At 38.1% G+C, this 72,089-nt stretch overlaps 1 protein-coding gene across 1 annotated transcript; it reads right to left on the reverse strand.

Moving 5' to 3' along the window:
* Positions 1 to 29,315: 29,315 nt before the first annotated feature.
* Positions 29,316 to 52,414, reverse strand: LOC141503123 (charged multivesicular body protein 1B2). Its single transcript, XM_074208311.1, has 8 exons — positions 52,269 to 52,414; positions 39,020 to 39,117; positions 34,730 to 34,876; positions 33,180 to 33,248; positions 32,988 to 33,095; positions 30,989 to 31,032; positions 30,666 to 30,738; positions 29,316 to 29,913 (listed from the first exon to the last, which is right to left on the reverse strand). Exons 1-8 carry the CDS (start codon positions 52,282 to 52,284, stop codon positions 29,869 to 29,871), a joined length of 600 nt encoding a protein of 199 aa, XP_074064412.1. The 5' UTR covers positions 52,285 to 52,414; the 3' UTR covers positions 29,316 to 29,868.
* Between the last annotated feature and the right edge of the window lie 19,675 nt (positions 52,415 to 72,089).

Here is a 72,089-nt window from a genome sequence, read left to right on the forward strand (position 1 = left end):
AGGATATGGCTTGAGAAAAGGCATTTGGGGGAAGGTGAAGCCAAGATGGCAAGTAAAGGCAGGGACTTGCCTGAGCTCTTCCTCAAAACCCCCTCCAAATACTTTAAAATAATGACTCTACATAAATTTTAGAGTAGTAAATACCCCCAAAAGATGGAGTAAAACAATTTTCCAGCCCAAGAAAACTTACGTTAACAAGAAAGTCTGTTGTACAAGGGTGAGAGAGGAGCCCAGTCCAACACAGACAGAGTCTGAGCAAACCAGGATCAGGCTTACAGGTGACTGAATCAGTGACAAAAGTGGAGGTTTATTGACATCTTAGCCCACAGATGGTAAGGGGAATCAGACAATAGCTCAGAAGGAAATTTACAGGAGTCCCTTTGCTGGCACCAGAGAGTACTCTATTGTATTACAGAACTTGAAACTGTAGGAGAACAGGGACCTGGTCACAGTTCCAAAGTTGAAAAAAAGTGCTTGTGGTCACTCACAAATCAGTGCGCAGTACAGAAGAATAGTAAACACACAACTTCCTAGATCATACCACCTTGAAAGACCTAAATACTTTCAAGTCCCCAGAATTACTTCTGAAAACAGCTCCACAAACAACCTGAACCTTGGGGATAGTACCCTGTCCACTTGGGAAGCAGAGCCCCATCCAAGCATACATTTAAAAGTCAGGAAATAGGTTGGAAAATGAATAAACAATAGAAAAAATTCTGACCATACAAAGTCACTACAGTAACAAGGAAGATCAAAATACACACCCAGAAGAAGATCAAAAAGTCAAAATTTCTATATCCAAAACCTCAAAGAAAGTATGAATTGGTTACGGGCCTTGGAAGAGCTCAAAAAAGATTTTTAAAAAATCAAGTAAGAGAGGCAATGGAAAAATTGGGAAGGGAAATGAGAGTGATTCAAGAAAATCATGAAAAAGCAGTCAACAGTTTGGGAGATATAAAAATAATGAAGAAAATACTTTAAAAATAGAATAGGTCAAATGGTAAAAAAGGCACAAAAGTTCATTGAAGAGAAGAACGCCTTGAAAAGAACTGGTTAAATTGAAAAGTAGGTACAAAAAAAAGAACTTAAGTAGAATTGGTCAAATGGAAAAAGGTATAAAAGCTCACTGAAGAAAATAATTCAGTAAAATTGGGCAAATGCTGATGACTTTATAAGATACCAGAAAACATCAAACAAAATCAAAAGAATGAAAAAATAGAAAACAACATGAAATATCTCACTTGAAAAACAACTGACCTAGAAAACAGATCCAGGAGATTAGCTAAGAATTATTGGACTATCTGAAAGTCATGATCACAAAAAAAAGAGCTTAGAGGGGTGTAGCTAGGTGGCGTAGTGGATAGCGCACTGGCCCTGGAGTCAGGAAGACCTGAGTTCAAATCTGTCCTCAGATACTTAATAATATTTGCCTAGCTGTGGGACCTTGGGAAAGTCACTTATCCCCCATTGCCTTAAATAAAATTTAAAAAAGCTTAGACGCCATCTTTCAAGAAATCATCATGAAAAACTGTCCTGATATTCCAGAACTAAAGGATAAAACAGAAATAGAAAGAATACACTGATCACCTCCTGAAAGAGATCCCCAAATAAAAACTCCCAGAATATTATAGCCAAATTCTAGACCTCCCAGATCAAGTAGAAAATATCATAAGCTGCCAAAAAAAACAATTCAATATCATGGAGCCACAGGATAACACAAGATTTAGCAGCTTCTACATTAAAGGATCAGAGGGCTTGGAATTGATATTCTGGAGAGTAAAAGAGTTAGGATGACAGCCAAGAATCACCTACCCAGCAATACTGAATATTCAGGGAAAAATAGACATTCAGTAAAACAGAAGACTTTCAAGCATTCCTGATGAAAAGAACAGAGATGAATAGAAAATCTCACTTTCTAATACAAGATGCAAATAAAGCACGGAAAAGTAAATAGGGAAGAGAAATCATAAGGGATTTGATAATTCCCACATGGGAAAGTATTTATAACTTCCAAAAACTTTCTCATTATTAGTTCAGTCAAAAGAAGTATACATAGAAAGAAGAGGTGTGAGTTGAATGTAATTGCATGGTTAGCTAAAAAAAATAATTAAAGAATGAAAAAAAGAATTCACTGGGAGAAAGAGAAAGGGAGAGGTAAAATTAGATATATTATCTGTCAGAAAAGAGGCATGAAAAATTTTATAATGGAGGATGAAATTGGGGAAATGGGGAGAAAAGCATATGAACCTTACTCTCATAGGTACTGGCTCAAAATGGGAATAATACACACACCCAGATGGGTATAGAAATCCATCTTACCATAGAGGAAAGTAGGCAGGGAAGGGAATAAGAGAAGGGAGGGAGAGCTGATAGAAGGGAAGACAGTTTTGGGGGAGGTAGAAGTCAGATTTAAAACACTTTTGAGAATGGACAGGGTAAAAGGAGACAGAGTAGGATAACAGGGGGAAATAGGATAGAGGTAATCATTACTATGAAAAAGATTTTTACAGTGAGTTTCTCTGATAAAGACTTCTTTTCTCAAACATGCAGAAAACTGAGTGAAATTTATAGAAAAAAGGGCTATTCCTCAATTCAAAAATGGAAAAATACTCTAAATCACTATTGATGAGAGGAATACAAATTAAAACAACTGAGCTTCTACCTCACATTGGTCAGATTGGCTAATATGACAGAAAAGGAAAACGACAGATTTTGGAGAGAATGAGGGAAAACTAAAACATTAATATACTATTAGTGAAGTTTTATAGTGATCAACCATTCTAGAAGGAGATTTGGAACTAAACCCAAAGGATTTTGAAGCCATGAATATCCTTTGACCAAGTAATACCACTACCAGGGCTGTACCTCGAACAGATTAAAAAAAAGGAAAATGACCCTATAAAATATTTATAGTAGCTCTTTTAGTGGTAGCAAAGAATTGGAAATTGAGGGGATGTACATCAAATAGGGAAAAGCTGAACAAGTTGTTGTATGTTATTGTGATGGAATACTATTATACTTTATGAAATGATGAGCAAAATGCTCTGTGAAAAAAAATGGAAAGCCTTACATGAACTGATGTAAAGTTAAAAGAACCAGGATAACATAGTACTCAGTAATAGCAATATTATATGATGAGCAACTGTAAGTGACTTAGCTATTTTCAGCAATACAATAACCCAAGACAATTCTATAGGACCTATGAAAGGTGTTGTTCATCTCTAGAGAAGTAACTGTTAGAACCTGAATGCAGATCAAATATACTTTTTCTTTTTGTTTTCTTTCACAGAATGACTTACATTGGGAAATGTGTTTTATATAACTACATATACAATCTATGTCAAATTGTTTGCCTTCTCAGTGAAGAGAGGAGAAGAAGAAGGAGGAGGAAGAGGATTTGGAACTTAAAATTTGAAAAAAACGAATGTTAAAATTGTTTTTACATGTAATTCGGAAAAATAAAATATTAAATAAGATTTTTAAAAAAGAGAGCTCATTTGTACCTTTGAAGAGAGCAGTTCCAGTGGAATGATAAGGTTGGAACCTAGATTTCAAAGTTAGATTAGATATGAGGAAGAGAAGAGGAAGTGGATGGAGGTACATAGTGAAAACATTTTTCTTGAGGAACAAAGGTTTATAGCAAGGGAAAAGATGACATGATTGGAAAAATAAAGGTTTGAGCTTCTAAGCATATTGATTTATTAAGCAAAGCATGCCAATTGCATAATAAATTTGGATCAGGTCTCCTCAGCTTGGCACTCGATAGGGGAAAACAGAATTTTATGCATTAAAAGCAATTAATCAAAGAAGATCAATTAATTAAAAGAAAACAATTAACTAGAGAACAATTAACCAGAAACAATTAACCAGAAAAAATCAGGTAATCTGATTTCTAAGTGGAGGAAAGATGAGGAAATTTCTGAGTTGGGAAGAGGAGAACAAACAGGTACAATTCCCTGAAATCAGAAAAAGAGGTGTCCCCCCTCCCATTAAGTGTTTGTATTTAATAAAAGGAACTTGGAAACAACTGATTAATAAATATGGGGCTAATTCTCAGATAAGACATATGGGTTGCTTGAAATATATCATTATGAGAATTGATCTTACTGGATATCTGGTTAGCATAAAGGTCTTTGGTTAAAGATTCTCTAAGCAGCAGGTCCCAGCCACCCAGGGTTAGGTTCAAACAATACAATAAAGTTTTCTCCTAATTCTTACAATTGAATAAAGTTTTCTCACAAGACAGAAATTGGACTAGATCCACATAATTGAATAGAAAAGGAATTGAGCAAGCTCCAGAAATGAATCACAAGATGGACTCAGTGTAGTTCACTCAATTCTAACTACCACTTGCTGTTCTAATACCTTCCAGACAAGCAAGATAAGGGCTCATAGCTAGCAGGGGGAGTGAGAGCAAGAGAAGGTTTATTTAGGATGAGAGGGATATGAATATGTTCCTTCAAGTATCCATATCAGTTTTGTCAGACAGGTTCTCTTTCTCCTCTTTATCAGAATGAAAAAAAAATACAGATGTATTTGTGTGTGTATTTGTGTGTGTGTGTGTGTGTGTGTGTGTGTGTGTGTGTGTATAAGATATACATTTATAGAGAGAGATGTAGATGGATAGAAATATAAACAGTAATCAGAAATTCCTTCTCAAGGGCTTTACATCTCTCTAATCCTCCCTCCTTCCTATTCTTCCCCCCCACTCTCCCCTTTATCTGAACCCTTTGTCATCTTCTCTCCCCAAATGTCTAAGCTGTATATCAGACAATTCTTAGTTTTCCTTTCATTTTTGTCACAAAATCTAAGATGAGAAGTGGCCACTTTCTTCCAAATTTGCCCATGTTCCTATCCTGGCAATTGGTTCCTCCTTGGTAAGAATCAGACATGAAATAGAATTTTTTCTTGTTACTTCCTCCACTTTTTGAAGGATGAAATTATTATCCTTCAAGTCAAGAATTTATTAGCTGCTCTGCTTTCAGCAGAGAGAGAAAGAAGCCCAGCAGGTGTTTAGATAATTGAAGTCCCCATCACTAGCACAGGCCTCTGGGCCAGGCTTGTGATCTGTTTTCCAAACTCCTCATTTCCTCTTACTGTCTAGGTGGTCTGTAATATATTCTGATGGCAATATTGCTTCTGTTACTGCCTCCAGTGATCTTCATCCAAATGCTCTCTGTCATGTATGCTCCAGTTCTTGTGTTCCCCATATGAGTCTAGCTTTTAAATATACAGTGATCCTCTTCCTCCCCTTTCACCTCTCCTGTTTCTTCTGAGTATGGTAGCCTTTGTCCTAGCATGTCTCACATCTTGGCAAACTCCAAGTACTGATGACTTCCACCATTCTCTCTGCCCACATCTACTTCCCTGCTGCTAAATACAGCTCAGGAAAACTCATGCAATCATCCCAATTGAGTTAGCGAACAATTTATATCATCTGTCTTCCACTGGACCCTTGCTGCCGTGAGGTAATCATTTTATTTCTCTCTGATTAACTCTCACATTCTTGGAATTCACTATTCCAAATCTGCTCTTTCTTCGTCAAGCTTCCTACACCATACTTCCCTCCATCTAGCAAGATTGTGCTTACTATTTTAATGAACAGAGGCCATTCACCCAAAGTTTCCCCTTCTCCCTCACTCAATTCAAATCCCCTTACATCGTGCCCTATCTTCTTATTCAGCTTCTGATTTGGGGATAGGTTTAGGTGTTCTAAACCCTTCAATGTGGCAGCCTGAGCACCCATCTTGTATTTCCTACACACTAGCATGACTCCCAATCCACTGTTCCCTTACATACAATGTTGCAATCCACAGGCCTACTCCTTATCTAGGTACATTTTTTCTGTCTGTATACAATCTCCCTCTCCCTCCCAGAGACAGGTTAAGTGGTTAGGTAGCTCAGTGGATAGAGTGCCAAGTCTGGAGTCCGAAAGACCCAAGTTCAAATCTGACTTCGGATACTTACTAGCTGTGTGACTCTGGGCAATCCTAACTTAACCTTGTTTGCTCAGTTTCCTCATCTGTAAAATAAATTAGAGAAGAAAATGGTAAACTACTCTATTATCTTTGCCAAGAAAATTCCAACATTCCAAACATAAAGAGTTGGACATGACTGAATAACAACTACTTTTCTGAACTCATTAAAGAGTGTCTGATTTAGAGACCTGTTTGCAGTATGGTTCTCCTCCCACCTCAGACAGAAGTCACTCTGACTATCTGTCTCCAAGTTGCTGGCAGTCAGCAGCCCTATTGTGAAAGATCATCAATTTCAACTTAATTTTCTTAGGTGTTTTTTTTTTTTTGCAAGGCAATGCGGTTAAGTGGCTTTCCCAAGGCCACACAGCCAGGTCATCATTAAGTGTCTGAATCCAGATTTGAACTCAGGGCCTCCTGACTCCAAGGCCGGTACTCTATCCACTGCACCACCTAGCCACCCCCAACTTAATTTTTGCCCTATTGTGAAAGATTACCAATTTCAACTGCTGCAGACAGAATGGCTATTCTGTGGCTTGGTTTGCTGCTCCATGCCCAGATGGGGTATTCTCAAATTATTTTCCAAACATTTTGGCTATTGCAGGTTCCTGAGTCTGTCCCATGAACTGCTTTGCAGAGATTTAGTCAATAACTGTTTTGACTCTTTATATAGAAGGTCAATTTACATTGTATAGGAAGGGTTCCCTTGGATTCATGCCAAAGCCTAATGAGTCTAGGCAGTCAGGTGGGACAATGGTTAGAACATTGGATCTGAAATCAGTAACAACCAAGTTCAAATTCAGCCTTAGACAACAACTAGCTGTATGACTCTGGGCAAATCACCTCTGTATGCCTCAATGGCTAGCAGATGCTTCTTCCCTCTTTCCTTCTGTCTTGCACACAACTTCTAGGTGAATATTCCTAAAAACCTCACTCTGGTCAAATAATTTCACTTCACAAAAGCCTTCAAAAGTTCCCCTTTAGGGGGTGGCTAGGTGGCGTAGTGGACAGAACACCAGCCCTGGAGTCAGGACCTGAGTTCGAATTCGTGCTCAGACACTTAAAAATTACCTAGCTATGTGACCTTGGGCAAGCCACTTAACCCCATTTTCCTTGCAAAAACCTAAAAAAAAGTTCCCCTTTGCCTGTCAGACTGAATTTAAATTCTTGAATTCAAGTCTGAATTCTGAGGCAATGGGTACAAAAACTGGGCATCCTCAGAACTGTGAGCCAGGTGGGATTTGTCATTAGCACTCCCTCACTCCCATTTCTAGGTTCCTCTTCTTCCTCCATGGGGGGGGGGGTAGTTTCATGTACTCAAATAGGTTCTAAACCCATTTGAAATTTGTTTTCCTGGAGCTGCCTTTAGAGTTTGAGCTGTTTTTACTGTTCTCGGTAGTGCTGGATATTAATCCTTGGAGGGTAAATTTGATGTCTAAGGAGGATCCAAAGTCCTCTGGAGCCTAGCTTTGTGTAAAGGTGGATAATCAAGTCTGGTGGGATTACATTTGGGGTAAAAAGTGAAATGTGACTACAAAGTAATAAAGCTGCTTTTCCAATGACATAATCCCCATCCTAAGGCATAGTCCTACCTGTCACTCCTTTGTTCAAAAATATCCAGTGGCTCCCTATTAATTAACGCTTGGCTAAAATGCTCTGGGAAAATGGAAGGAGCTCGAGATAATTTTCAATGGAAGGCTTCATGGAGGAGGTGGGGGTATCTGAGCTGGGTCTTAAAGAGAAAAATGTCATTAGGTACAGATGAAGAAAGAGGATATACCAGGAATGGCTCACGGCCTTCATAGAGGCTAGAGACAGTAGAAAGAGGTCAACACGTTAGTCAAACAGTTTAGCTGGAACTTAGAGAGAGTGAAGGGAGAAAGGTGAGAGAAGACTGGAAGGGAAACTGGGGTCAGATTTTGCAGGACCAGCCATTGTGCTAAAGGCCAGATGTGCATCCTGGAACTCCTTTGAAAAGGCAGGGCCAGTGCCTATTTCCAGCTTTGTGTCCCCAGCTCTAAAACAGAACCTTGAATACAGGAGACACTGGACATGTGTGGTTAATGGATAGTTCATTAAGAAGGCCTTACAATGCAGCCTTGTTTACAGAAGCCCTCTGAGTTGCTCTCATATCTTACAAGCACAAAGAAGACAATTCTTTTTTAAAAAATTTTTTTTATTTATTTAATGCAATGGGTTTAAGTGACTTGCCCAAGGTCACACAGCTAGGCAATTATTGAGTGTCTGAAGCTGAATTTTAATTCAAGTCCTTCTAACTCCAGGGTCGGTGCTCTACTTACTGTACCACCTAGCTACCCCCTAAAGAAGACAATTCTAATACTAGGAGAGTGAAAGCAGTAAAGGACTTTCAGGTTAGATGTGGATTATAGCCCGCCATCAAACAGCACCATCTTCATGGACTCCTGAGGGAAGTCCATGCTCCAGAGAACCAAGGCAACTCTTTCCACATGGATAGAGCAGACCATCAGTCACCTATCAGGGTAAGCATGATTTCAGGGTTATGCCTCCAAGTCTCCAACTCCCATGGCTATCAGTGTCTGAAATCCCACCATTAGTGCTTCATTCCCCTGGGATAAACATTACCCCTTTGCAGACCCTCTTTTCAGGGGGCAGTCAGCATTTCTAACATGCCCTTCCTAACACTTTGGTGTGAATGAATTTTTGAGAATGCTTTCCTTCTGGGCAGGAATAACTGGGCATAGTCATGGGTAGGATAGCAAAGGAAGACTACTCTCACAAAAATTCTAACCCTTAGAACAGCCCTGTAAGTTAGGAGGGGAAGATGGCACTTCAAGATTGATATAATGACATATATATGGATTTTAAATCGGAGGTTCTGAATTCAAATCTGGTCTCTGATGCTTATTACCCCTGCAGATCTTGGGCAAATCACTTCATCCCTTTAGACCTTAATTTCCTTATCTGGAAAATGTAGGGTGGGACTGTATGGTCTTAGAGGTCCCTTCTAGTTCTAGTTCTATGATCTAAAGCAGGGTTAAGTAGTGTCCCGCCTGTGGGGTATATAAAGCCCACAAAATCATTTGGTCTGGTGCTGCCACAGCAAATGCAAATGGGACTCAAAATTCAATAAATCTAGGAGCTTTTAGGGATGAATTAATTAAATATTTGACCAAATACAGCAGGGGGAATGATGCTCTAAATATTCAAATAACCCTTGTAGAAAAAGATTCTCCACCCTAATCTAGAGAAACACAGAGAAAAGACTAAGGAACTTGCCTAAGGTCACAAGGCTGGTTCCTGACAGGTAATATTCAAATTCTCAGGACTAGTACTACTCAGGTTCATTTTCTTTCCTCTAGAACTTGCTGTCCCTCATAATCATAACAATGTAGTATCTGGAACTAGATAATCTTTAAGGACTCCCCCCACAGCTCTAACCCCCATGCCAGATAAATAAATTCTCCCAACAATCTGATGTCCTAGTGTGGAGTGTGGTAAATGATAAATCTATCCCAGTCTCTATTTTGAGTAAGAATTTACACAGCTTATATTTTTGACATAGATTTGCAGATTTCATTAGATAAAATTCTTTCACTAGATATTTTGAAAATAAACATTTTCTCAAATAATATGCACGATTTAGCTCATGGGAACATAGTTCTTGGTTAACTTTGAAACCATTGAGAATAATGATATACAGATGAGACAGCACGATGTTATTCGGAGAAAGAATAGACTTTGGTTTGAGTCCTGGCATTGCTACTTATCACCATTGTGATATTGATAAACTGTACAGAAGAGGGGAGAGGACTGTATCCCATACTAAGCAGATCATCTTCTTTTCTGCCACCCCCCACCCAAGGAATTCACTAGCAACCTCTCACCAAACAGAACGAGAGCTAGCAGATGTTCTCTCTCCTTGGTTCGTGCTGTATCAGCTTCATGACCAGCCATCGACTTTTCTGTGTCTCCTTTTAATATACTGCCAAGGATTAATCAAGCATTTGGAAAGCATCCTATATCAATGCTGCAACCAGAGCTCCAGTGATTTACTGTCACCCCTTACAGCTCCTGTTTGACTCCTGTTTTTTCTTTCAAGTTGGGCGGCAGAGGTCGGTCAGCCACGGTCGGGCTGTGTGCTTTCCCTCCATTTCCCATTTGTTGCCATCACTCCAACCAGTTGCTGGTCCCCCCACAAAGCAGCAGGATGTGTCCTTGTAGCAGCTCAGCGCCGCCGAGATGGTAATTGATTTTCGGGAACCCATTCATCAATTTCCTTTAGGGGATCGCCCACTAGGTTTGCTCCTCACTGTCAAAGGTAATTCAATTAACACACCACTGGTGTGACTAACTACCCGATGTTCAATATAGTTACCAGCTGCCCCTACACTTCTCCATCCAACCCAGCAATGACAGAGTAGGCATGGAAGAACTATTTTTAAGCCCCTGGTTTCTTCTTTTCTTCCCTCCTTTCATTGTAGCACAATGGGAGAAGTTCTGGTTCTACAGTTAGAAAATCTGGGTTCAAACACTGGTTCTGCTCTAACCCTGAACAAGTCACTTTCTCAGGGCTTCAACTTCTTTTCCAAAGTGATGATCTTTTAGGGTCCTTCCAGCCCTAGATCCTAACTTTTATCAGCCTCAGTTTCTACATCTAAAAACTGGGAGCAATATTACTAGCACTTCATGCTTCAGGGTTATTGCTAGGAGAATGCTCTGTAAACATATAAAGCATGATAGAAATATGAGTGATATAATCCCTTTCTCTTTCTTCTATCCTTCGGCACAGCATAATCTAGGGAAAAGAACTGAATTGGAAGACAGACCAATTAGATTTGAGCCCTAGTTGAAGCCTAACCTGCTTTGCCATTAGGGACAATTCATATGGGCTTGCTGATCCACAAGGATAATGCCTACCCCTGAGGTTGTGGTGATAAAAGCACTGTAAATCACAAATATGGCCTCGGGTAGTATTAGGAACACAGGATTTGGAGTGAGAGGATGTGAGCTACTTATAATAGTTGGCATGTATCTAACACTTCCAGAGAGGAGTTTCTAACTCCTTATGTGATGGACTCCTTTGGAAGTCTAGTTAAGTCTATGGTGAAACCATCTAATGAAAGGAAATGCTAAATTTGAGTTAGAGGTTAGAGAAAACAAAGAAGTATGGTTTTGCCCCATCCAAATTCAAGGACCCCCAAAAATCTGTCTTTGGAAAGATATTTTACTCACATTTGTTATTTGAGCCTTATAACAATCCTGTGAAGTAGGTGCTATGGTATTCTCTTCCTATTTTCTAGATGATGGAAGCTCATTGAGATCAAGATAGTAGTCAGGCAGTCAGTAATTGGAGGAGTCATGATACAGAGGTAAGTCTTGTTTGCCCTTTCTACGGTATCCCACAATTTCCTGGATGACCTTGGGTGAGTTGCTTCTCTTCTCTGGGACTCATTTCCTAATCTGTAAAAGTAAGAATGTATATTAGATTAGATGATCTCTAAGATCCCTTCCAAATAATTTGTCTTTGTATTTCCATTGTCTAGTACAGTACAATGCACATAGTTTGGCTGTTCTTTGTTTTTGAAAAGGACTGAAAAGACATGGAGTCATGTTACAGTGTGTCCAACTGTAGCTGATCAGACCCATATGAGCTCAGAATGGGAGTGCACATAGTAGGTGCATAATAAATTCTCATGAAATAGATTTTGATTCTCTCTCTAACTCATTCTTGTTCATTTACTTACTTTCTCTCCCTTCACCCTTATAATTCCCATGATGATGGAAAAGCACGTGATAGGAAGGCCTACATTAGAACTGCTGAAGGAAACCTTTGCGTTCCTATTCATAACAAAGCCAAAACAAACTGGGTGGTGGCAAAGGGATACCCACTTAATATCACAATAGTTCTGCGTAATTAGTTGATGTTGTCTAATTATCAGATGACACGTATTTGTAGTCTGATATTGCCCAAAGTGCTATAGAGACCTTTAACTTTTCCTGAATTCCTGTTTTCTATAACAGAAAAGGTATGGCTAGTTCATAATGGGTCCTCTGTGTAAGGGCCCCAAAGTAATTATGTCATAAACTTATCATCTCCTGAGAATCTTAATCAACCTTTATAGGATATTACTTAAGCAATAGTAATTTGAATTCTTCATAAAGTTGAGGTTGTAATAGCTTCTCTTAAAAGGGAAAGATGAAACAAACTGTGACTCATTCAGTGACCAAGGTCACTCAATAAGCACACTATATTTTGACATTTTGTCTGGTGACATCTGATTTTTCATATTTAGTCAAAGTTGTAAGATGCAATTTTAAAGTGAAAACTAGGTAAGTGAGAAGGTTGCTTGAGACCTTCATGAAAACCTTCATCTGAACTTTCTCATCAAAAAAAGGTGAACTAAGAAAAGGAGATACTAATTGAACTTTTGCTCCCAAAGTTTAAGATTCAGTCTCATAAGGACACAAATAGCATTTCATGGTTTGGGATTATAGGCTCTAATGCCATTATTAACATTTTCAAATAACCAATCAATTGTGCATATTGTTTGCAGGTTTTGAATGAAAAGCTATCCTACAATTTGAATGAACTGATGCTGAGCGAGATGAGCAGAACCAGAAGAACATCGTACACCCTAACAGCAACATGGGGGCGGTGATCAACCTTGATGGACTCGCTCTTTCCACCAGGGCAACAATCAGGCACAACTTGGGGGTATCTGTGATGGAGAATAACGTCTGTATCTAGAATTGTGGAGTTTGAACAAAGACCAAAGACTATTTACCTTCAATTAAAAAAAAATGTTATCTTATTACGTAATTCTGCTATTATATTTTATTTTTTCTTCCTTAAGGATATGATTTTTCTCTCATCCCATTCAACTTAGATCAATGTATACCATGGAAACTATGTAAAGACTAACAGACTGCCTTCTGTGGGGGGGGGGGTGAGGGGAGGGAAGCAAGATTAGGGGAAAAATTGTAAAACTCAAAATAAATAAAATCTTTCTTTTATTAAAAAAGCCTATCCCTACAGTAATACAGAATGGGCTAGGAGATGGGGAATACAATTTTTCCAAAGGATTTGGGGGCCCTGAGAGTCCAGGTCTCATTCCCAGTCCGGTCTACTCTTTTCCTTAGGGTAAATGTCCTGTGAACTGTTCGTTCCACCATTCTTGCCTCCCTTCTCTCCACACTGGGAATGGGAGATATAAGAGTTCTATACTGGGAATGGCAGCTGGCTTGGTTATGACTATCTTGTCACTATCTTGTTTTCAGGCTTACCCACTGAGATTGGTATTTGGTAGGCAAGCTGGAATAGGAAGAAATTAACTTCATTTGAAAAAAATTCATAACAGAAAACGCATTTTTGCCTGGACAAGAGCCAAATTGAAAAGACTGAGGCTTCAGTGATGGGATTGTTACCTCAAATACTTCTACTTGTGGGAACATCACTGATTCAGATACTTTAAGGGTGGCACTGGTCAGTCAATCAAAGGGAGGGAGGAAAAGTGTAGATGCTGAATCTGCCTTCAGGCCCAAGGCCTCACATCTTTATGAGTAAAGTCTATACCCACCTGGACCCTCCAATCACAAATCTCTGTTGAAACAAGGTGTCTAGCAAAGAGCACTGTATTTGAAATCTGAGGACCTGAATTCATATTTCTTATCTCCCATGAAGAAATAATTCAGATCATAGGTTTAGCATTGGAAAGGATATTTGAGCTCTAGTCCAACTTCTTTATTTTACAGATTAGGAAGCTAAGGTCCAGAGGGATGAAATGACTTGCCCAAGGTCATACAGATAGTGGTGGAACTCAGATTCAACCCCAAGTCCTCTCCCTCCAAATTCAATATTTTTATTTCCTTGTCTGAAGATGGGGGGTTGGGTTAGATGATATCAGTCTTTGGTCTTTTTAAGACTTTAAATCTTGTGGATGAATCCTTCAAGGCCCAGTTCAGTAAATACCTCTTTCATGAATTTAAGTCCTCAAATTTAAAATGCATGAAAAGCCTTCCTGATCACTTGATCCCTTTTCTGAGTCACCTATTTTGCTCATACTTCTCGTAGGGCACACTGTTTTGTTTAATAACTAGCTACATGCATTTTTATTCCTTATCCTGTGTTTTTAGATCTTTTAAGTCAAGAAGATACAGAAAGCAGCATGTGCCAGGCAAGTCAAACAACACCTTAATCATCAGATTCTGATGGATATAGCTCAGGGCCCTGAATCCAAGGGCCTTAGAAATCGGCATAACCTCAAAACACCATACCTACTTCCAACCTAACTTCCCACAGTCATCATGAGGATGTTTGTCCTTCATTTTTGAAGAAGACCATGACATCAGACAGCACGTGAACTAGATATGTGTGAGGGGGGCGCTGTGCTAAGTCACCAGCCTCACTTTCTTCAGAGCCATTTGGGTCCAGTGGTCAGGATGACTGGAGTTGACCCTGGATGCTAGGCAATCAGGATGAAGAGACTTGCCCAAGGACACATAGCTAGTAAGTGGCAAGTGTCTGAGACTGGATTTGAACTCCCTTCCTCCCGATTCCAAAGCCACAGTTCTATCCACTGCACAAGAGAAAAATAAAATCATTGTGGATATCGGAGTTCAACTACCTTATCGCCTCCAGCAACAGTTACTGACAAACTGTCACCAAAAATCAGATAGGCATGATAACCCTCGGGGGGAGGGTGGCAGCACTTTCCCGAGGGTGGCAGCACTTTCCCCCTCCCTCTCACCAGCCACTAATTCTACTTCTAGCCCAACCCTCACCGCCATCATCAGAGGAGTTGGATCCTGGGAAGAAGAGGTCAAACATTTCCACCAAATGTTAAACCACTTCCACACACACATAGGATAGGTGAGTCAGCCTAACTGAAGCAGCAAGATACTCTGAAGGAGAGACAGGAGGCTATATATGCCCCACAAGATAAATCATTACCACTTTGATCAGTGTGTTCTCTCCAATCATGACGTCCCAGGTTGCTGAACCTTTAGTATAGTTATGCTCCCAGCTCGGTCCTCAGACATTATTTGGGGAAGGGGCAGCTTGGGAGCTGCTCCTGAAGGGATTACTGCCATACCTTCTAAAGACCTAGAAAGGAAAGTTCTCAGAAACAAAGTCCTTGACACTGTCAAATGATTCAACATCAGAAACTGATGATTTTAAAAAATAGAAATGATGTTAAGTGGCACAACGCTCTTAGGAGTGTTGCCGCTATACCATAAGGACCATGAAACTTCTCCATCTGACTTGTGTGTTACTGCTCTTTTCCCCACCCCCATTAGAATTCACAGAAATAGGGATTATTGTATCCTCAGTGCTTAATACAATGTTTTTTACATAGTAAGTGCTTAATAAATGAATGTTTCATTCATTCATTCTATCATGACTGCCTTGGAACCTAGGACTTTGCCTCATAAATACATGCTGAATGAAGAGTCTCAGGTGAACTTCTAAGTATTATCTCATGAATTTCAAGTTTTCTTAAATAAAATAGGGATTTTTTTTCATAAAATCTGGGTAGTATTGACATGGTTTGGGTGTTCTTGGATTAGCAAGATTACCTCACTGGATGGAGGTAAGAAAGCTCTTCCTATTTTGAAACTAGCTCAGCATCCAGAAAAGCCTGTCTCAAAGAAGTGAAAGTAAGCAGCCTTCTCCTTTTATCAAAGCAGCTTAGTTGTGGAGGACAGAATTTGAACTTTTGTATAGATGGCTCTTCACCTTTTGGTCAGATGCTCTATGACCATGGCACCTTTCAACTGGCCATCTGCATCCCATATACCCACAGAAATGATTTGTCTTCATGTTCACAGACTGGTCCAAAGACAAAATCAAGGAGAGGAAAAATAATTGCTACCTCTGTGGACCTTGGTTTCTTCTTTTGTATAATGAAGACTGAAATAAAGATCTCAGATAAGAATAACAAGGCAAGGGGCAGCTAGGTGGCGTAGTGGATAAAGCACTGGCCTTGGAGTCAGGAGTACCTGGGTTCAAATCCAGTCTCAGACACTTAATAATTACCTAGCCATGTGGCCTTGGGCAAGTCATTTAACCCCATTGCCTTGCAAGAACCTAAAAAAAAAGAATGGGGCAAGAAACCTTAACAAAAATAAATGTATAATCTAAAACTCGGATTGAAAAATTCAATTTCACAAATCTAGGAAAGGGTGAGCAAGAGTGAGATAGCAATTTGTTTGAAAAAAACATCTGGGAATCTGAGTGGACCACAGGCTCCACATGAGACAAAGTGTGATATGGCAGACAAAAAAAAATGTGATCTCAGGCTACATTAGGAGAAACAAAGAATCCAGTACAAGGGAAGTAATAGTTCCAGTGTACTCTGCCTTCGTCTCACCTCATCTGGAATATCACTCAATTCTGAACAGAATCAAAAAAATAACCTTTTAGGAAAAGCCTGGATAAATTAGAAAGGATCAGGAAGAGGGTGACTGGGACTGTGAAGGGCCTCAATATCAGGATATTGGTAGGGATGAAGTAACTGGTGATGTTTATCCTGGAAAACAGAATACAATATTTCAAGGGTTGTCCTGTGAAAGAGGATGAGAATTATTCTTTTTGCTTCCAGGGGGCAGAAGTTAGAGCAATGGGTCAAACCTATAGAAGCAGATTTTGGCTCAATGTAAGGAAACATTTCCTAATAATTATAGGATCCAAAAATAGAATGGGTTGCATTTAGGAGGTTCTCAAGCAAAAGTCTGATGACCAATTGATGAGGATTGTTGCTCCCATATGGGTGAGACTGGATGGTCTCAAGTCCCTTTCAACTCTGAGATTCTGGAACTCTGAGAAGGACTTTAACTAGATTATCTTGAAGAATGCTTTCAGACCTAATGTCCTATTGCCAAGAAGTTAAATGTACAATATAAAAAACTCCCGAATTTCCCAAGGATGTTATGGAAGAAAAAAAACCAAATAACCCAAACATGTAATTTTCTGGTGAGAAGACTCTATCATTTTCCCTGGATATATTTGTTTCTCAGGTTAGAGAAAGGAATGCTTCCCTTGACCTAGTTCTAAAAACGTATCCTTCAGGACATGAAGGTCAATAGAAAACACAAAGCCTAAGTTCCTTTAACAGAGGACAAACAAGTTTTTCATTAGAAATAAATTAGACATAAAATAAGATTTCACATTAAGTGTGTACCCCAATCCTACACTGCACCTGTTCTCACCTATTCGAGCTATTCGTCTGTGACACAGGGGACCATGATCCCCCTGCCCTGTCCTGTCTGCTTTCCTCAAACCAGATAGTGGGTGTGGAAGGCTTGATAAGTTTTGGAAAGCCCCCCTACATCTGTAGGTTTAACAAGGAACAAATGTAAGGAAGAAATAGCAGTTATAAAGCCGTTCAAATGTACAAGGTATCTACAAATCCAAGAACTTCATTACCTGAAAAAAAAAAAAAAACTTATGGGTTGACTTTTTCATTTCCTTTAAAACTTTGTTGTCATTAAGGTGATAAATATCAACCAACATGCACATTACTATGTTCAAAGACTAGAAAAAGAGGACTGTATTATGCAACTATGAGTTTCTATTAATACACTTTGGTGTATGTGACACAGTAATACCAATACTCCTTGTCTGTGTCACTTTTGAACATGGGATTTTCATGGACTCAAAACATTCCTAGCTCAAAGTGGCCTATCTAATCTGATAGTGACAGTCTACTCTGCCTAGATGTCGGGATTGAGGTGAAGAAAGGAAATAGGTTGGCTCTCCTCACAAATCATGACCCCAACTTGGGAGTCCCACCCATTACCTTGGTCTTGGAAAGAAAGCTGGAGTTATCCTCATTTGATACATGGGGGAAATTGAGGCCCAGAGACAGGAAACAACCACCCCATTTTCATAAAACTGACTGTTGACAGGGTCAGGAGTAAACTTTTGGTATTCTGACTCCTGGAGCAATGCTATTCCTCCCCCTGCTTTCATAGTGACTACCTTTGCCTTGCTAAGACTTCTGTTGGAATTCCTGGTGTAGGGCAGAGTTCCTTCCCACAGCACAGTGACTGCAGGGTACAGATCTGTTTTTCCATGTTAATGGATTGATTCATTCACTCGTCAATAACATGCGTCAACCAGGCATTTTAATTCTGCAACATCAAAACGTGGGTATTTTATAATTGCATTCCTTTTAACTCACTTTCTTCCCTGGAAGAAGTTTTTGGAAATGTCGCTTCTCATTACAAAGTTTGAGTGATTAAGCAGTGGCTAGATGATTAGGGGGCTGTAACTGGAGAAGTCACAACTTTGAAATATGATTTCTAGCAGGACCGCACTTCTGGTTAGTGAATATCCAGCCTTGTTTCTGGCATTAATCAATTAAGGCTCCTATTGCCTCAAAGCAGTGGAAAGCTGGAGAATCATTAGCACTTCATCTGGGAAACAGGGCTCTGTCACCAGAGAATAAGAGATTGGGGCCCATATGGGCCTTTAAAAGGGAGCACATTTGTCAAGTAATTGAAAGAAAGTTTGATGTAACTGTCCAGGACTTCATCAACTTCCAGGTCATATCAATTCGTCTCAGTGCTTGCTCACAGACTGGAACTAACTAATATCACTGATGATGGGCAAAGTGGGATTTCCCATGAATTTTAGGGGTAAATTTCATGTTTGCTTTTGCTAACCTGCAACTAACTGGGAAGCAGCTAGCTCAGAAAGCCTTAGTGTTACACAACAGAACTGGCCAGACACGAGTTCTAACCCCACCTCCACTATGAAAATTTTGTGTGACCTTAGAGAAGTCACTGTTTTCAGAGCAGGGAGATTTATAATACACTCCCACATCTATCTCACACGATTCTCCTAAATAGCTCTGGTACATGTACTGAAAATGTGGCTATCTTCATTCTAGAGATGAGAAAACTAAGGTTCGGAGAGGTATCATCTTGTTCAAGGAGCAGACTCAGGTTTTCTGACCTCAGGTGCAGTGTTCTTTTCCTTACATCACTCCTGTGTGTATGTAATTGCTAAATCTGAACTAAGAGACAGTGTTAATCCACAGACAAATTGCAAAATAAGTTATTTGTTTTTGATATTCCCCCCCAACCCTTTCAATGTCCATCTGCCCCTGGCTTCACATCCCCCAAGTTCCTGATGTTCTTATTGCTGTGCTATCTATTCAGAGATTCCCTTGGCCAGATCTGCCCTTTCCACAATCTGGATAGCATGTTCCAAGGCTCTCTTGTTTTCCATTTTGGATGAGATCACTTTGTAAGCTCCTTAGTCACATCTGAAAAACTGGCTCAGTGACTTTGTGCGAGGTCACACAAAATTTTCATAGTGGAGGTGGGGTTAGAGCTCAGGTCTGGCCAATGCTACTAGCCAACTCTTTCTGGGGAAGCTGGTCTCTCTCCTTTCTCCCCCCCCACCTCTGTAGACAGCATGGAACAGGGACCAGAATGCTGAAATTAGGGTAAGAAGACCTGGATTTGAATCTCATCTCTGACTCCTACTAACTTTTGGCAAGCTATATTACTTCTGTGTCATCTGTTAAATGAAGGGCTTGGCCTCTCTGACCTGCAAGTTCCTTGGAACTCTAAAACCATGATCCTTTGCTCCTTATGGTAATTACAGGATACCATATTGTCATTTGAGGAAGGGGTAGATTTTAAAAGAGCACTCCTGTAAATCAACACCCTTAACACAAAAAAGAGACCCCTAATGGTTAAATTCAGGTATTAAAAGGAGGTAGTGGTGGCTGATGGGGGTTATTTGTGGCCAGGATGACCTTTGAAATGCTATTTGAGTAACATCTGTTCTGCTTTACTTGACACAAAGCTATCCTTAAACAGGAGAAAGTAATAGTGCAAACACTGACTTTGATGTCCAATGCTGTGACCTTCCCTGAGACTCAGTTTACTCATCAGAAAGATAAATGAATGGGTTGCTTTATGTGATCTCCAAAATTCCTTCCGGCTCTAAATTCTATGACTATTTATCCCCCCCAAAATGGAATCCTGGAATGTTTAAAAATAAATATCAAGAAGCAAATGCATCTTGGGGACTAGACAAGACTGAGACATGGGTATCAGTAAGTTACTAAGTATTTACTGTTTACTATGTACCAAGCACCAATCTAAGTGTTAAAAAATACAAAGAACAAAAAACATGACCTCTGCTCATAGAGAGTCCACATGCTAACTGAAGAGTTGGTAGGTAAATGACTAAGTACATACAAGATACAGAGAAGATGGAAGGTATCTCAGATGGGAAGAAGGTGGGGAATGGAAGTAGAAATCAAGAAAGGCCTTTTGTCAAAGGTAGGACTTGAGCTGAATCTTGAAGTAAGCCAGGAAAGTTAAAAGGTAGAGGTGAGGACGGACAGCATCCTGAGCAGGGGCAGAGAGATGGCAGATGGAGTATTGTGCATGAATAACAGCCAGTGGGCCTGTGGAGCTGGGGCAGAGAGTACATGAAAAGGAGTCAAATTTAAGAAGGTTGGGAAGGTAGTTCAAAGAAGTTAGGCTGTAAAGAATCAGAAATATCTAACAGGTCTTTACGTTTTATCCAAAAGGTAACAGAGGTCTAAAGGAGTTTTGTTTTTTGTTTTTCATATGGGGGTGACCAAGTTACACATGTGTTTTAGGAAAATCCCTTTGGCAGAATGAACTAAAGGGGGGAAAACTTGAAGGAGAGAGACCTAGGAGTAGGTTATTGTAGTCATCCAGGTGAGATGATGAGGGCATGAACAAACTTGGGGGCTGTGCAAATGGAGAGAAGAAGACATACTGCAAATATGGTGAATGAAGAAATGAAAGACTGGACAACTGATAGAAAATACAAGCTAAGCTCCAGTGAAGGGTTGACTGTGACACCAAGGAGAAGTGCCTGGTGACTGAGGGGATGGTTATGCTTCAGATAGGAGGAAATGTGGAAAAGGGAGAGGGAGCAGGGAGCAAAGACAATGAGTTTTGCTTTAGATCAGGTAGCTTAAGGTATTTAAGAAGCAGTTAGTAAGGTGGAATTGGAGCCCAGGGGGCATATGAGAGCTAAATGAGAGATGAGAAGACTCTGGAGGTCATCTGCATAGATATAACTGAATTCATAGAAAGGAACTGATGAGATAACTAGTAGAGAGGGAGAAGATTGACTAGAACAAAGTCTAGAGGGAAACTCATGATTAATGGGTATTGATGTGGGAGAAACTGGTGTTGCTTCATAAAGATGAGAGCTGTTGAAAGGGAAAAATTCACACTGGTCCTGGAGGAAGAGAGCTCGGGATTTTTATTTCACAAGCCTGCAAAGTTCACAGATGAAAACTTTTTCCTGGTCAGACAGGAGTCAGCTTGAGGACAGGGTGAATAACAAAGATCTAGGCAGGATGCCAGAGGGAAAGAATGACAGGAAAGCAGCCAGGAGAGCTGGTTAGACTGAGAGTCAAGTTAGAGTAGGGGCCATAGTTCTCCAGCACCTAGGCCGGAAACATGTGGTTCTAGCTTACAGAGAAAGTGGGCATCCTGCAAAGATGAAAGCATTCTCTTCTGGGAGGCCTTATTTAAATGCATTTCCATTAGTGGGTTGGACAAGAGTGGTACTTGGGGAGTGGTTTAGCACCTGGCTTCAGGTACTCTCCAATACATAAGCCATAGGTGCAACCCTCCAGGGAGTGGCTAAGACAGTACTCATTGTGGATGAGTGGTGTTCTACACATTAGTCTTTTCTGTCCCAAAGGGTGTCTAACATAACTCACTTCCTGTGTCTTGCATCAGTATGACCTACATGAAGATTTGGCAAAGGAGATTGAAATGAAGAAGTCACACCTTCAGGATGGAACCCAGCAGAGAATCAATGTCAGAAAAACCTATATGGGAGAGAGTACTCAAGAGATAGTAATTATCAATGTCAGGGACTCTAGAGGAGAAGGATATGTACTGACATATGTCATTGGATTTGTCAATTAAGAGATCACTGGCAGCTTTGGAGAGAGCCGTGCCAGTTGAATAATGAAGATGTCAGACAGCAGAAGACTTAGAAATGAGTAAGAGAGAGGAAGCAACTAGTGTCGACAGCCTTCTCAAAGAATTGACTGAGCAGGGGAATAAAAATATTAAGTGGTGGCTAGCAAGAGATGGTTGGAGCAAATGGGAATTTTTTTAAGGATAGAAGAGACATTGCATGACTGATGATAGCAGGGAAGGGACCATTAAGCTAGGGTGAGGATGGTGAGGAAAGAGGAGTAAATCTGATGAAGATGAAAGGTGTGAAATGAAGGGTGAATTAAGTCAGGTCTGCTTTGGTATCAGTCAAGTTTTCCATTTAGTATTCAGTTATGCAAAGTTCAATCTGATCTAAGTTTAGAGAGGCTCTTTACCTGGCAGGCTGGAGGGTGATGAATTTTTAGCCTTAGAAACTCTTGAAAACCACATGTCCTAGAAGGATTAGTTGACAGAATGGAGAAGACTAAGGGAAGACATGATAGCTATGTTCAAATGATATTCAAGAAGTGCTATTATGATACCATAGATTAAAAGCTGAGGTCATTTAGTTCAACAACCTCTAAAGGAACCAAAAGTCAGCCAGGGTCATACTGAGTGAGAGGCAGAATAGTAATACTGGGTTTCCTGGCTCCAAATCCAGTATGCTTTGTATTTTATCATGTTGACAGACTGAAAAGGATTGAGTTGGGTTTTTTGACCTCAGAGGGTAAAATGAGGAGCAGTAGATAGAAGCTGAAAAGTGGCTGATTCAGGCTTGGTGTTAAGAAAGACTTCCTAGAGTCGCCCCAAAGGGGAACAGGCTACTTTGGGAAGCAAGCCTTGTGCCAGGTATATTAGACTAGGAATTCAATTATATATGGTTTGAACTCAAGTAGCCCTTGAAATTCTTTTCAACACTGAAATTTGACAATACCAGTTTAGAAAAAAAATCTTTGTGATCTGTCAGTGGAAGAAGTGCCCACATTAATAATATTATGGGCTCTTGAGATACTGAAATGACCCACAGGGGGCTGAGCAAGGTGTATTTTTAACCTGAGGTCAAATGAAGACAAAAAGCCTATCAGTTCTCCTCCAGTTCCTGAACTGCAACAACCTGTACTGGACAGATCCTATTTAAAACTTGTTGATCACAGATAGGCTTCTAGGAAGGAGGAAATCAGTTGTCTGATGATGTGGGATAGCACAATCTTCCTGCCTAGGGGAGCACGTGTGAGAGCAGAATAAAATCAAACCTTACTCCCCCCCCCAAAAAAAAAAACCAGATCAAAAACGTATCAACCACCAAGTTTAGTCCAGTTTGGGTTTAGACCCAATGATCTCTAGGATCCTTTCTCTTCATCTTCTTAACTCTATCTCCAGGACATGGACTCCAGTTTTAGGCCACATATGACAGTCGAAACAAAGACTGCAGAGGAAAGCATACCTGGGTTCAAGTTACTTTTTCTGCTACACAGTTTGGTCTATGATTCTGGTCAAGTTACTCACTCTGGGCCTCAGATTCAGTCTCTGTAAAGTGAAGAACCAAAAAAAACCCTCACTTGCGTGAAGATGGGTTTAGGAGATGAGGCCCCCTCTAGCTCTAGGATTCTAGCACACATTCACTCCAAATCTGTCTCTCAAAACAAACTCAAGAATGTGGGGAGGTGGATTTCCTAGGTCTAGCTGTTTATGGGGAGCTAATCTACAACCCTGGAACAAAAGGATTCGGAGCTTCTGAGTTTGTTGGTTTAAAGGTGCCATTATGAACCAACATTTAAAACCAGGGAGGTCTTCAAAAAGTTGATATAATGTTATCTGCTATAGTATAAATCTCTATGTAAACTCCCCATAGTCATTGCTAGATTGAAAAATTTCTGAAGTCGGATAGGGGCTGGTGATGTTTCATTAGAACAGAGAATCTGGGTGAAGAGACTCCTTGTACTAACCTTCTCTGTAACTTACATTTTCAGCAAGTTGCCTTGGGTAATAAGAGGTTAAGTGATTTGCTCACACAGTCGGTATTGTGTCAATAGCAGAACTTGAACCTGGATCTTGCTGGTTTTGAGGCTGGTTCTTTATCAACTACCCTATGTTGCTTCTCTCTGGAAGGACATAAAACTGATCCAGGCAAAGTTCATTCAGTAGCCCTGGGGTAAGGAGTTCTTCAAAGGCAGAAAATCTTTGCTTTTGTCTTTAAATCATCAGACTCTAGCACACAGTGGGCACTTATGAAATGCTTATTAAATGAACAAAGGAGGCAGTTGAATTACATGATCTCCAAGGTGTCCCACCAGTTCTAAGATACTAAAGCATTAACATATGGGCAGAAGTACTTCCTTCTAGGATTTTCTGCATTTTAAAAGACCCCTTAAGATTCAAATTATGTACCTGTAGGAGATTTTCAGATGTTACAATTGGAGTAGAAGTATTTGGGGGCTTGCCTGCTACCCCCTCAAATCCCCAAATCACACTACTTACATAAGTACCTGATAGGCCTCCTGATGAGTTGCTTGTAGATAGAATGCAAAGAGAAGACACGTGGAAGCTAAGGGGATCCCTTGGAATACCACATTAGAGGCAGTCAGTAAGTGAGGGTGACAATTTGGTTTCTTCAGAAAGAGCTGACATGCACATCTGCGAACAATCATATTATACTGAATCAAGGCCATTTTAAAAAGAAAAACCTTGATTTTAAGACATGAGTTTTCAAGTATTATGTCTTTGCAAGCTTTTCTTCCAAATAATGTATTCTCAGTCTCATTATGCCTCCCAAAATAATTTGGATATCTTTCCTGAAGGATAAATTGACAAGTCATTTTAGCAAGATCATGCCACCTTCCAGGTGGCAAAAAACAATTCAGATGGTTATAAACATGGTTTCCAACCTGATTGGGAAGATATACATATGTACAGCCCAAATACTTGAGTTCCTCTTCAGTGGTCCTCTTCCAGCTACTCAGTAGTTCCATGACATAATATCCTCGAACTGGGCAGTGCTCTAACTCTATGTTCATCCTTATCCCAATAAAAGCTGCCTGGAATTTCCCTGGGAGAGGGGGAAACTTGTAGCAAAAGGATTTGCTTAGGAAGTTCATTTATCAATTTTGGATAAATTAATTCACATTAAAGGTGTTGTCTGACAAAAACTCAGTTCATAAATCTGAAATGTATTTATTCAATCAACAGCAAATGCCCCAATGGCTGAAAAAAAAGCCAGTCTTTTTTCTTTGACTAATCATTTGATTGTAGAAGCATTTATATCAGAATATATTTGTTCTGGTCTCTATATTTCCACACCCAAGTAAATGGGCATGATGATACACACACTGAACTGAGAGGCATTATGGTATACTGGAAGGCAGGTCAGATTCAAACCGTGGCTGCCAATTCTAGCTGTGATGTTGGAAAAGTTTCAGGTTTCTTGAGTCTAAACTTTCCCCTCTATAAAATGGGTCCTCCCTCCAATCATGCAGACCCTACCCCATCCATGCCTGCCAACACTAAAGGATTTTGTCGACCTTCTTTAATTCTGGCGCAGAGCATCCACCCAAGGTGCAAGGGGCATATCACTAGAAATAGAAGACTTGAATCTTGTCACGTAGTACCCTTTGCTATATGAATATAAATGAGAAATTATAACTTTAAATGGGCATGAAGTTTTGTCAATATTTAACAGACTGAACATTCATCTTCACAGTGGGCTCAGAGTCTGTTGCCAACACAGATAAGTTTTAAAGAGCCTCAATATTTATGGTAGTACAGAGTAGGTCTTACCCCTTGGAGCCAAGAACATTTTCAAAGTTTTAGAAAACAGTACCAGGGAAAAAAGAATGAAGATAACAGGGATAGAACTGGTTTTGTAAGTACGGTGTCTTACTTTGGGTTAAATATTGTCTAAAAATGCAAATGAGCCTGGGAGAGGCAGTTTACCCAAGTATCTAAAATTCCTAATATAAATGAAGTCATCAGATCATTCAAGACTGATCTAACCACTGCTACCTGTCCTTCCATCCCCATAGATCATGGGTGATATACCATTCTCTTTCCCCACCCTCCCCTTCAAAAGGAAAGGGAAGGTTTCTTTTGATCTGTTTCCCCAGCAGTGTTTAGCACAAGTTTGGTGCTTAAGAAACATATACTGTTTGTATTATCAACAAGCATTAAAAATCTGGTGTGTGTGCTTGTATGTGTTTAGGGGAAGGGGTAAGAGCTGAAAAGGTATAGCACAAATGGAGAAATAGTTCTGAGGCTGAGCATGAACTGGGAAATACATTTTCTACTAGCGCAGAAATAGATTTGATAAGAGAAGAGAATATTTATTTGTAACCAGCAAAACCTAGATAGATAGTATAGCAAAGAAACAGGCCAGCTGAGGGCCTTGCCAAGAGCAAAAACAATCTCTTTTTGCTCAAAGTCAGATCTGGAAAGAGTCCCTTAGAGATGAGCTAGCACAGTGGTTCTTAATCTAGGGTCTGTGACCTTGCTTTTCAAAAAAAAACAAAACAAACCCTTATTTTTGGTGTAACTTAGATTTCTTTGTCATCCTATATGTTTTGTGCACTGACCCCCCCCCCCCCTTTAATTTAGAGAAAGGGTTCATAGCTTTCAACAGAGAAATCCATGACATATAAAAGGTGCCGAATCCCTTGGCTGTACACCTCGCCCATCTAGTTTAACCCTTCATTTTTCCATGTTCCTACACTATTTTGATCCTTGTCTCAGAAACATCCTCATCTTAGTTTTTTTTTTTTTGGTTTTTGCAAGGCAATGGGGTTAAGTGACTTGCCCAAGGTCACACACAGCTAGGCAATTAAGTGTCTGAGGCCAGATTTGAACTCAGGTCCTCCTGACTCGAGTCAGTGCTCTGTCCACTGTGCTACCTAACCACCCCTCTCATAGCTTTTAAAAAAATTTTATTTATTCATTCGTTTACCTATTTATTTCCCAGCCTTATCCACAACAGTTGAAGACGAGGTGAAACTCTGCAAGAATAACATATAAGAAGGAATTCAAGGTTTCTTCCATAAATGCACTGGCTCACTTTTACTAAAAAAGAAGGGTGCCAATTCTTTCATGTTATAGAAATAAGGCAATGGAAGGGTTTCCTGACAGACCTAAGACTATTAGGCAAGTAAACAGAAGCAGGGGCCTTCTGAACCCTTCCAGTTCAGCACTTCCTTTTGTCAAAGGTCCCCAAGGCCAAGAATGAGACCCTCCGCTAATAAAACTTCCTTCAGGGTCCCTACTTTTCCCATTTCTTCCAAGGCTTTGAGTCTCCTTGTCAACTCTGGGACGCCCCCCCCCCCCCCCCCGAATGACAATGCATTGGTTTCCAAAAATCAAGAATTTGGGGCACTATGGTAGGTGAGGAAGTGTGTTAACTCAGGGGAAGTCTTTGGAAGTCCCTCAAATGATTACTTGAACCACATTCCAACAAAACTGAATTATCTGAAAGATGTTTTAATCTCGGTAAGAGAGGCAAAGAGCATTCATTTGCATTTCTGTGGTGAAGTCAAATATGGGTTTTCAAATAATAGAAAAAAATAGAGAAAAATTGAGATGTTACAGAGTATCAAGATTGAAAACAAATAAGAATTTTAGCTCATTATAAAATAAATTACTTTTTAACTTAGATCCCCAGTTACTTGTCAAAGTAGTAAAGACGATAAATGGAGCAGTAAATCAAGCCTGTAAATTATAAATGCTGTTAAGAATAAATTCTAAACTTAGAACTGTATTAGACTTACAGCATATTCTTAGATATCAATGTATGAATCTAAAAGATCTGCTTAGTTAAATTTTTAACACTTAGTTAAATATTTAACTCTAAATAACTAAAGATTGACTTTTAAACTATTCAAAAGACTCAATTATTGAACACAACAAAACAGCATCCCAATATTAAAAAAACAACACACCTTTTGATTGATAGTTTAAAGATTCAAATAAGAGGTATCCACAAGTTAACAGATTTTTAATTATAATCTTTTTATCCAAGTCAAAAGAACAAGTTACATACTTCAACAATGGAAAATAAGGAGAGTTTATACTTCATAGGCATTTCGGTCTGTAATAATTCTCTTCTCTGGCTCCCTAGAATATTTCAATAGAAACAAACATACCAACCACTTTCATACAGAGAAAAAAAAAGCATTACTCATTTAACAAAATGCAGGCTGGCTATCCACACAGAGACAGAAACACTCTAATCACATACCAACAAACTTGTACACACGGGGCCTAGTACTCAACAACCAACAGTTTTTTTCTCAATGCATTTACTTGTTTGTATATTTTTCATTCAAACATTTGCATTCGCAGTGGGAAATACTTTGGATGAATGGGTAACACTTGGCTAAGAAAGGTCTGGCAAAAGGCTCTTGTAATTGCACTTTGAATGCCTTTGTGACTCACAAGAGGGAGAATCGTTCCTCAGTAAAACTTTCTTATTTGGACAAATACAAAACTAAAACACAGCAATAGAATTCTTTTATGAGATAATCTTTCATTAGGGGGATAATTCATCCCTCTCCTCCCAATCACTGTACTAATTCAACCTCCATATGTCTATTTGCTGCAATGTGTTATTAACTCACTGTTTTGCTGCCATTTTGTGACTACTAAATTAAGACATCATAGCTACGTGTTAAAACTGCACATTTTAATAAGCCAAACCAATCGCTCTAAAGAGGCTGGACACTTGGGTCACAAAATTTAGTGACTCAGTCACCTCCCACTCCTACTCAAAATATCCCCAAACTATTTTAACTTCCACTTGACTCATTTATGTTGCTTGTATGGCCAAACTTAAAATCTCCTGATGTACCTAAGATTCTCAATGAGTAATGAGGTGCTGCTTTAATTAATGCATTTTAGTTTCAAAGACAGCACTACTGATTTTTTATTCTTGAAATTCTTGTTTAAAATAAAACAAGAGATCAGGGTTTCTCCAAATGAATCAACAATAGTCCCTGGAAATGTGCATGGTGAGAACTGTATGAAAATTAACATAAAAATATTGGCTAATAAAAATCTGACAGGACAATTTCTCAATTTTATCACTTCACTGGAGAGAGAGGTATGGAAGTTCAAATATGGCTGTGAGTTAACCACCAGATCTGGCAAACAGCAACTCTGAATGAGTTTTAATCTTTCCTGCAAATGAAGTAATGTGATACTTTCTTCCAGGTGACTATGGGTGAAGATGATCATCTCATGAAGATTTTAGAGAATGTGTGTGCATATAAACACACACACAAACCCACACATACACACAAGAAGTCAGAATATGGTGTGAAAATGCCTATGGTAATCTAAGCTTAAAATATGAATATAGACTAAAAGCAGACCAACATGCACACAGTACTGTTCATCCCAAAATGGGGAATGATGTGTATCAGGCTATGTGAGCGAGTGAGAGAGAGAGAGAGAGAGAGAGAGAGAGAGAGAGAGAGAGAGAGAGAGAGAGAGAGAGAAAGAGAGAGATACTCCTATTCCATTCCTACTTTTTAAAAAATATCATCTCAATTCGGCAGAGATAAAAAGAACATGAGATTTAAAATGTTTCAACTAATAATCCTGAATGGGAGATGAAATATTATGGTACTAGAATTCTGACTTACTGTTTAATGAAGATATTTTAAGCAGAATGAGTTAAACTCTAGTTTTAACCTAAGACACTTGTAAAAGAAGATCCCCTCCATATTTCAACCTATACTATTCAGAATGACAAAATCCAAGATGCAAAATGCAGGTTCCCTCAAACTTTTTATCAGAATTGTAAAGAACTGCAAGCCCAAAGCATCTTATTCTACCAAGAGTATTTGAACATTCCATAACACATCCACACACAAACACACAGAATCCACAGACACACACACTCACATCCACACAAATACACACACAGGAGGTTTCAGAAGTCAGTGTAGTGAACAGCAGCATCAAGTCCTTTGTGTTACACTTGATCACGGAGGCGGGCAAGTCTCTGTGATAGTTCATCCTGGAGGAGGCAAATTTGTAAGTCACTAAGTCTCCTGAAGATTATTATAGGCATAAAACCACCCCTCCACACTGCAAAGAAGTCCCATTTTCAATCATATTTAAATCTGGGTGTCCACAATGATGCTAATCTATATATAGGGTTAACATTAAAGATTTCAACTTTATCTACTCTACCTGGCACAGAGTAGATGCTAGTCAATGTTGATTGATTAGCTTATTAAAAAATGTTTGTTGAATGACAATTTAAAACAAAACTATTATCCTGGGGTCTGTGTACCCCCAAGGATTCTTTGAGGGAATTCAGGAGGGGGGCTACAAACTTAGATGAGAAAAAACGTACATCTTTATTTTAATATAATAGGTTTCCTTTGTAACCATATACAATTGGTTTTCTGTATCTAAAAACATTTCTCTGAAAAGAGGTTCACAGGTTTCATCAACTGCCCAAGGAAACCAGGACACAAGAAAGGTTAAAAACTACTGCTTAAGAGAGCTTTGATAAGAGCTAGAGAATTTGTGAAAAGGCCAGATGCAGCTGGACCATTAGGAACAAATTCAATCTTGATTTCCAATGGACATGCACATGACGCATGGGAAGACCTTGGAAAGGAGACAAAAGGCCTTCTTTGCTTAACTGTCACATGACACCACACTGATGAAAGTGATGTACATATATATATCTACATTTCCTAAAGATCTTAGATATAATTCAAGTGAATTCAATCAAACTACAACCCAGTGTTTATTTACCTGTTCTGTTGAAGCAACACTTGTGCCAACAGAACCAGTCTGACCCTGTGGAAGCTCCATGTTGAGATCAAGGCTGTAATTATAAAACAAAACAAAATAAACAAACAAACAAAAAAAACAGGCTTCTAAGAACACTGAACTATGTCAAGATCTAAATAATAATTTAGATGGGGTCTCAAATGCAAATACAAATGTTCCACCCTGACTTTTTACAATTTACCTTTTTCATGAAAATAGGAGACATAGAGATACTCTCCCTGGTAGTTTTATCTGACTTAATTTAATTTTTAATGCTATTAAATAGAGTCCTAGCTCATACTTACCCTGCTTCATCTGCCATTTCCTGGAGGAGCATATCTACTTGGTTCTAGAAGACAAAAAAAACAGATTGCTTCTTCAGTAGTACTTATAACTGTTTCTTTATTCTAGTCATATCTACCTTTAAGGTGGACTGTCATCTATAATTTTCAAAGCCTGTCTTCCATTTAGAAAGCATTGTTTAATTCTCACCACCAGAGGGAGCCATATCATTTCAATAATATTTCCCTTAATGGAAATTTGAGAAACCTTAAAATGTGACTATACACAATCTTGGCTCCGTTTTGATAAATTATTTTAAATGACCTCTTATTTTCTGAGCGATATCTTTGATGAAAATCAACTTTTCTGGAACAATGAGTTTTTAAAATTCTGTTGCAACTTGACTGTAGTTTTACAGTTTTACTTTAAAAGAAAATTAGTGGCACCCACTTGTATTGCCAATTGGTTTGTCTTACATGGGTTTTTAATATACAGAAGAATACAATACATATTAAAACATTTACCAAATATAGGCATTCTCAGCAAAGGTATTTAAATTAGTTGAATTAATCATCTATCAACCATTTTTATATTAAATTTAAGATCATTTGAAATTTAGAATTGGAGAGAAGGGATCTTGGAGATTATCTGGTCCAGCCTTAATTCATAGATAAAGGAACTGAGGCACATTGAAGTTAAATCCCTTGTCCAGGATCACAAAGGAAGGGGTAGAGTTAGGAAACAAAGTTGAAAAATTTTTCTAAAAGATAATGAGTTCATTTTCCTAACCAGTTTACTGGACATAATTCAATCTTCTCTGGTGATAAGGCCCATAGAATCTTAGGGTCTTCCTTTTAATAAAATATTAGAGCTAGAAAGGGCCTGAGATATCAGTTAAGGTTAATCCCTCCTCTTATTTTAAAATTGAAGAAAAAGGCCCAGAGAGGAAAAGTGTCTTGCTCAAAACCATACAGTGAAATAGAGGTAGAGACAAGTTTAGAACTCTTGACTCCCAGATCAATGCCCTAAGCTGCCCCATTCTGAAAGTGAATTGTGATTTTATTATAGACATGTATAGAAGATGATGGAAGTACCCAGTATTTTGATTTAAAAAGAACCCCCAAACATAAAACTTGTTTCTTAAGCATTTGTCTCTTTCTGATAAAAGCAGAATGCAGAAAAAATTCTGCTAGAAGTATCAGGTTTTACCACTCTATCATTTCAGTATAACTATTTTAAAGGAGCAATTTTTGTTTAAAAATAAAGAAAAAATTCTCTATTTGAATATTCTGAATCTCACAACATTTTGTTTGTGGTTCACCTAGAGGCAAATTGGTTTGCCTTTAAGATGGCTGTCTTTATCCAAGCAACTGGACCGGAAACAACTGGAATTTTCTGAACCAGAATGAAGCCTGTGATGGACTATAACAAACATGCCTCAATTGTCAGTTATGTGTCAGCCACTGTTTTAAGCACTGGGGATACAAAGAATGGGAAAAGATAGTCCCTTCCCTCAAGGAACTCACAGTCTGAAGAAAGAAACAAGTAACATGCCAAAACAAACACTAACATTAAGGGGGTTTGGGAAAAGCTGCTTGCAGAAGTGACATTTTTGCTGGGATTGGAAGGCAGCCAGGAGGCTGAGATGATGAGGTAGAGCATTCCAGGTGTGGGGGACAGTCAGAGAATGCCTAGAGCTGAGTCTTGTAGACAGCCAAGAGGCCAGTGTCACTGGACTACAGAATAAGGTGGAGAGAGGTGGGTGCTCAAAGATTTAAGAAGATTGGAAAGGTGGGGAGGATCCAGGTTATGAAGGGTTTTTTAGAGGATGGCCTTGTTTGCATGTTTGGGTGACTTGAAGGATTAGTGGTACCCTCAACACTAATGGGGAAGTTGGGAAGATAAAGGGAGGTTTTGGGAATTAGAAGGCAATGGCTGAAAGAGTAACTGATTTCATAGGTGGGGGTATCCTAGAGTTTGATTTTGGAGTTGACTTCCTTGCATAGTCATTGATATGCTTACTTGTGGAGTTGTTAGTGTCGTAGTGCTGCTCATAGTGTCTTCCATTTGTTGTGTTTGAACATCTAATGTTTCAAACTGGTGTTCAAATTTGTCCATTAAGGCAGATATCTATAAACAGAGAAAGAAAGATATGACCAAGGGAAAAACATATGCACTAGAAATAGCAAAATATTAAAGGACTAGTTTCTTTACCTTCTCAAGGTTCATGCTCCTCAATGTAGCATCCATGGACTTAACTACACCTGCCATGGATTTAGTTACCTACGAACACAATAAGAAACAATGATTTAACCAGTTGTCCAATTAATGCAAATATTCTTTGAATGACTTAGGTTACACAGAATTTTGTTTTACTCCATAGTAAAAGAATGAGGACTATATTTTGTCCTAGAAAAAAGAGGGAAATCACAAGGATTTTTATAGGAGGGAGTGATTTATATTTTGGGAAAAGACCAAGAACCTCACTGAGGGTTAGAGCCATCTGAGTGGAGAGAATGGGTTGGATTTGAGAGATGTAGAGCAGTGATGTCAAACTCACAAAGAATAGGGGTTACCAAAGCATACACATACTGAATTAGAAAACCATTTCTTACCATTATTCAAATTTTCAAATTTGTTTTGTTAAATGTTTCCCAATTATATTTTAATCTGATTTGGTTCCCTGGGGACTATATGCCTGATACCTTTGCTCAACCTCACATTCAGTATCAGCACATGAATATTCCCCAACCTTTGCTGCTTGACCCTGCACGTAGCATATGGCTATCAATATCTTCTTGCCTCTCATTCCTCTCGTTATCAAATCTGCCTTTAGTACATTCTGGAGTCTTACTCCACTGGTCCCGGGGAATGGTGTTTGTGTTGCCTTTAAGGACAGAATGAAATCATTTTATTTCACCTCTCCAAGGACAGCTTATGAGCCAACTTCACATTTAACTCCAACTTTCTTATCTCTTCTGGCTCCTTTTATAGCAAGAATGCCAAAACTGCTCTCGGTTTTTGCTGTAATAGTTCAAATGAATTTGACAAGGTGGGTTTTTTTTGGGGGGGAAGGGAGAAAGGAGAGCAAATGGAAGGGGGAAAGCCAGGCTTGTAACTTCATGAGTGTGGGCAAACTTAAGAGTTACATAGGGGCCCTGTGAGTTTAAATGGCTTGTTCAAGGTTCCAACATCCACTGGAGGCACAACTTCAACTAAGATGTCTCTGCTCCTATCTCCTATAATATAGGGTGCCAAAAGTCAAAGTGTAAATACACACACACACACACACACACACACACACACACACACACACACACACTTTTGGAACAACCTACAAAGACAGACTGTTTAAAACTCCTAAGATTATTAGGCCCCTCTGAGCCTGCCTTTCTGCCACTCTGCTGCCATCCCTGAACAAGAATTTATCACAGTGGCTAGCTTACCTCTCCATATCTATTTCAACTGGTCTGTGCAAAGCAGTATATTGCCAGGACTATTAGAAAAATATTAGCTAAAACAGGTATGAAAAGAGTATTCCAAAAGCAGCCCTTAATTTCCAACTTTCTTCCTTTCCACTTATTTTTGAGGAAGGAGAAACAAATGATACCATACAATTCTGGAAATTCTCAAAGCAATAGACTCTCCTTAGAGTGGGAAAACAAAGAAGGAAGTAATGCTGAAAAGAAAATGGTTTTGCTGCTCCCAACTTCCAGCACTGTGCCAACAACTGAGGAGGTCACCACTTGGGGTAGATGCCTTACCTTGCCCATTGTCACAGCTGTCTGAACTCTAGCTGCCACAGCATCCACTCGAGCACTCATTCTCAAGAAATTAATTGCTTGGTTTTTCTGGCGGATTGCATTTTCAGCATGTATTCGAGCAACTTCTGTATTGCCCTTCTGAATGGCCTGTTTGAAAATGACAAAAAGGCAGACAATTGGGAAAGTCAAGGCACAAAGGACAAAATATAAATGTTAAGAATAGAGATTGCTGTTGGTCAGTCATGTCCAACTCTTAGTGACCCCATTTGGATTTTTCTGGCCAGTTCATTTTATAGAGGAGGAAACTAAAACAATAGAGTTTAGTGCCTTGCCCAGGGTCACACATCTAACAAGTATCTGAGGCCAGACTTGAACCCGGGCTTTTTTGACTCTAGACTTGGGTGTTCTATCCATTAGACCAAATAGGTGCCCATGAAGAGAGAACAACTATTCAAACTGGTACAGAATTTGTATTTGAAAATGAGCTTTTTTAAAGATTAGTAACTTTCAACTAAATTGTCAACTATTAGAGAGTAAGAGAAAAATAGTGTGACTCAGGCAAAGAGCACTAGACTTGAGAGTCAGGTCACAATTTTCAACACTTTCTGTATGACCAAGCACCAAGTCACTTAATCTTACTGGGTAAGGCTCAATTTTCTTTAACTGTAATTGAGAGAAAGACATACTTCCATAGGGTTGTTGTGAAGGAAAGCACTTTGGGAATATTAAGCCATTTCAGAAATCATCACCCTAAACTGGTCTTGCAGTTATTAAGCTCCACTTAAAGCAGCCTATAAACTGATCTAAAATGACAAAGAAAATAAAGAAAAGGACTTTAAAAATCCCTAACTACCACTGATGCGTCACCTTCTCCTGATCGTACAATCAATGTGCCCAATCAGTTCTGGGCATCAGTGAGTTCCCAAATTGATGAAGAACCATGGAAGCTGGGGAGGCTTTAGCAGCAGGAACTGCTCCAACAGCCCTAGGCTCCCTGAGATAGGAGCCTGAAAGCCGGGGCTCCTATTTCACAATCTTATCAGGGAAGATGGCATGCTGAGAACAACCAGAGAATTCTGGAAAAAAACACAGCAGGAGGCCTAAGAGACAGAGACCACAGAATGCAGAAACTGTCATTTTGGATAAACTATAAGAAGGTAATTATATCATCTCATATTTTTAAGGGTCCAAGGTATGAGTTAAAGGACAGAGGACTCAGAAAAATGAAGGTTTATATCTTACCTCTATTGCTACCTGTCAAATATAAAACGAGGGAGTTTAACTAGATGATTTCTAAGATTTTTTTCTAACCTGAAATCTATTAGCCTATAATCTAAGCTAACCCAAATCTGAACAAGAAGCTGCCACAATTTCCACTTCAAGATGGTTCCAATGGCAAGGCATTTTTTTCTGACATCTGTCCTAACATAGCTTCTGTGACTTGCACTTGCTGTTCCCTGGTTCTGCCTTCTAAAGCCAAGCAGAACAAGGCTAATCCCTCTTTCACATGATAGTCCTTCAAATACTTGAACACAGCTGCCATGTTCTCTCTTCTCCAAACTAAACACCGCATTTCTACAAAGATCCACATATGACATCATCACAAAGCTCTTCATCATCTTGGTTATTTATCTTCCTTTGGCCTTTTCAGCATATCAAAGTCCTCCTGAAAATGTGCTCAGAACTGACCACAATATCTATCTATCTATCTATCTATCTATCTATCTATCTATCTATCTAGAGTATTGGAAAAAGATGATAGCGACAGAGGCAGAATACAAGAGGAACAACCATGTTTAATATCAAATGAGTAGGAGGAGGTGACAGAACAATACAGCACACTACACATTCACTTAGGTCTCAGAATGATCAGCCTACCCCAAGGAGGAATTCAACTGTATACAAAGATAGAGACTACACTTCACTGTCCTATTGTTACCAGATTTAGACTATCATAATGAACATTTCCCAATTCATTTATTGAAATGTTGGTGTAAACCCTTTTGTTCAACTGCTGAACAGAGAGACACACACACACTTTCTCTCTCTCCCTCTTTCTTGTAACTGGTAGGGCTTATTAAAAAAAACACAACTTTTCCATATTTATTCTCTGACCAAAAGGTAAACTTGTTTCTTGGTTGGGGTTTTTTTGGCTGAAAGAAGGAAACTCTAACTCAACAATGATAACTGAAAAAATGTGCTTCAAATTCACCACTTTGCAAAGCTTCCCATTTCTAAATTTGATTCTCCTACCATCATTGCATTTAAGCGGATAGTCCAACAGACTCAGAATGGCTCATCCTCCAACCTAAGGTGCGTGTAATTACTTAATATCACCTATACAAACAACTGAGCACAGCCAACACTGGATTAGTTACGGAGAATGCCCAAAGGGTAATATCTAGTGCACTCATTTTGAAGTTACAACGAAATGACTAGTAAAAAAAATGCCAAGAAAAGCTAAGGCCAGATATCTTAGATAAGTAGGTTTTTTAAAAATGTAATCAAATGTATTAATGGTGGCATTTAAGAGGAAATGGGATACTTGAGTAAAATACTTGCTTATGTCTTTTAGAAAAGGTATTAACTTCAGAATTAACACAATTTTATAACAGCAAGTGCTTCACTAAAAATGTAGTCAAAGAAATATGAAGTTTTTAAAAAATATTATTTGTTTTTACATTATATTCATGCTCAAATACATTTCTTCCTATTTTCTACATTCTGGAAGTCATCCTTCCTAAGAAGGAGTAAAAAAGGATAAAATTAAAAGCAGTTCTGCAAAACTACCAATGTATCAACTGAGCTTGACAGTATGTACAAAGTTCCACATTCATAGTCCCCCCCACATTTTCTCATCTGTTCTTTAGAGCCAAATATGATCATTTGAATTATCCAGCATTTAATTTCTTCTTGTGTTGTTCTTAGCATTTACCATGATCGTTGTGTATATTGTATTCCTGGCTTTGCATATCTTACTTTTCATTGGTTTGCAGAAATCTTACACATTTCTTTCCATTCTTTGAATTAACTGTTTATTGTGGCCTAATATTCCATTTATTCATGTACTATATGTACTTCATGTACTATAATTCCATTCATTCATATATTATAATTTATTTAGTCATCTCCCAACCAGATGTTAATCAGCATCTACTTAATTTCCTACTAAATTAGTGTTACTATAAAAATTTTAGTTTCTGCTCTTTCTCTTTATGATATTCTTTCCTTGGGGTATATGCCAATCTCTGGGATGTCTTGGTCCAAGAATTTGGATGTTTGAGTCACTTTCTTGGCCTCCCATTCTTTCCAGAACTGCTGAATCACTTTACAACTCCACCAGAGGTTTATTTATACACTTACCTCTTCACAACTCACTCCTTAAATATTGACTTACTACCATTTTTTTAAAACCTTGGCCAAGCTGTTGGGTGTTTAGTAAAAACTTGAGTTTGTAATCTGCATTTTTTATCATTATGAATAATTTTCAAAGGAATGGAAAACAATGACTTTGAAAATATGTTATAAATCATAAACACCAAGAGAAATTAAAATTTAATCCACCAAAGTTTCACCTCACAACATGGAAATCTGCAGAAACAAAAAAAACTTACAGGAATAGTCAATACTGACATGTCTGTAAGAAGATAGGCATGTTCATAAACTGTTGAGGAGTAGTGAAGTGCTCTAACCATTTGGTTTTCATTTGAAAACATCAAAGAAAAGGGCCAATAAATGCCAAAAAATTTGGAGGAACACTCTACAGAACCAAAAAACCAAAAGCTAAAACCCCCTGAAAACAAAGGGGGTGTGCATCAATTTGGGGATACCTAAAAAACCTATGGTATAGCATGGTTACAGTGCAGTAAGTGATGAGGCATATGAAGAATTCAGAGAAATGTGAGTGGAGTTGCATGAACTGCTGATTAGAACAAAGAAAGCATCACAAGGAAAGAACACACAGCAACTACAAAAACTCAGTCATGAACAGGGGATTGAAAACCCGAGCAAGGGAAAAAACAGCACTAGTAAAGATCCCAAAGAAAAGATGATGTCACAGAGTTCCTCCCCCTATAAAGCAGAGAGTTCAAAATACCATATTTGCTGTCACAGGTAGTCTCCGATTTACCTTTTTTTTGTTTTTTTCTTTGTTACAAGGTAAAGTTCAATCTAGGAGGGTGGAAAATGACTGATGAAAAGACAAAAAGCATCAATAACCTTTTCCTGACAACTCAATTCATTTCCTAATTCACATAAGCGACATGTATAAAATTTTCAAATTACACTTACCTTTTTAATCTTGGTCTTTTCAGCTTTTTCTTCTTTATCACATTTTTTGGCATTCCTATTAAGTTCTTTTGCAGCAAACTTCAGGTTAAATAGGTGTTCTAAAACATATACATTAAGGCTTTTACACAAGTCATAATTTCCAGGAGACCTGCCAGGCGAAGAAGGAATAGGAGAAAAAGGAAATATCTTCATCCCTACCCTGAACTCCATGCATGTGTGTTATACCAAGTAAAAACCCAGAGGAATCACTTCAAAAAACTTAAGATGTGATAGCCTTGGCAATGAAAATGCGCCAGTTACATATGGCAGATACATATTAGTGTGGTATTTAAAACAAAGTACAAACCAAAAAGCAAGAAAAAGGGTCATATTTCTTAGTTTTAATTCCAGAATAGGAAAGGTTTTAGTTTTTAAAGGAAATAATGATTTTTAATACTATGAAATTTTATTTTCTCCCTCTTCAAACTCAAAAGACAGGCTATAATATACTTTTGGTTTTCCAAGAGAGAACAAAATTATCTTCTGGTAAAGATGATAAACTTCCTATCAATTTCGGTATTTTAAATTCACTGCTCCCTGGGAGTAAATACTGCATTTTGAGAAGATGTACTGATCATTTCAAGATATAATGACACTACAGAAGCTATCTCAATTTATAAGAGCAAAGTTTCCCAAAGATTTTTGTTAATTACATCTGATGACTCACTGTCATGGGGAGAGGGAGGGAGGCAGAAAAATAAGCAATTCAAAATCTTACTAAAAAATGAATGTTGAAAACTATCTTTACATGTTAATGGAAAAAAATAAAATACATAAAAAAAATGCTTGGTTAAATGCTCATCATAACTGAATGGCAGACCTCTTAGTAAAGTGTGACAAAACTTCAGTCAAATTAATATATATTAATAATTTGTGGGAATTTGATGAAGTCTTTACAAATCATTTAATTCAATTGCTATTTATCAAGCAGCTACTTATTATACAGGTATTAGGCTAGGCACTATATAAAAGTGTTAACCTTACAAGATGTTAAGGCAAGGATACAATGTTAAAACATAGCAACATGACATCGGGAGGGAGCTCTCAGGGCATCTTAGTCTAAGTCACATCCAAACCAAAAGCTCCTGGACAACATGCCTAATAGGTGTTCCACCAGCTTTCAGCTGCTAATCTCAGAGGACCAAGCTACAGCCACTTTTCTGCATTGCTGTGAGTTTTCTGTTCCTCATGGGTCAACTGCCTACTGAATTTCACTCTACAAGATCCTATCTTCTCCTTTTTCTGAACTCAAATTGTAGAGATGCTGCCAGCCTCTACTGTTAACGGGAGTTTTGAAATCCCAGGTCCAGTCCTGAGGTGGCATAATGGATAACATGCAAAAGCCAGAGACAGGAAGATCCAAGTTCAAATTTGGCCTCAGACACATGCTAGCTCTGGGGCCTGGGAATGTTACTTATTCTCCCGACTGACTCAGCTTTCCTATCTATAAAATGGGGGTAACAATAGCACCTCCCTCCCAAGGTTCTTGTGAGGATCAAAAGAATTAATATTTGTAAAGGGCTTAGCATAGTACCTGGCCTAAAGTAGTTTTTTCCTTCTCTGATCCCCACAATCTAGAGTCAGCCTAGGCCCTACTTTCCTCTTCTCTAGCACAAATTCTCGGATGGAAATGTGACTTTTGCCCAAAGTTTCCAGTGACCTTCACTGGTTCCTCTAATGACTTGAAGCAAAGGGATTGGCAAGTCAAACCAGGCCAAGCCAAGTAGCTACTCTTCTTTTGGTACAGAGATTGTCCAGAGGTCTAGATAATTCAAATAACCTACTGAAACAATTTTGTGCCCCCTGTGCCAGGCATGTGATTAAATTATTTCCTGAACTCCTCCTCTACCCCTTCTTTCATTCTAGACATTCTAAAGCAGATATTGCAAATTTTCAGCAGAGTACACTGGAACCAGATTAAAAATATAACTGTGTGACCTTGGGCAAGTCATTTAACCCTGATTGCCTTGCATCCAGGGCCATCTCGAGTCATCCTGATTCCTATCTGGCCACTGGACCCAGATGGCTCTGGAGGAGAAGCTGGTGATTGAGCACAGCGCTCCCCAATCCAATTCACATGCTTTGTCATGGCATCACCTCCCTGATATCATGATCTTCTTTGAAAACAAAAGACAAATATTATCAAATAGTATGCCCTTCTAGAACCAGATTCCAGGTAAAGATTCCATCATATCAAATCTCAGGAATAACCATAAGATCAAATTTTCTTCTTAGTGTAAGGATCTCTATTTTCCCTTACAGATGAGGAACACTGGGAAATAATTTAAATGATATGTCCAAGGTCACCAAGTCAGTCAAGGGCAGAGATGGGGATGAAAAATAGGTCTCTGGATTTCTATGTCAATGCTTTTTTTCACTATCACTGTTTCAGAAAGAAAATTTTGCTCTGGAAAGTAGACTTTACATTAACATCTTGTCCCAAGGTACCAAAAACATCTGAATCTATACATAAAGTTAACAGTCAACAAGTGACATCAAGATTCTATTTAAATACTTGCAATAAATTTCTGGTAAAAATGCACTCTAAATATTTTTAAAGACCATTTTCTAGTATAGCCCCAAGTGAAGGCCTCATCACCCCTTGTTCTCAAATAACCTGCTTTGATACCAGAAGTAAGAGTTAGTCTCAAGGAGTCAAATCTTGGAATTTTAAGTCTTAAACCAATGATTTTAACTACAGTTCATTTCACACACTAGAGAAATAGTCAAAATCACAATGCATTCCTATCTAGTATGAGATTTTTCTCCTCATTCCATCTTTCCTCATTGATCTTTTTAATTTAGAGCCAAAACAAACGTAAGAATGGGGATGCCCTCTTTGCCAGGATATGTAAGGTCCTCCTTAAATTCCTCAAGTTTTTCATTCTGTTCCAAGATTTGCACAAACCTGTTGAACAGGCATCGAACAAAGTCCAATCTGGACACATACAATCTGATACTTTCTACCTTGAAATCCTTTATTCCAAAGGCATAGAGCTAAATGCATCCTTTTGAAAAGAACCAAAACTTTTACATAATTGTGGAAACTAATAACAAAGCAAATATAATTTTTTTCTATTGAATACGGAGATGCAAGGTATTACATAATAGTCAGGTTTCCCCCATTTTGAGCATGCCACACATTATGTATTTATGTGAAGGAAGCTGATTCTTAAGTATTGACTATGCTGAACAAAGGGAGACTACTTGCACAAAGTGCTAAAAAGTGAAAAATAAGTCAGTTCTTCAGTATTTGTTTTTCAACAGTAGCCCTATGATCAGATAATCCATTTATGAGCATAATCAGATTATTGCTAAGGTCCTGCCTGCAGGAGGGGAGTCATTTTCTCTTTTGAGTGCTGGGGTTTTAACAAGTATTTTAATACTTCATGCTCTTGAATAGACTTAGGAATTACAGTTTCAAGGATCATAATGAATTTGGTTTCCAAAGGAAATGACCCTGGATGGCAGCAAAAACATTCTAACTATTCAAAGTACTTTACAGAATATAACAATGATTAGCAAAATACAGTATCTTGGGAATATCGATTAAATCAAATACAGCTGGGTAAGGCAGCCATACTGTATCATTAGAGCACCTCTTTCTCCTTCGTGTAGATAAATGATCTGAGCAATCCCAAAGCCAGAACAAACATCACTTTAAGAAAGAAAATTGGCCTCACAATTCAAGAGGGGGTAATCCTAAATAAATTTAGCCTAGATTTTAAGAACAGGCATCTTCCAGAAAAGCATTTTAGCAAATAGGAAAATTCGGGCCATTTTCATGAACTCTGGGTCCCTTCAGAGGGAGAAAGTCACACTGACACTACATACAGTCTACACTCTTGAGTCCTTCAAGAATAGTTTTTTTCTTTTTTTCACTGGATTCTCTTTGCTCACTGAACTCAGTTGTTCACTAAAGCAAGTTTTTCACTAGCAAATGAGGGAGAAGGTTGAACTAAATTACTCTTTAGTGTGTTAAAAACAGCACAATTTTCCTGAAAGGGAAAACTAGTCTAGGAGTTAAGAAATCTGTAACTAAAAGGTCCAAAATACACAGCAAGAAGAACCTGAGAAAGGACACAGGGTTAGTTAACCAGCCCCATTTGGTAGCTGTGAGTTATTGCTATTTTTAGTGGCAGCAAAGTTTGTTTTTTTGTTTTGTTTTTGGCTTATGCTATGACATAATAAGTACTTCTGTGAAGAAAGCTGATTTCAATACTGTCAGTCATTAGCAAATCTTACACCATGTGTGTAGAAAGCACCCAAGTGTAAAAAGCCAGCTTTCAGTCAGATAGGATCCTTTTGTTTCTGTTCGAAGGCATAAGACTGATCTTCAGAAAAAACACAAGCACTGTAGCTTTCTGGGCTATGCAGATAACCTTCTGTATCCAGACTAGTGATGTTTTCCTCCCCTCCTTGGCTGGAGAGTGAAATTCTATTTATTGAAAATCATTTTTCTACTGATTCATTGGCTTTCTACTACAGTATTTTCTATTACAGTAACACCTCATTTATCTCCCATCCCCAGGGAATGAGGTCTTCCACAGAAATGAATTTTCCAGATAACTGAAGCATATCCTTTTAAAAAGTCATTTTAAATCAAAGTCTTTCAAGAACTATCTACTTCCTTGATTCCTTAAAACAGGGTGTACTGCACGAAGTCTGACCTTTGCTTGATGACCCTGAGTCATCATGACCACCATCAGAGTATACCATACTGCGCTATGCAATGGGTTTTTCTGTCTCTTTCTTTGACGTCAAGTTGTTCACTGTCCCTATGCCTGCCTTAGTCATTCTTCCTCCTTATGGCAATATAATGAGAAATTAAATAAACAAGGCTGTTACAATTGTATATAAAGTGCAAGTCAATAAGATCCAAACAGTGGCCTTGGGGGATTCTCTGCCAGATTAATTTTAAGGTACCAGGCTTTGTGTCTTTTTTCCTTCTCATTCTGATTCCTTGACCTTACTCTGCCACAAAATATTAAAACTAGAAGTCAGTTTCAGACAAATCAAAAAAAAGTGCCAAGCCCTGTGATAAATTCTAGAAATACAAAGAAAGGCAAGAAAAAAGTAATTCCTATTTTCAAGGAGGTCCGTCTAATGAGGGAGAAAACACACTCAACAACCATATAGAAACAAGCGACAGGACAGATTAGTAGTAACCACTGAGGGAAGGCATTAAGGCGAAGACAGAAGCTGAGACCTGAAGGAAGTCAGGAGGCTGAGATGAGAAGGGAGAGTTTGAGGCTTTAAGAGTCCTAATTCAACTCTCTCATTTTACAGATGAGAAACTGAGGACTAGAGAGAGGAATTGCTCAAGGTCCTGCTGCTCCTGGACCTGACTTTTAGAGCTTTTGCTTTCATTTCATTTCAACTAAATAATTTTCAAACTTCTGAGCTAGGAAGGATAAAGAGCTTCAATGACTCAGAACCAAATCCAGCCGCCCTCATTCTCAGCCAAGTGTTTCTGCTGATATACAGAATTGATCAAACAAGGCCCTGGAACTATGCTCTCAATGGTTCAACAACTATTGACTAAGCATCTATATATCAGGCACTGTGTGAAGCACAGGAATACAAAGAGGCCATAGACAGTCCCTATCTTCTGAGTCTACAATCAAGTGGAAGAGATGACATGCAAACAAATACATACAAAGTGGGCTTAAATACAGGATAAATAAGAAATAATAAATGAAGGCACTGGAATTAGGACAGGCTAGGGAAGGCTTCCTGTAGTAGAAGGTGACATTTTGGTTAGGATTTAAAGACAGTCAGGGAGGTCAGTGAAACCAGAGAAGAAGGCTCAGGACAGAACCTTGCGGGGCAGCCTACAATCAGAGGATGTGATCTGAAAGGAGACCCAGCAAAGGAGACAGAAAAGAAATGATCAGATAGGTAGGCAGGAGAACCAGGAGACAATGATGTCTGGAAAACCTAGAAAAACAGTGAGTGTCAAGGACAGAGGGATCAACTATGTCAAAGACTGCAGAGATCAAGGAGAATTGAGGACTGAGAAAAGGCCACTGGTGATCATTAATTATTTTGGAGAGATGAATTTTGATAGAAAGATAAGGTCAGGAGCCAGACTGTAAAGGTTTCATCAAATTGGAAGGGTTTAAGAAGAAGAGTGAAAAAGAGATAGAGGGGAGGAAACTATGACCTTTTTGAGAAGTTTAGCTTCAAAGCGAAGGACAGACACAGGATGACAGTTAGCAGGGATGGAAAGATCTTGTGAAGGGTTTTTTTTTCAATGATAGGGGAGACAAGAAAGTTTGGATGCAGCGGAAAACAAGCCATAGTGAAGGAGAGACTGAAAATAAGTGAGAGTGGGGGTGACAGAGCATCAGTTCACTGGAGGACATGAGATGGAATGAAATCGTTTGAACAAGGAGAAGGTTTAGCCTTGGTAAGGAGTAGGTTCACTTCATCAAATGAAACAGTAGTAAAGGAGGGAAGAAGAGGGAGTTCATGGTGAATGGGCTCAATTTTCTCTATAAAATATGAGTCAAGGTCCTCAGCTTGAGGAGGAAAGGGAGCCATGGAAAACTTGATGAGGGATGGAAAGGTCTGGAAAAGCTGCTGTGGAAAGTAGGAAACTGAGTTGGTAAGGGAGGTATATGTAGGATCCTCTAGCAGCAGTGAGGGCCCAGTTGATGAAACATAAATTTATAATGCACTTAGAATGGTCCCCAGGGAGGTCAAAAACTTGACTGGCAAAGCACAGAATGTTTCTTTCCCCTAACTTGGATTGAGACCCTTTGAGGACAGATCTCCTGTTCGGCTTTGCTAATTGATGGAATAGATAGAACTAGAGAGGGTGCCCCAATGGAACTATCTGTCTTAACTTCTATATAAGTGCTTTAAAAGAAAGTTATTTGTAGTTAGCACATCCCAAAGCCCCGATGATCCAGTGGTTTAAATGAAATAATCAACCTGATTCTTGATGTGGAATTTCATTATACTGATTATATTGCCAGAAAACTCATTCTCACTACCCCATTTCTGAATTAGAAAGTATATTATTAAGTGAAAAGAAATTATGGAAACCAAATACTGTAAAGAATTAGTAATCTCTGTGATCTTCAGTGCTAAAAAGGTAGGCCTAAGAGATGCCGAATGGCACTGACAGGTCAAAGGAAAGAAGGAAAGGAGGGGGAAAAAAGGAATAGGAAATCAGGCAGGATTCAGAAGAAGTCAATATGGTAGGAAAAAGTAGAATGCTTCTAAAAATTCTCTCAATTCAATTTAGTCCTACCAGTTTCCATACAGGTTGCACATATATGAGTAAGGGGAGGAGATTTCATGTATACTTATTTACTTCCTTTTTCCTCTAATTTCCTGAATCTGTCTCCCTATGTGGGTGTGGAGATAAGCTAGAAGTTTAAAGAGAAGGAAGAAGAACTGAAGAGAGTCATAACTGAACTGGATTTATGCCAACTATTCTTTTTCAAACTCCAATTTAACTTTCAAACTGGATGACTAAGAAATGCTCTGCAAAAGGTGCCAAATAAGATCCTCCTAAGTATTCCTTATCAATCCACTTAATATTTCTTATAACATCTGCCATTCCACTAACTAGGCCAAGTATTGACATCATTGTCCCAACCAATTCTAATGTATTTATCTTTCCTAAAAAGTTTCAGATCTTCTGATATTCACTTGGTAGTGCTACTATGTGATTTCCAATGACAAATTATCCATCCAAATCCTTTCATTTTCAGCATACTCATCTTAGGTTTAAGTGGTGCTAGTCTACTTCTCAGCAGATACTTCTGAAAAATTGTCAGGTCTTTGCAACTCTGAGGGCACTATACACTAGCACTTAGCATACTCTCCCTCTTTACAAGTCGGTATTCTGCCTCCTCAGATGGGAAGCACTTTTGCAGCAGCAGTATCAAACTCAAATAGAAAGGAATTCTCAGAAAAACCATAAATACCTATTATCTAGGTTGTATTATTTTAAGTTTGGTAAACATTTCCCAAGAACACTTCAATCTGCTTTGGTGAGGATCAGCTTAGTCTGACATCTGTTTTCCAGCAAAAAGGGTCCTCATGTGTATCTCCTCTCTACAACACTTCACCTATAATACCAATATTTGCTGCTACCAATGACAGAGCCAGAGGACTCTGCACTAGCTTCCCTCCTAATGTTGACTAACTTGTTGGAATAGCAATATGAACTTAAATCAGTCTCTAAAAGGGCTTTCTGTCTTTGCACTAATGTCTCATCACAGTAGAGAATACTCTAAAAGACAGAACTAAAAGGCTAAAAAGCAGGAAGTACTTTTTACACATATATTTCCTTCCAGATTCTTTAAGCGATATTATAAAGTTAGAATCCAACTGAAGCAAATATTACAAAAAATAATTCTAGCTATCAAAGTTATTTTATTTTATTTTTTAGGGTTTTTTTTTTTTTTGCAAGGCAATGGGGTTAAGTGGCTTGCCCAAGGCCACAAAGGTAATTATTCAGTGTCTGAGGCTGGATTTGAACTCAGGTACTCCTGACTCCAGGGCCGGTACTCTTATCCACTGCGCCACCTAGCTGCCCCTCAATGTTATTTTTCTATCACAATGAATCATCCTTTTGAAGCATGATCTAGATCTGATTATCCATTATCTAAAAAGATTCATTTTGTACAATGTGTGCTTTCTTTGGTCTGTGTCTCCTGAAAACTTATCTGAAAGGACTGAGATCAAGTAAGACTTGAAATACAAAAACAGGAGACCTCTCTCCAAAGTATTTATGTATACCTTTAGAGGGAGAAAGGCAATTAAAAGAGATCTAGGTTTAGATTCCACTTCAGATATTAATTAGCTGTGTAACCTTGGATAAGCAGTCTGGATTTAAAAATGGTACAAAAACAGTAATAGTTACCACCCACATAATGCTTATTATATAACAAATACTGCTAAACACTTCACCATTATCTTATTTGGTCCTCACAATTTTGTTAGGTGGTCCCCATTTTACAAATGAGGAAACTGAGACAAACAGGTTAAATGACTTGCCCAGGGTCTGCCTGACTCCAGGTTTGCTGGTTTATGCATTGTGCCACCTAACTACTTACTTTAAAATAGGAATCTATATGATGATCAACATAAATATTTAAATATACCCAGAACAGGATGGCATATAAAATGGAATTCTTGTTAAACATATTTTAAACGTGCATTAAACTTAATTAGCAGGTAGATGGCACAGCACTTAGAGGGTTGAGCCCAGAGTCAGGAAGATCTGAATTCAAATTCAGCCTGGGGCTAAGTTATATGTAATTGATCTGGCTCAGTTTTCTCATCTGTAAAAAAATGGAGACAATCTTAGCACTTTACCTCTCAGGGTTATTAGGAAGATTAAACAAGATAATATTTGTAATAGACTTCGAACAGGAATGGGACCAGCTATATCAATGTTAGTTATTAAATGAAGCAGAATCCAGTAACACAATTTGTCTCCTGTTTGCCTCAGTATTATCATCTGTAAACCAGATCTATCTACTAGGGTTGCTACAAAGGTCTCAGCCCAGTGCTTGTCAAATAGTAAATGCTACATAAATTGTTATTCCCTCCCCTTCCCTTCTTCTCAATTTCCTTCTACCCCTCTTTTTTTTTTTTTAAATCTCTGCTGCTCCTTTCCTTTCCCTTTTTTAGCACCACCATTAACATTAACTAAATCTCTCAAAGTCTTCCTTAAAAAGCTCACCCTTTTACAAATAAGTTGAGTGAAGTGGACAGGTCAATAGGAATCTGTCTTTTTCTGCACTTCTATTCCATTATACTTTACTCAGAGGCTGAAAGCCCTATTTATCATCAGTCTTCCAAAGCCAAGAATGGTCTCTCTGCTTTGATGAGAGTTTCTGAGTTTTATGAAAATGTTTCCTTTATGTTATTGCAGTCACTGTATAATTCTTCTGGTTCTATTCACTTCTCTTTACATCAGTTTGCATAAATCAGTAAGCACTTGATGTCTGGCTGTCAGGCAATCTTAATATTTAACATTTATATAGTGCTTTAGAGAGATATTTTCTCATTTGATCTTTAAAATAATTCTCATTTACAGATGAAAGTTTCAGAGAAGTTAAATGATTTGTTCAAGGACACAGAGGTCACACGAGAGGAAGAACTGGCCCCAGGTTTTCCTGACTTCAAGGCCAGTTCTTTCTGTACCCCTATACCACCTCTTAGTTAACTCCCTGGGTCTTATCTAGTATATCACAGATGGGTTTTGGTCTACTTGTTGGAACAAATCCCCACAGAGAGTTTTCTACAATGATAAAATCACAGCTCCTTCATGCATGATACAGTTGTATATAGGAGGGATGAAAAAACAGTATCAAGGAACACAGCAAAACCAGGAATAAACTGGAGATCTGGTAAGTGGAAATTATACTACAAACAATCATTCTTTTACTTTCCAATTATAATCAGAATAACAGGTTCACTTCAATTTGATAGAAATTAACTATATGCCTACTAACCCCAAAGACACAGGGGGAGGCAGGGTTTTTTTTAGGTTTTTGCAAGGCAAATGGGGTTAAGTGGCTTGCCCAAGGCCACACAGCTAGGTAATTATTAAGTGTCTGAGACCGGATTTGAACCCAGGCACTCCTGACTCCAGGACCGGTGCTTTAACCACTACGCCACCTAGCCACCCCTGGGGAGGCAGTTCTCATAACTTCTGTTTACTTATGTCACAATGTCAACGACAAGAAGTTTGAATAGATAGATCTGCTTTATGACAACCCACCTTTCGAAAAGCTTTTCAGGAAAATACTGTGTGGCCCTGAACAGGAGCTATCAGGTTGCCTGGAGAACTGATTTTGCTAGTCAAAGTGTAGGAGATAACAGAATTCTTCATAGCTCAACTATTCAACTCAGGAGCAAAATTACCCTTTAACGCTTGCCAAATTCTACCTCTAACTTACTAATCATTCTCATTCCCCAAAGCCGCATGAATTTTTACATCCATGCCAAGACAAAAGATGCAAAGTCAAGTTTGGGTAAGGAAGGGAATAAGATCAGTGAGTGGAGTAGATGGCTTATATGTATGCACTTTTTTGTTTTTAATGGGTTCAGAGCATTAGGTTCAGTTTTTAATTGTTTTCAGAGGAAGCCCCTATAAACCCAGCAATGTAATCAGAAGTGAATTTGAAGATGATTTTTGACTTGTTCATTTTTGGCACTATTACAAGGTTAAATGACTGAGAAGCTAGTGGATAAAGGGATGGCCTTGGAGTCAGAAAGAAGTGAGTTTGTTGGAAAAAAAAGTTGCCAATTTGTATAGATTGAGAGGTTTCCAGGAGTTCTGGAGACCAATGAAATGTTAATTTTAGACAAAGAAACAAAATCCCTAAACTGTCCTAAACAAAGTAACTATGATAAAAGAATATTGTATGAACATTTAATTTTACAAGACATTCTTTTTGCATTTTGGAAAGTCAAAAGATTAGAAATATTACTTTAAAAACCCTCTATTCACAGTAACTATGAAAAATAGGGCTGAGTTGTGTTTTTTTCCCACATGAACCAATTAAAGGGTTCAGATTCAACAGAAAATAACCTAAGGGAAATAATCATTGCCAGATGGTCTGAATCAAGTCAGAGTTTCATCCAATTCACCTTAGACACAAAAGAAAGTTAAGCCATTTTATAAACTGAATTCCTGTCAAGAGCATGATTAAATCTGAGAGTATTGAGAAACTAGACTTTCCCCCCAAATGGGAAGTAAAACAAGTGCCTGGCCCTGGAGAGGAAAACTAAAGCTAAAATAATCATTTGCAATGACTAGTGTGAAAAAGGAGGCATTGTGTTATATCTTCCCGTGAAGTAACTGGGAGGAAAAGGGATACCAATTATCACTATACTTTTCTGTAGCACCTTTAACAGGCACAGTCATTTAAAAAAGTCTGGGAACTTGAAAGCACAGTTGTGAATCAGCAACTTATCATAATATGCCTTTTTTTTTCCTTCAAGTTTCTCGGTTTGACCTGGGTTGTTACACAGGGGCTGGTGATGGAACCAGTTTCCTGGTCAGACTTGGATTGTGCCACTCACCAATGACTACCTACAGGTCAAACTGACTCATAAAAGAGGTAAATGTTGTCAGCCGCATCTAAGAAACAGTTTGCAGTCTCTATAACCAGGCTGGTAGAGTATGTCAACACTTTACCTTGGGAAAAAGTTCACCCTACTTCAGGGGGACATCATGTTTTCCCAGCTCCTGGCCACCGGGAATGACGAAGTTGCCGACATGGAGGCAGAAATCAAAGTTTCCCCTTTGGGAATTCTCCCAGAGTTTGAAGCAGCTTTGGGAAGGAGTGTGAGTGACATCGTTGTCTGTCTTAGCCACGGCTTCGATGGAAAGCCGGGGGGGGGGGGGGGAGTTCAGCAAAATGCCCATCTGCTTGGGAGCTGCATTTTCCTTGGGGGCTGGGGGGGGACGCCCCCCCAAATTTGCAGCATGTTCAGGAGGGATCTGAGGGACACATTTGACTGTATTGGCCACAGGCTGGATCGGAAGCCGGGAGGAAAGTTGAGAAGCACCCAATTGGCTGGGGCTGGGCCTCTCCTTGGGGGTGGGGTGCTCGGGAGGTAGAAGCCAGCTATTATGGCTCTCGGAGGAAGTCCGAGTGCAAGTTGCGTCTGGCGCGGAAAGAAACCCCAAAGCGCAGCAAACTGGCCCCTTCCCCGGGCCGCTGCGCGCGCGCTCTCAGCGGCGCCAGGCCCAGCGCCCTTGGCTGGCCTGCCCATCGGCACCCAGGGGGGAGGCCTGCTCCCGAGATCCGGATCGGCCCGGCCCCGCGCCCCAAAGCACGGCCCCGGCCGGAGTCCTTAGAAGTTTGCCCCTGGCCCTGCCCCCCCCCCCACCTCGCCATCTGGAGATACAGCAGCAGAGACGCTGGGGCGGGAAGGGGAGAGGCCGGGCCTGGGCCCTTCCGTGCCACGACTCAAAAGCGACACGGCTCGCTCGCGGGCTCTCCGGCCGCTCCCTGCACTGGGGCCCGGAGGAAGGCGGAGGAGACGGCGGCGGCTGCCGGGGAAGCCGAGGCAGGGCCGGCCGCGGCCCCAGCCCCCGTCAGCGCTGCCCCCTCCCCGGATCCCGCACCCCCAGCCCTGCGTCCCCGCCCTGCCACACCCAGGCCGGCTCCCTAGGCCTCAGCAAGGCAGCGTCTGCCTCCCCTCCCCCCTGCAAGAGAAAGGATACTTTCCATGTTGGCCATGGCTGGGCCGCTCCTCCCGGGGGGCTCTGGGGGGGGGGGGCACCGGCAACGCACAGGCTCGAGGTTCCGGGCTCCGGAGCTCCCGCGCTCGCGCTCCTCCGGGGCCGATGACGCCTCCCGTTTGTTTGGGGAAGCCACTTCCGGCTTTGCGGCGCGCGGTGGCGGCTGGAAGTGTCAGGCGCCTGAGGGGCGGGGCCGAGCGCTCTCCCTGGGCCTGGGAGCTGGGCAGGAGGCGGCCAGTAGGGGCGCCCGCGGGCACCTCGCCCGCCCCCACCCCGCACGTGCTCTTGGGCTTCGCGCCTCGGGCATCGAAGCTTCAGTTGGTCCTGGTGCCCACCGCAGTGGGGCGGGCTCCGGGGTTCCTCCGCACCCCCAAAACTCATTCAGAAGACAGAGAAACGTAGGCAGGGCACTTGGCGGCTTTTTTCTTATTTTGTTGTGAGTTAAGGCTCGTTAAAAGGCGGGTCAGGAAGGACCTGGGCCATTCTCCTTGGGAGTGCTCGGTGGGGGAGAGGAGAAAGGGAGCTTTGAGGGGTCACACAACTCTCACCACGCTGGGTGGGTGGAAAAACCCTCCATCCGTCAAACCATGTCATAGAGCAATAGTTTTTCAGTCAAGTCCCACTCTTTGCCAGCCCACTAGTGGTTTTCTCGACAGAGATACTGGCAACAGCCATTTTCTTTTTTTTTTCCCTCAGTTTTTTAGGCCATGGGGTTAAGTGGCTTGCCCAAGTGCACACAACTAGGTTATAACTAAGTGTCTGGGGATGGATTTGAACTCAGGTCCTCCTGACTCCATGTCCAGTGCTCCATCCACTGTGCCACCTAGTTGCCCCTCCACCCCCTTTTGCGGGGAAGACAGGGCAATGGTGTTGTGACTTGCTCAAGGCCACCCAGGTAGATAATTAAGTGTCTGAGGCCGGATTTGAACTCAGGTCCTCCTGACTCCATGTCCAGTGCTCCATGCACTGTGCCATCTAGTTGCCCCTCCCCCCCCCTTTTTGCAGGGGAGACAGGGCAATGGGGTTAAGTGGCTTGCCCAAGTCCACCCAGCTAGGTAAATAAGTGTCTGAGGCCGGATTTGAACTCGGGTCCTCCTGACTCCAGGGCTGGTGCTCTATCCACCTCCACAGCTGCCATTTTGTTTTCTCCCACCAACGACGGCCATATTGTTTTCTCCCACTGAGGACAACCATTTTGTTTTCTCCCACTGACACCAGCATTTTCTTTTCTCTTGTCAACAAAATGCAGCAAGTATTAAGTGTCTGAGATCACATTGGGACTCAGGCCCTCCTTTCTCCAGTGCTGGTGCACTATCCACTGCTACCTAGTTGCCACTCTTCATCTCCTTTTTTTGGAGGAGGCAAGGCAATGGGGTAAAGTGTCTTGCTCAACACCACACAACTTGGTAATTGTTAAGTATCTGAGGTCACATTTGAACTCAGGTCCTCCTGACTCCAGGGCTGGTGCTCTATCCCCTGTACCACCTAGCTGCCCCCTGTGCCCTACTTTTTAAGTGATTCTTATTACTGTACCAAAGATCCTCTGTCATTTCTTAGGAAATCATTTGTAATGGGCAAAACAGAAAATCTCTCGGTTCAACTGTGAATTGACCATTAATACGTAGCAGAGGTCAAGGTTGTATGCCTATCAGGATCCTGGGTTAACAAGACAAATATTTAGTAGATTGGGCATTAAAATGCACTTTATGGTCTCTGCTGATGACTACCACTGGAATGCTGGGCAAATCATTTAAATTGTCTGGGCCTCAGTTTTTTAATTGGTCAAATGAGGCTATGGAACAGAGTGACAAATGATACCTCAACTTGAAATTCCCTCTAGCTTGAAATCAGTAATGTTGACTTCTAAAGTACCAAAGAAGGAAAGTCCCTGGAAAGACTACTTTGGAAATAATTCTATGTTCTCCTCCTGAAATTGTGTCCTCAAGCAACTTGACTTGATCTTTCTCACTCTTAATGTCTTTATTTTAGCAGAATATTTCAATATGTATTGAAGTTTATTTCCCCATACTTAATGTATTTAGATAAGCTCAATATGATTACTTTGGGGTATGTTTGTTGATAAACCAAAACCAGTTCGAAAATTGATTGTATTGTTTGTGTTAATACTTTCTGATTAAATATGAACCCTTAATGTTTCAAAGATAACCATTATTAACTAGAATCCTCATAAGAAATGCATTCTTAGAGAACTTATATGAATGAAGCTGTCACAAACTACTTTTAGCATCTCTAGTCCAACCTCATTCATCTCTGGGCTAAAATATTTATTTTTTTATTGACACAGTAAAATTCATCTTAGCAAATTTCACCAGGATAACTATTAGTTCTGTATTTCTGAGGTACAAAGTTTTTTTTTCAAGGTGGTATTAAGATAGAAATGGAAGTCAATCTTCCTAGGATTCTCAGCACAGCAAAACCCAAAAGAAATTTTATATTGCCACATTTTTCTAGGATTTTGGAACTTAAGTTACATTAGGTTATTTTGGTAATGAATAGCATTGTATTTGAAGTGATTTAGAATATACCCAGAAGAAATTCTGGGGAAAGAATTCACGATTCTATAAATATGCAAATAATGATGAAGATTTAGATCTGTTACAATTTTGAACTTATTTCTGCTTTTGTTGTATCATTTCATATTGGAAGTAAAAGAAATATCAGTTCAGTAGATTAATTTACTTTCTGTTTTTGATACTTTGAATTTAGGGGAAAAGAAAATAGAAAGCACTTCTATGTCATCACTTTCAATGACATTCATTGAGAGCTCGCTGATGTAATCTTGGCTGTAAAAGAAGCCTATTTTTCTTCAATTTATATTTTTTAAAAAGAGATTATAGGTCTAAAGTTTTGTTGTCAAAAGTTTAAGTGATATTTTAGAGTTTTGAAAGTAACTTTTAAGGATGCTCTTGATTTACATTACCAGTGAATACATTAATAATCAGTTTGATTCACTGAAACTTTATCTAGGCATTCTGAATATACACAAAACCTACTATTTACTTTTTACCATATAAGTACAGCAGAAGACTCAGAGATCATCTACTGTCCTACCCTTTCAGTTTGCATGAAGAAAGGAACATCTGAAGATATTAAGCAACTTGTCCAAATGAGCGAAGTTAGTAAACTCAAAACTGGGATTATAATCCATGTCTTTTAACTCCAAATCATCTTACTTCCTATTACATCACAAAAGTAATAATGATTAACTATATTCATCCAAATGGATGTTTTAAAATGTATTTATACTTTTTTTAGCAATAGGAACATTCTTTTCTTCATTATATGTGACAGTTGAATCTGGTATAGTTCAGTCTTTGGCAGATTTACATGAACACATACATGATTTAAGGTAGGTTCAGTATCTCAATTTATCTTTTAACAATGTTCACACTGAATCTAAAGGTTTAGCAAAATTAGTGTCGATCACAGAGCCACATAAAGATGAACTTAGATGATTCAGGTATAGTTATTTTTCCTATGGATATGAAAAGAAAAAATTCTAGGAATCCCAGTTCTATTACATTTTTGCTATATGAAGTTGGACAAGTCATTTCTCTATGGGCCTCATGTGAATTTAGATGTAAAATTACGTGAGTTCTAAGCTCCCTTCTAGCTCTAGATTTCTGACACTAATGTGGACTTTTTTCTTAAGACTAGTAGGGTAAGGAGCGGCTAGGTGACACAGTGGATAAAGCACCAGCCTTGGAGTCAGGAGTACCTGGGTTCAAATCCGGTCTCAGACACTTAATAATTACCTAGCTGTGTGCCTTGGGCAAGCCATTTAACCCCGTTTGCCTTGCAAAAAAAGACTAGTAGGGTGACAAGGCTATTAAAAACTTGGTAATCCTAACTGATGGTGAAAAAAAACAAAAGGAAGACATTGAGATTTTAGTAGTACTAGGCTATTTCTCCACCCCCCTACCCTTCCCTCCATCCAAGAATTTTCAGCTTCGTTGCTGTTCTTTTATTGGGTTCTGCTTCAATTTTTGAGGACAGAATTATAGAAACAGAAATGGACTTCAGAAGGCCTTCTAGTGTCATTTTAATGATGAGGCCCAAAGACATTAAGTGACTAGTCCACACAGGTAGCAAGCACCAGACAAGGGGGTTTCAACCTCAGGATTCTAACTCCAGAGTCAATTAATTCTTTTTCCATGTTAACTCACTGGTATGGGGATAGAAGGAAGGGGTAGAAAAAAATAAGAGGTATCTTAAGGGGAAAATTTACCACATATTACCTTGGCAGAAGTGTTTAGGACCCACCCAAATGACTGTTTTTTTACACTTTATCTAGTGTGACTTGGGACTCAAACTTAGAAAGATATAGAGACTTGACTAGAAATTCTTCAAGATGCTATAGGATGGGGGGCAGCTAGGTGGCGCAGTGGATAGACCACCAGCCCTGGAGTCAGGAGGACCTGAGTTCAAATCCAGCCTTATAGACTTAATAATTAACCTAGCTGTGTGACCTTGGGCAAGTCACTTAACCCCATTGCCTTAAATAAAAACACTTCAATTTAGGGTTTTCTTCTACTGATACTGTATTTTATTGAAGGCTTTTTCTGTACTTGGTGATATAATGAATATTTGTTCAAATTATCACTTATGTTAATTACTTTCCTAATGTTTTTACATCTCTGGTATAAGTCCAGCTTCTCAGAATGAATAATTTTTTGGTTTATTTTTGCATCGTTGCTAACATTTGGGGAGCAGAAAGAACTAGGCCTGAAATCAAGAAGACCTATATTCAAATTGAGACTTAGATATATACTCACTATGTGTCCTGAGCAGTTCACTGAACTGATGACTGCTTCAGTTTCCTTATTTTTTAAATGGAGAGAATAATAGCACCTGCTTCTCAGGGTTGTTGTCAGGATAAAATGAGATAATATTTATAAAGCTCATGCATCAAGCAGTATTTGTTAGTGAAGTTGGCTTATATCTAAGACCTTTCTGATTCATCTCAATCTGATTTGAGAATGCCTTTTTTTCAAAATTACTGAGAATACTTTTTATAGCATAGATAATTATTGTTCTTTTATTATCATATAATTCACTTGTAAATCCATGCTAGCTAAATTTCTCCCTTCCTGTCCCCTTTGGTAGTTTGTTAATGGCTTTCTTTATTTTTCTTTCTGAGATTTGACTAAAATTTATTTCTTATTTTGCTAATTTGGTTTTATATTTAAGTATTTATCCATTTCATTTAAATTCTCATCTTTTTTAATGTATATATATATATATATATATGGTAATTTCTGATAATTCGCTTTATTTCCTTTATAATTTGTTGTGAAGTTACTGTTTCTTTTTTATCTTGGTAATTTGATTTTCCACTCTTTTTTTAAACTTAAGTTTGTGGTTTATTGATTTTCTTAGTTTTTTAAAAACAAACTCAAATTCATTATTACTATATCTTTTCTGCTTTAAATTTTATCTATTCTTTTAATTTTCAAGAATTTGTTTGGGTTTTATTTGGGGATTGTTAAATTCTTGATTTAGTGGACTACATGTTCAATTCACTAATCTCTTCTATTTTTGTTAATGCATCTTTTCAGAAATATAATTTGTGTTCCTTAGTAGCATCCTATAAATCATGGTATATTTTATCTTGTCTTTGTTTAATATCATTATTTTAGTTAATATTTTTTAACACTCATTTAAGAAATCATTACTTAGGTCTCTATCATATCCTTATGTTTCCTATATCAATTATATGGATTATTTGTTCCCAACCCATGGCAGTCTTCCAAACTCATATTGGTTTGATTAACCATATTTGGACACACTTAGCCCAACATAGTGATGTCATTTTGGTCCTCTTTGAGAATGAAGGACAACAACCATTATATCAACTACTCAGTTTCTTTATAAACAATGTTTTTAATATTTCTGCTTTGTAATATTTATGAATAATTTTAGGTACTTATTTAGGGCAAGGTGCTATATGAAACTGAGAAATACGTATATCCTTGAATATTCCCAATTCAGAATAGCCTTTGAAATATGATTTTTCTAAGTCTGCTATCTTGATTTTTCTTGTTTATCTTTGTGTTAAAATGAGTCTATTATCTGAAAGGGCTATATTAAAGTTTCCTACAAATGTTATACTGCTGTCAGTGTCTTTTACAAATTTTTTAGCTTTGCCTTTAATGATTTAGATTCCATGCCAGGCTACTTATGTGATTTTTTCCTGTTTAATCTCTCTCTTGGAATTTTCTATTTTTAATGTTGCCTTCTCTGAAATCATGATTGCAACTCTTGCTTTTTCGGAATCATCCAAAGTACAGTAGGCTTTGTTCCAGTTTTGAATTTTTGTTCTGTGTCTTTTATGTTCTAAATGTGTTTCCTGAATGTATTTTTTATCTATTTTGCCATTTTCTTTCATCTTATTGGTGAGTGTGATTGATTCAGATTGTTAAATTTATGTTTTTCTATATTTTTGGTAAAGAAATTTTTGAAAAAAAATGTTTCTGTTAATGCTCGAGTTTTCCTTCTGCCTTTTCTGTATTAGATAGTAAGACAAGAGACTATATACTGCAGGGTTCCTCCTATAGTCAAATTGAAGATTATATGATCATAGGAAGGAACTTGGAAGTTTTCTTGTCCAACTATCTCATTTTATAGAAGAGGAAAGGCAGCTATGTGGTGCAGTGGATAGAGCACTGGCCTTGGAATCAGGAGGACAGCAGTTTGAATCCAGTCTCAGACATTTGACACTTATTAGTGGTGTGGCCTTGGGCAAGTCACTTAACCATCATTGACTATCATCCAGGGTCATCTTCACTTGTCCTGATTCATATCTGGCATTGGACCCAGATGGCTCTGGAGGAGAAAGTAAGGCTGGTTACTTAGCACAGCCCCACCCACTCAGATCCAATTCATGTGTTTGTCATGGCATCACCTCCCTGATGTCATAGTCTTCTTCAAGAATGAAAGACAAACATTATTATCATAGAAGAGGAAACTGAGGCTCAGAGAGCTTAAGGTCGTGTGAGTAGTTCATATCAAATGGATTTTGAATCCAGGTCTTCTGATTTGTATTCTTTCTCCTGTATTGATTACAGAGAATGAAAAGAAGGACTGGGAGGACTGGGTAAATTCAGTGCTTTTCTCTGCTTAAGGCATTTGTGCAAGAAAGGTACAGGAGTCCGAGTCACTAGAGAGGGAGAAGTTCAAGAATATAGGACACATGCTGACACAATTTAGTGAAGCTGGAAAGGAGTTTGACATACCGAACATAACTGGGAGTAGTGGGTCTACCACAGTGGGTAGAACATGACTTTTCTGGGCCTCAGTTTTTTCATTAAAATGAACAACATGATCTTTGAATTCCTTCACAGTTTTAAATCTATGATCCCATCATCATAAGTCTTAGGTAGTATAATAATAGATAACAACAATATGGAATTCATTATAGCCCTAAGAGGTAGTGTCAGTTTAAAACAGGTTAAATGAGAGTTTAGACAAATTTGTGAATGATATGGAGGTAAGTCAATGACTAAAGTGAAATAGTAATATTTTCATGAACTTAAGCATGAATAAAAGTATCATGGTTTGATATGGCAGAAACTCAGTTTTACAGATTCAAACATAGTAATGAGAATTTTGGTTAACATATATTAAAATAATTTACCTTAGTTATTAATTCTCCTTCATATTTACATGGGAAAAAACACCTGGATTTGGAGCAAGAGGGCTTGTTTCTGACATTTACTATCTGTCTGACTTTGGGAGAATCACCTCACCAGGCCTTAGTTTCCTCATCTGTAAACTGAGAGAGTTGAACTAGATAATCTCTAAGGTCCCTTCCAGCTATAAATCTATGACATGTATATTTGGGGAATACATCCTTAATGATTGAAATTGATATCATGGCGGTCAGTCATGCCATACCACAAAGAGTTTCTTTATGCCATTGCCAGAGACAATAATGCCCAGTTGGTCCACGGATCTAAGGCAGTGAGGTAGCATAATGATTAGAGTATCTGAAGTCAAGAAAATGTATGTTCCAGTTGTACCTCAGATAGTATTTATTAGCTGTGATCCAGAGAAGTCATTAAACTCTCTCATCTTCAGTTTCCTCATCGGTAAATTGGGTATAATAAATGATAACATCTACCTCCATAAAGTTGTTTGGTAAAGCACTTTGTGAACTTAAAAGTGTACCATAAACATTAGCTATCAGTCAGCTAGGTGGTGCAGTGGATAGAGCACCGGCCCTGGAGTCAGGAGTATCTGAGTTCAAATTCGGCCTCAGACACTTAATTACCTAGCCGTGTGGCCTTGGGCAAGTCACTTAACCCTATTGCCTTGCAAAAACCTAAAAAAAAAAAAAAAAACTCCAAACCCCAAAACATTAGCTATCATTTAGCCAAAGGGAAAAGGATACATCATCAGCCTTAGTAAATATATTGAATAAAAGATTTTTGTGTTTGGGCCATGATGTTTTGTTAACCAACTTTCAACAACTTTGAATCTCACAGTTTTTTTTCAGACAATTGTTCAAATATACTAATTAACTATTGCTCATGTCTAGATTGAAATGCATTTAAAATTATGACTCTTTTCATGTTCTAAAATGGATAGTGTAAAACTCTGAGGGAAAATTTACTTATATAATATCTAACCCACCATAAAATTAGAGAAGGGTATGAAAAATTAAATTAAAATGTTGAGAATTTAATGATAAAGTAGGCAAGAAAAGAATTATAAAAATATTAATTAGGGAGCTTCAATAAGCCAGTCCTTTAAGTATTCATTCTCAAATGACAGAAACCCTCCACATTGGTATTATCAGACTCCTTACTCCTTCACAGAATTTTTCATCTAGTAATCTTATTACCTCCAGGATCAAAACCAAAATGCCCTATTGGCATCCAAAGTCCTTCCTAGCCTATCTCTCTCCTACCGTTTTGGTCTTCCTGCACCGTTTTCTCCACCACCTACTTTTTCATCCAGTGACATTGACCTCCTGACTGATCCTTAAAAAAGAAACTCCATTTCTTGACTGAGCATTTTCTCTGGCTGTCCTTACCTGAAATGCTCTCTTTCCTTCAATCTCCTGAACTCCCTGGCTTTCTGTAATTACCAATTCTAATTCTACCTTCAACAGAAGCCTTCCCCCATCCTCTTAATTCCACCACTTTCCCTCTGTTCATCATTCTTTATATATTTTGTATATAGCTTGCTTTATATGTCTTTGTTTGCATGTTGTCTACCCCATTAGATTGTAATGGGGTAACTTCATCAGGCCAGGGACCGTCTTTTACCTCTTTTTGTATCCCTACCAAAACCTAATACCTGACATATAGTAGACACTGAATAAATGCTCATTGATTGATTGATTGATAATAGCCATTTTGATTGATTAATAATAGCCATTTTGACCATAGCATGTCTCAAGTTCTTTATTCATCTGAAAAATAGCTTAAAATTTATTGAATAAATTCTACCACTTGACATCTGCCACCAGACCTTGAGTATCTTGGTTGTCTGTGAAACATGCTAGATGTGCTGTTTTGATTTCAACTGGCCATCAAGTTCTATGTAATGTCTTAGGCTAGTAATTAATCACATCCAGAAATTAGTTATTGACAGTAGATTAGTACATAGAAAGAAAAGAACCTTCTCTCTCTCTCTCTCTCTCTCTCTCTCTCTCTCTCTCTCTCTCTCTCTCTCTCTCCTCCTTCCTCCCCTTTTTCCCTTTTTGGAAATTAAGAATTTCTCAATTCTTTTTTTTTGTTTGTTTTAAAGAGTGATTTTAATTCTGATTTGTACAAGTGAAAAGAGGAAAATTCCAAATGGGTCAAATTTCTGTGACAAAAGGAACAAAGGCAGAAATGCTGGTGGTATTCAATTGAGTAACTTAGTAACAGCCATAATGCATTTACTGGGAATCTGAAAGCTTGCATTATATCCTGATCATCAGTTTGGAATAGATGATCCTTTATTCTTGAAGGCAATAAGGAACATGAAAGCAATTGAGATCTAGGATTCAATATAGTTTAGGAAGATTAATTCTACAAAAAAGATTAGGAGTGAGGAGGCCAAAGAGCAGAAAGAAATTGTCTAATAGCATGGGTACAAGGTGATGTGATTCAGAAAATATTTAATAGAACTAGACAAGGAGAGACTAAATATCAGTCTACATACATGGCTAGTATATATTAATTAAAATAATGTAACAAATGTATTCCAAAACAGTTTTCTTTATTGCTAAGTTTAAACACCACTTTCCAGACATAAAACATTCCCCATACTGCTATCTATAATTCTGTACCTGCAATTCAAAGCTGCTCTCCTTCAAATTCCTAGTTGAATTTTTGAATTTAAATGTTACAATGGCCTTGTAGAGATTATTATGATTATTACATTTTAGAAGTAAGTTTCTCTTTGCCCTTTCTATTTCTAAATGAAAAAAAACCAAAAAAATGACTTGAGTGGGGATGATTTGTAAAACAATCAAAATTAATCCAGACTAAGCATGTCTCAAGATCATTGGCTACTATTTTCATCTTGTGTCCATCCCTTTTGCCTGAAGATAATTTCCTCAAGGTCAGGTCTTCTGAAGCCATGTTTAGTTGTATTCTTTAGTATGAAGTTTTCTGCATTGCTGGTAATATCTTTAAATTTTGATTTTGCTTATTTCACTATGCATCAGTTCACGCTACCCAGAATTCTAAGAAGACCTCTCTCATCCTTTTCTATGGTGAAATATTCCATTATATTCACACATTATTTAATTCATCCATTTTCCAATTGTCTCAAGCTATCTAAAATACCTCAGATTCTAGTTAAATTTAATTTCCCCCCTTTGGAAACAAGAAATATTTCCATTATTACCCATGAATTTAAAATATACTACACCATAATCATTTTCAAAAGTGTTAACAAACTTTCTTCCTGCTCCCCAATTAAAATGCTACCATTATATCACACAACTCCTAATTTTTTCCAATAAAATTACCTTTCTAGATTTCACTGACCTCTTCTGATTCTATTCCAAATTTCCTACTCAGGTCTGGTCTTTCCATCAAAAAATCTTCAAAATCTTCTACTGTATTAAATATCCATTTTTCCCCATATATCATTATACCCAATTTTGCAGGGTATTTTATTCTTGGCTCTAAGCCCATGTCTTTTGCCTTTCTAAATATTTTATTCCAAGATTTCCTCTCATTTATAGTGGAAGCTGCAAAGTCTTGCGTGATCCTCACTGTCACTCCTTGATATTTGAACTACTTGCTTTTGGATTCTTGTAATATTTTCTCTTTGACATGGGGATTCAGAAGTCTTTCTATGACATTCCTAGGTGTCTTTATATGGGTATTTTTAGAGGAGGTGACCTATGAATTCTTTCTATATCTATTCTACCTTCTGGTCCTAACAAACGTGGGCAGTTCTCACTTAGGATTTCTTGAAATATAGTATCCAAGCTTTTGACTATATCCATATTTTTCAGGGATACCAATTATTTTTATATTATCTCTTTGTGACCAATTCTCCAAGTCAGTGGTTTTAGATACCAGATATTTCACATTTTCTTCTTCAAGTTTTTCAATCTTTTCACATTGTTCTACCATTTCTTGTTGTCTCCTGGAGTCATTGAATTCTATTTGATCTATTCTTCTTTTCATTGACTACATTTCTTCATTGATGTCTACCACTTTCTCTTTTAAGTTGTTTATTGTACTTCCAATTCTTTCTTCTAGATCTTTTATTTCATTCTTTATATCTTTCTTCATTTCTTCTAGGAATTCCTGAAGTCTTTGTGGAAAATCCATTTCTTCCTTTACTGTAGAATTGCTTCCTTTTTCTGGGATATCTTTAGGTTTGATACTGGTTGTTGTTTTCATCTTTGATGTATCTATTTCTCAAGATTTAATTTCTGAATTGAGGCTTTGTGTTAGGGTCCTATTATGTCCCCTAACATATTACTTCTGGGTTGATTGACTAGCCAAGAAGGGTCTTGCCTTTAATCCCTTGGGTTCTTGCACTGACTTTCACATCCTGTGATTGGAACTGTTTGGATCTTTGAGGTTGTGTAACCACGACCAAGTCACATTGCCAGTACGTGTTGGCAATCAACTCTCTAAGATCGTCAGTTTGCTGAACTGCAGCAAGGAAGGGAATTTACATGCCAAGGGAGCTCCCTACACCAATGAAATCACAGAAATAGATTATCTATCTACCTGTCTACGTACATAGTTGTTTGCAGATTGTCTCCCCTGTTAGACTGTGAGCTCCTTGAAAGGAAAGATTGTCTTTTGCCTCTCTTTGTGCACTTAGCACAGTGCCTAAAATATCATAGACATTTAACAAATATTTACTGTCAATCTATCTACCTATTCATTGATCTATCTAGATTAGGAGCTATATGTTACATACTAAAACTTGGAAAAAATAATACTTGCTAGCTATCATACAAAATAACATTAAAAAGTTGTGAGGTAATTTAGAGGCTATCTAGTTTGAACTATGCCTCAATAAGAAATCCCTTTAGATCATAACTAACAAATGATTAACCAAAGTTTGACTGAAGATCTCCAGTGATACGAAATCCATTACCTCCTGAGGCAGTCCTTTGCATTTCAGAAGGGAGTCAGAGCAGGAGACCTTTTTTCACCTCATTCTTGATACCATAGATCTGACAATTCATGACGGAATTTTCTAGGAATAAGGCAGCAGTTTGTATGGTACCAGTTACTACTATTGCTTAGTCAGGTGGAAAACACCCTACTATGTAAACTGTTACTTATCTTTTTATATATAAGACAACTTATCAGCAAATTATGAGCTAGAGGACAATTGTTTTATATTTAGTATAATAGAATGTTAGAGCTAGAAATAATTTAGTCCTACTATTTTATTTTACAGAAGAACAAATTGACAAATAGGGTCATATTTGATGGGTAAATTCCATTTGCTGTTGCAGTTCAGCAAATTTACAATCTTAGCAAGTTGTTTGCCCTATGTGTATTAGGGTCATACTAGAGGTAAGGAAAGGGTAGTACTGAAAGACTGCAAAACTGCCCCTCAAGTTCCATTTTTAGCCAATGGAGTCTTCATGATTAGACTATTATGCTCATGTTTAAGAGGTGCATGAAACTCAGATGAGGAAAAATTTTTTGCCCTAAGTCAAAAGCATAATAATAACTTAGTATTCTATATACGGTACTAGTGTGTTCATAAGAGCTTTTTCATTTATGATAAATCCCGGCTTAATTTCAATAACTAAAATACTGTTAGCTATTATTATTTACACATCGATATCATCTTTCCTCTTGTTACATTCTCAGAGACCATACCTAAATTTCCTTCAATTAAACTTGCAGGGTTTTGAGATGGGGAAATATAACATGTTTTTGTTATCTATCAGTAGTCCTGTGTGATATGAGGCAACTTGCAGCAAAGTTAACATACTACCCAGTATACTAACCCAGGAGTTTATAAGCTGGGAATGATAAAGTGTGGTGAATCTTGGTGCCAAAAAAATGCTTCCTAATTTTGTAACTTCGCTTTAGTCATTTGACTAATGACCCTGAATTTTTTTGGTTAATTTTTAAAAGACCAAATAACAGATTAGTTAAGATGCTCTTTTTCACAATTTTTGAGGTTATTTTTCTAAAATAAGTTATTTTATAATACAATATTATGTAAAGAAAGAAAATCTCTAAATAATAGTTTTTAAGTAGTAGCTATAATTTATGGATCTATGTTAGGAATTGACAAAATTAGTAAAGACATTTGATGAAGAATGACCACAAAAAGACAACTCTTGAATCCACTCCTTGGAGACTGGATTAGAGGCCAGAGGACTGTAAAATAGAAGACTGATGTGTCTTTTATTTTCTGTGTTGATTTTACATTGTACATTTCTCTTTTTTTCTTCTCTTGTTTATTCATCTTACCTCGTTTGAGGCATTTTTCATTGTTGTGAGGTGATGGGTATAGGGGCTGAGTTTTGCTGGAAGCTTCATTTTATCTACCTTTCCATAACTCTCAGTCTTTCTTTCATTTTACGGATGAGACAACATGAGGGTTCGACTTAAATATGTGTTGAACTAGATGGTATTTGATGACCTTTCAGGTTTTTAGATTCTATGGCTTTATGATATATTCACTGACAGAAAATGTTATTAGATAATTATTCATATTAAGAATTCTGTTTTAGTATTACCTTTCCAATTGATTTTGTTTTAGAGCGTTATTTGATTGCCCATTAAAAGTTGTAGGAATTGGAGAGACAAAACATTAGACCTGTTTCATCCTAAACTTTAATCCTAAACTTGTTTATTGGTCCAGTTAGGGAAAATTATTATATTTCTGCATTTTGCCTATATCTTATCTGTCATTCTTTATCTACAGCTATGGTGTCACATTTTACTAAAGATGGTTAACACAAAGAAGACTTTGGAATAAAAGCCCCTCACTACTAAAGAGTTTACTAGGCAGAAACATAATGAAGAAATAATTATAAATATATGAATAAGATTCAGGTTCTACTTTCTTTTTCAATTATTCTTTTAAACAAATATTAAAATAATAATGCTTTTTAAAAAAAATACTCTGTCAGGCCAAAATAATTGGTAGAAGAATAAAGCAGGACCCAGGCCAGGGTTCAAATAAAAACGTGGCATTTCAAGTTTGATTTGGAGATTATTTATAGATGTGCATTTCAGCTTTTCAGCAGATTAATGAATTCATTAGTATAGTTCCTTTCCGTATTAATGCAGATTGCAATCTTTCCACAACTTAGGAGAGAGTCTTTATGAGTTGCTCTAGCTGAAAAAAAATTAGCACCTGGTAAGCAATCTTCTCATGATGAAATTCTTTGAACTTCTCTAAAGAGGTCCTTGTATGATAGACATTTTTAATACTGTGTCATTCCAGTTTGAAAATTTTCCAGCTTGGAAGGATCTGCTCAAGTTTTTCACTGGCACAGCCTCAGAGAACTCTGCTTCAGCTCTATACAACATGATAAAGATCAGAGTAGAGATATGGGTCATTAATATTATTTGTTTTGTCCACATTTTAATAATTCTTATTTTATTTTTAAAATTAGAAACCTAAAAATATTAACTAAAACAAGCACTTCCATAAACACAGTAGAGAATTGTTCATAAAACTGCAAATCTCTTATTTATACCTTGCTTTTATTTTTAAGTATATAGTAAAAAATTAATAAAAATTAAAAAAATAAATGTAACATCTTACTTCCAAAGTTATCTTGCTTGTATTTGATTCCTTTTGGTCTTCCTTATCTTTTCTTTGCATTTTAAAAATGTTTCAATGATTTTTCTTTCTTTCTTTTTTTTTTCTTTCTTTTTTGTGGAGTGTGGCCTAGATCCCTTTTTTCTCCTGATTCCCCCCACCAATGAGAAAAAAAAAAAAAACAACTCATCTCACAAATATGCAAAACAAATGCACATTTTTTCCCTATATCTAAAAATGCATGTCTCATTCTGCAAAGTGAGTCCATCATGCCTGATACCCTGGAATTCTTGTGGTCATTGCACTGATCAGAGTTCTTAAAGCTTTTAATGATGTTTGTCTTAAAAAATGTTGCAAAATTTGTTTTCTTGGTTTTGCTCACTTCACTTGCTATCAATTCAAACATGACTATACCAGGTTTCTCTCTGTGCTTGTGATTTTCCCCAGGTCCCAAAGCAAGCTTGTGGCAGAATTAGGACTTCTCACTTCCACTATATCATGCTGTCCATGTCGCCTGACTTGTTCCCTGCATATTTCCACTCATCCCAGATTTCCTGTCTTGCTGAATTGGTCATGGAGCCTATTAAATCAGAGGTCCACCTACCTACAATGAGAGACTCTGTTATGCAAAAAAGAGATAGCTCTATCCAGTTGGTCCCCCTTCCATTTAATTAGAGACACTCTATCCACTGCACCACCTAGCCACCCCCTTTTGCACTTTCTTTAAAAAAAAATACTTCAGTGCATCCATATTATGTGGCTTTCAGGTTTGTTTTGCCAGTGAAAATCTTTAAATGTATGTTGAATCTTCCTAGGATAGATTAGGAGATGAATCCGTTTTTAAGCCTATAAAGTAGTAATCTCTCAGTTTATTTTAGCTAAGAGAATAGTATGTATTTTAGTTTTCAAATATCTGTCAGTATTTTTCTTTAATAGAATGAAACATGAAATGCAAATGTCCTGACCAACCCTTTATATTATAGTTAGTGTCAAAACTTTTAGTGTTCAGTACTTCAATAGATTGTTGGTGGAGTTGTGAACCTTTGTGGAGAACAATTTGGAACTATGCCCAAAAGACTATAGAACTGTATATATCCTTTAACTTGGCAATGCCACTACTAGGTCTGTATCCCAAAGAGATTTTAAAAAGGCATTATTTGTACAAGAATATTTATAGCAGCTCTTTTTGTAGTGGCAAAGAATTAGAAACTGAGAGGATATCTATCAGTTGGTGAATGGCTGAACAAGTTGTGGTATGTAATTATAATGGAATACTATTGTGTCATAAGAAATGCTAAGCAGATAATTTTTTCTTTTTTTAGTTTTTGCAAGGCAATGGGGTTAAGTGATTTGCCCAAGGCCACACAGCTAAGTAATTATTAAGTGTCTGAGGCTGGATTTGAACTCAGGTACTCCTGACTCCAGGGCTGGTGCTCTATCCACTGCGCCACCCAGGTGCCCCAAGCAGAAAATTTCAGAAAAACCTGAAAAGACCTACATGAATTGATGGAGAGTGAGGTAAACAGAAGTAAGAAAACATTGTACACAGTAATAACATTATAGTAAGGATGATCAATTGTGAAAGACTTAGCTACTCTTATCAGGGCAATGATCTAAGACAATTCCAAAATGACTCATGATGAAAAATGCTTTCCATTTCCAGAGAAAGAACTGATGGAATCAATGAAGACTGAAGCCTACTTTTTCACTTTTTTAGGGTTTTTGCAAGGTAAATGGGGTTAAGTGGCTTGCCCAAGGCCACACAGCTAGGTAATTATTAAGTGTCTGAGGCTGGATTTGAACTCAGGTACTCCTGACTCCAGGGCCAGTGCTCTATCCACTGCACCACCTAGCCACCCTCTTTTTCACTTTCTTTAAAAAAAATACTTCAGTGCATCCATGATCTTATCGATTTGTACACTTTGTCCAGTGGTTTAAGTTGTAACTGATCTACTATGCCTTCTTACTGAGTATGGATCTTATCACTCTCCTTCCAAGATCTTTTTCCAGAGAAGATCCACCTAATATGTTAAAGATCACCTTCTATACATATGGATGTTTTATGTGTATCAGTATGACAACTGAGTTGATATCTATTATCCTTCATTGCCCCTATGTGACCAATTCCTTTTTCCAATCATACATTCTGCAGAGTTTGTTTTTCTGTAATTTTTTGCATGCAAACCATTGCTGGCAATATTCAGCAGACTACTTAAAATCTAAGGGGAAATTTCTTATATATTCATAGCTTTTCATTATTAGCAAAAACAATTTTCTTTGTAAAGGGAAAATAAGATAATGAAATTTGAGTCTTATTATCAGAAAATTAACAGATAGAAAAATTTCATTGAACTACTTTACAAGCTAAAATTGGTCATGCTGTAAGAGTTTTACTGTAACACAGCTGCTATTTAAGAAAAGCCATATAATTATAATCATGAATTTTGAAAGTGTTAATAAGTATTAAACCATGACAATTAAAAAGAAAAGGTTTTAAAGATTCTTATTTAACATTTATTTTAACCATCTAGAATTATGCCTTTATATATTCTTCACTAAACCTGGATAGGTTTGGGTTTTTTATTAATTAAATATTTTTAAATATCATGACATTTTGATATATAATTACTGACTTTATAATACACCAATTACTATATTTGCTTTAGTAATGATATTAGCTTTGGAAAACAGTGAACATAAACCCCAAGTTTCCTGATATATTCACACCACAAAACCTTGCAATATGGCATCACAGTCTTAATTTAAGTTTGAGTTTAATCTAGAACCAAATTTGATGGCTCCTGTGACTGCATCCTCATTTGTATGAATACAACTCTAACATTTTATTCCTTCCACTTTTCCCTCTGGTTCAACACTGTTCTGGGGGGGGGGGAGGGAGAATAGTTTTATTTTAATGCATGGCATGTCTTTGATGCTTTTTATTACTTTCTTTTTGCATCTTTTAATTGTTGGCCTACATCTATTCAATTTTTTCCTCCTCTTATTGGAAAAAAATAGGCTAATTGTTGAACACTCGGGAAGTGATGTTGAAATTAGTGATTGTTTAAGTGACATAACTAACACTTAGCAGAATAAAAAAGCAATTAGATTTTATTATACTCATATATATCTATCTCTATCTCTATCTCTATCTCTATCTCTATCTCTATCTCTATCTATCTCCAGTGCCCTTAAACTCAACTTTATTTTGTTTTAGATTTGATTTTAGCTGCTGGCATGGAAATAATGGGAAGCTTAAAGGGATAGTGATTGCTCCATTTTAGAGTTCATGAGAGAGAAGTAAACCAAGAATAGTCTGATATTTACTTTAGCTATATTTGAAAAGTCAGCACTTTTTCATTTTTGTTATTGACTAATTTTTATTTGCAAAAAAATTATTCCTAACATTCATTTAAAAAACTGAGTTCAGAATTCTCTATCTTTTCCAACGTTTCCCTTTAACTTGAGAAGGCAAGAAATGTGATATTTGCATATGAAATCATGCAAAACATATTTCTATATTTGTTGTTGCTATTGTTGTATAGTTAATTAGTTGTGTCTAACTCTGCATGACCCTATTTAGGATTTTCTTGGAAAAGATATTAAAGTGGTTTGCCACTTCCTTCTCCAACTAATTTTCAAGATGAGGAAACTGAGCCAAACAAGGTTAAGTGACTTGCCTATGATCACACAGTTAGTAGCTATCTGAAAACAGATTTGAACTCAGGTTCTCCTGACCATTCCACCCACTGTGCCACCCAGCTGTTCCATTACCATATTAACCATGTTGCAGAAAAACAACAACAATAAAAATAAAGTGAAAAAGTGATGCTTTAATCTTTACTCAGACTCCATCAGTTCTTGCTCCAGAAGTAGATATAATTTTTAATCATAAGTCCTTTGGAATTGTCTCTGATAAAAACTAAGCCATTCACAGTTGAATATTATATAATATTGCTGTAACTATGTACAATGTTCTCCTGGTTTTGTTCATTTTATTATGTATCAATTCATATACATCTTCCCCGAATTTTTCTTTTTTTGTAAAAGATTTTATTTGAATTTTACAATTTTTCTTCCAATCTTACCCCCCCCACAGAAAGCAATCTGTCAGTCTTTATTTTGTTTCCATGTTGTATATTGATCCAAATTGAATGTGATGAGAGAGAAATCAAATCCTTAAGGAAGAAACAAAAAGTATAAGAGATAACAAGATCAGACAATAAGATATATGTTTTTTTTTCTAAATTAAAGGGAATGGTCCTTGAACTTTGTTCAAACTCCACAACTCTTTATCTGGATACAGATGGTATTCTCCATTGCAGACAGCCCAAAATTGTCCCTGATTGTTGCACTAATGGAACGAGCAAGTCCATTAAGGTTGAATATCACCCCCATGTTGCTGATAGGGTGTAGAGTGTTTTTCTGGTTCTGCTCATCTCACTCAGCATCAGTTCATGCAAATCCCTCCAGGCTTCCCTGAATTCCCATCTCTCCTGGTTTCTAATAGAACAATAGTGTTCCATGACATACATATGCCACAGTTTGCTAAGCCATTCCCCAATT

The sequence above is a fragment of the Macrotis lagotis genome, chromosome X, assembly GCF_037893015.1.
Source record: "Macrotis lagotis isolate mMagLag1 chromosome X, bilby.v1.9.chrom.fasta, whole genome shotgun sequence".
In the NCBI taxonomy this organism is placed as follows: Eukaryota; Metazoa; Chordata; class Mammalia; order Peramelemorphia; family Peramelidae; genus Macrotis; species Macrotis lagotis.

Excerpts from the sequence above, each read along its gene's own strand:
- LOC141503123 (XM_074208311.1), bottom strand. Across the intron at positions 31,033-32,987 it reads CGACACTAACAACTCCACAA|AACCAAGTAGATATGCTCCT; the intron begins GTAAGCATATCA and ends TTTGTCTTCTAG. Across the intron at positions 29,914-30,665 it reads GTGTTGCTTCAACAGAACAG|GATGAACTATCACAGAGACT; the intron begins GTAAATAAACAC and ends TGCCTCCTCCAG.